This window comes from Perna viridis, chromosome 11 (genome assembly GCF_037379345.1).
Source record: "Perna viridis isolate PV_CMFRI_1.1 ecotype Kerala chromosome 11, ASM3737934v1, whole genome shotgun sequence".
NCBI lineage: Eukaryota > Metazoa > Mollusca > Bivalvia > Mytilida > Mytilidae > Perna > Perna viridis.
In genome coordinates, this window is record NC_142455.1 from 9,300,371 (window position 1) to 9,358,465 (window position 58,095).

Sequence of the window (58,095 nt, forward strand, 5' to 3'; positions counted from 1 at the left end):
ACAATACAGAAAACCTGACCGCAAACCATATTAGTGCACCGTGTTAGGAAAGATGTTACGTTCCTCGCACGTTAAAGAACCCTGCTGTGGTAATCGATAGTAGGAACCTCTGTGCTCTGCCACAGGAGGCTGAAATTGCCCAACCTTACCCATCACTCTCTTTAACTAGTGGCAATCAAAATGTTTCCTTGTGTCCCATTCCTTTTTTTTCATTTCATCAACATTTCATGTTCATGGTCTGAATATAGCTGAAATATTGCTGCTCGGACATTAAATCCCAACAATCAATCAATCAATCATACATGTTTTTTTACCCTTTGGTTTCTTCTTTGCAGAACCAGTAGCCAGTGACCTTATCTTCCTCTAGCAGCAAGTAACAAAAGATAAAAATTCTTGACGTTTGGTTCACTACAACTGAAATTCACGACAATGACACCATTATAATATAATACAACCACAATTTTTTGCTACTGTATAAAACTTCTATATCACATATTCTTTTTCATATAGTATTCCACAGAATAAACAAAGGAAATTGTCTTTTTTTACTTTATTTTTTTTTAGTTTAGAAGCGCAACTTCTGGAAAAACCATCTATTTTTGCCTGTCTTGTATCTGAAAAAAAAAAAAGAAAAAGTATTCAAATAAAAGAAAATATATATCAAATCTAATCTGCATCTTTTTTTTTTTTTTATCAAATCTCATTAAGTGTTGTTTTGTCAGATTTTGCTGGTTTCTAGTCCTTTCTCGGCCCCTTACATGTAAATGGAAACACCAAATCAATCCAAGTATGACCTTTAGTGGTATGGAATATTTTGGAACAATATCATAAACGTCCATATGCTTTTTCCTGAAGTTACATTTAAATTTAATTAAATGCTTGTTTTGGTCCCTAAAACAATTGGAGCCATAACCCCAAATTCAATAGCAACATTTCTTATGTGGTTTGGAAACATGTTGGAAAATTTAATAAAGAACGACTGACTAATTCTGAAGTTTTATCCACAAAATCAAAGTGTCTTAGGACGAGAAAATCCATGAGGATGACAAGACCATACAATTAAGACAAAAAAAATGTCTTTCCTGTTTCCGACTGACCTCGACTCAGAACCCCTGACCTAGATTTTTTTCTTTTAATTCTAGAAATAAATTGTTTCCTGTCCAATCCAGATCCCTGTATGATCCAGATTCTCATTCTCCTATGCCAAAACAATCAAAACGGCAGCTCCCACTGGAGCAGCAAGTACATGTGTACTGTAGTTTTAAATATTGAAGAAAAGTCAATTCAGTATTTCATGTGGTGTATCTTTCATAATGGAGCATTTTAATCAAGTGAATTTGATTATGCCATAATTATTGATTAAATGAAAAAAAAAAAAAAAAAAATTCAGACCTAACGACCTGGACTTTTTTGCCTTTGCGACAGGAAACAGGAATATATATATATTTTTTGGCCTTACACGTATATGACAGCAATTTTTTGTGGTCATTTAAAAACTTTGTTTTTCACATACTTGTATAAGTAAATTCATTATAAGGATTTAATATTATTATATTCAGAACACTTTTCAAATTTATACATATCATGGACCTTCAATATTTATCAAGATGCCCAAAAATGCAAAAGGAAACATTTAAATGGAAACTTCTCTAACAAAGGTTGTCGAAATTGACAGACACTTTGGACAGATTTTGTATTACAGAGCAATCCATCATTGGGGAATGGTAAAAGTGACCTTTCAAAAGATTTTAGTAAAATACTAAAATTTTCAAAGTTGATTAAATATGCATGAATGTGTCTATTTTGTTTTCTTTCATAGTCATGTTTTTGTTTAGCAAACAATATTTTGATGTTTGACAGGACTCAATATTTTACATGTACTTCCTATCAGTGAGAAGATTTTCACCCTTTTAACAAGTAACTGTACATATGTATTTGTTTTTAACATGATTAAATTTTATGGGACACACATAAGAATAGTGAAGGATTTAAGCCGAATTTACTGAAGGCTATATTTCAAGAATACTTTGGGGTTTTGGTTTTTTTCTTATTTTTCAACAAGCACTGTTTTAGTCAGAATGTTTCGTGTGTAGACTCAATGTACAGATAATACCTAACTTCATATACTTATCCTTTTTTTCAAGATATAATAGGAAACACACATATTATTTTTTGGCCTATCCTGTACAACACTTTGTTACGCACCTCTCTTCAAATTTAGCCTTGGCATCTTTTCTGGCCTTCCTTTTCAGGGCTGGGTCTCTGAAAGCATCTTTGTTTACTGAAGCTTTGTCCAAGTTCACATCAACAGAGTATCTGAGAAAAAAAATATATAAATGGAACAACAGTCTTCAGAGGAAAACATGAGAAAACAGGGAATAGAACTTAATAAAGGATATCTCTGCTCATCTCCCCCTGAAACCATTGGGTTAAAGGTAAAAATTTAGATAGTCATAAAGGAAAGATTTGAAGTTGCTCTAGTCAGGAATCATTTTGAATAATTTTGGAGAAAAAAAGAGCTACAAAAAGAAATACTGTAATGGATATCTGTAATGGAGACACAGCCTCTTACTTTATACATCAGTATCGGATAAGATAATTGGTGTAAGATGTCATCATTGTGAGGACCGTTCCAAGATATGATATAGACGACGACTAATCGTAATGCCTGCAATAGCTTTGAATGACATAAAAGATCCAATTATTAATTTAATATAAAATCCTTTGCTGTATGCAACTTGATTTGACTACAGTGGTCAAACACTGAACAGGTGGGGCAAATAAACTGTACGACCAAAGCATTCAAACCAAATATAGCTTAGAATTTCGAATCTGATTTAATATTTGACAAAAGATAAAAATTTAACCAGAATCAAATGGTCCTATTTTTCATAAATGCCAAATGGTTCCCAACTCAAAATATCAATACCAGCCTTCCTTCAGAGGTAGGACACTTTATGGCACAATTTCACAGAGATCTTTTCACTTTAAGGGAGGTAATTGTACAGATATTGTGAAAATGCCTGTTTCTGGTCCCTTTTTTAGTCCCCAATTCATAAACAGCTTGTCACAACCGCCCCCAAAAAAAAACAAAAACCTACCAGCTTTTTTGTGGTATGGCAGAAGGTGGTATGATTTCATAATGATAAATACACTAATACTCAAGTTATTGTCTGTAAAACAAATTTTCTACAGACGCCCGACGACAATGACAGCATTATTTTTTATGAGGTCGTATATAAACCTAATTTATTATATCACCACTCAGACACAGCCTCTTATATTTTCCATCAGTATTTAAATCAGATGATGGTATAAAGTGTCATCACTGTGATTAGAATATCATCTACATGTATGACTACCTAGAAAGTTAGTATGGTAGACATTTTTAAAACTCAAAATTTTAACAACTAGTTTAATTTTGAAAGTTGCTGGTTTATATTATGAGCATTCACTGAGCAGAAATTAACTGCAATAACTTCCCTTCATTTCACCATGTATGCTAATTCTGTTAAATACAAATCTATGAAGAGAACCATCCTGATCAAGACTTAAGTTTAAAAAAAAAACAAAAAAAAAAGCTAATGGTTGAGTCTTTTAACCAAACATTAATAAAACATTTATTCAAACATCAAAGTCCAAATTCAACAAAATTCTAAATAAAAACAACAGATCCTAACACCTAAGATTAGTACAGTTGTTAAATCCTGACTTCAAAGGTTAAAGGTGAGCCACTACAGAATGTTTACAACAGGATTTTTTTCCTTTTTTGTTAAAAATAAAATGAAGAAATACATGGATTACACTCATAAAACATCAATTAGTTGCACTATCACTCAGACACAGCCTCTTATATTATCCATCAGTATTATATCAGACAATTGGTATAAGACGTCATCATTGTAGACAGTACAATTTCTCTACTGATTTTATGCTAATCATGAAGATTTTCCAAGGCTTCAAATTGGGGCTGGTTTGAGGTATAAATTCACTTTTGTTAAGAGACTTTTCACTTTCTTATAGTGGAACTTTCATTTAAAATGCAAGAAAGTCCCAAGCCTTTCATGCTACAATGTACACTTGAATCCCTGTTAATTATTCTGAAAATTCCTATCTTACCTTATACTTCATTTGATAATTAAGTTTAGGACATAAGGCTTAAATCATAATCATGTTTGCTTTTTCCCTGCCTACTAAGATATAACAGCCCTACCCAAAAAGTTCTACTCTCATCATTCAGGAAATTATTTTTCATCTTTTGAAAAAATCATTAAACAGATATTGACTGTTTGATATCTCAATCGTAAAATAAATCATTTCTCTACCTACCATTAAAAGTACGACTTTTTTCATAACTTACTTTCCCTTTTGGTGAGTGAAAAAAAATAATTCACCTTCCCTGTAAAAAGGAGAAGGGGCAATAATAAAGGCTCTCATAGGCCTAAAATATGACTGAAAAAAAATCATAAAGTGTTGAAAATTTTAACAAATAAGAAAACAAATGGACTTCATATAACATTTGCATTAAAAGGACAAATAATTGCTTGAATTTTACAAAAGTTCTGATATTTTGTCAACTTTGTATTCTTTGTTCACCCAAAAAACAACTTCATATTTTGTGAGTACATTCATTTTCATATGTGAAAATATAAAGTTGTCTCTTGTGCGTGCAAGGGGGTTTACTGCATGAAGAAAACGGTTTAACAAGCTTTAAGCATCCCCATCAACATTAACTGTTACCCTGAGAAACTGTACACAAAACAACAAGTGTCTTTGTATACCTGGTGGGCATCAGATGGTTATAGTTATATATCCTGAGGAAAGTTTTCAGTTTAGATCTGTCCTTTTGTTTCTTTTTACCCATGCTTTTTGTGACTTTTCTTGGGTATCTGTCAATACCAGCAACAAGGGCATGGCCATAAGGTTTGTCTGTGGTTCCATCGTCGTAATTCTGAAATTAATAAGTTGCATGAAGATTGCATTTAAGACAACAAGTACAAATTGTCATGTTAAAAACCTGGAATAAATAAGAGTTCCCCCAAACAGACAATACAAGAAAGATGTAATTTACAGGATATTCTTGAAGGCAAAAGACCAATTTGATTAAAAAGTCCTAAAAGCAGAATGAAATATTGATATATATATACACACACACTCAAATACCAAATATCTTAAATCTTATAAAAGAAGAACTCTGAGAAACAAGACTGACTATAGACAGTTGGCAAATCTTTTCTATCCTGCAAAGCCATAAGGGGATTCACCAATTGTTTTACTGAGCAGAAATCAACTTACATAGTAGATTGATGTAATTCATATACCTATAAGAGTTATGCATTTTTAACTATAAAAAGAAATGTGTTTTTTTGTTTAAACAATACAGTAATCTAAACAAAAATTGGCAATAAAACTTTTTTAAGTATTGACAGGTTAGGAATATATAATAATAGGATAATTAATTGGGAAGAGTAAATTGCCAAAATATTATCACTAGTGCCAAAGAACGCCTAGATTTAACAAGTACGAATTAAATTCTCAAGCATTCTCAGCACGAGTTTTCATACTTTGGTTATTCACAAAAACCAATTGAATATCCTATTTACATGTACTATATAGATTTCTTGATAATTCATCGATACTTTCAACGTGATTTTAAAATTCTGTGATTGGCGGATTGATATCAAAATTATGACATTCTGGTGGGAGATAGCCTGAGAGTGAAATTACTGAATTTATTTCAGTGTGAATTATCAAATTTATTAAACTGGGAACATTTCATAAAACATTGCTATCTATTTAATAACAACCATTTGATGTTGCATATGGCAAGTGGAATGTAGCTCAAAATTAAAATTATTACTGATTGTTTGGCTGATTTTCAATTACAACAGATTAAAATGACTCAAAACCAAGCAGGGATTATCCTGGGATGGGCCCTTTCAATTTTATGGGAAAATGTGTTGAAATAGAATTAAACTGATCATGTTATTAGGCTGGCCCCCTTAATAATAAACTGTTTATTTGTCCCTTATGACAGTATTAAAAGATTTCTGCCCCAATGAAATTTTGCAAGCCACATCTTTTTTTCAAATGTACCATTGAAAATCACTAATATTTCCATTGGTAATAAGTATTAAAAATGGACCCTTTGTCCATCTTATGGGACCATAATTGTCTAAAGCCAGGAAAAACCCTGCTGAGTCCTGCAACCTACAAATATGCAATTTCATATGCTAATTTTAAACAAATTATGTTGAACCAGTAAACATTGTACCTTTACGATGACTGCCTTGCGTCCAGCAAATCTGCCATTGAGGACAAGAACCACTTTCCCTGTTTTCATAAACTTGCCCATGTCTGAAAATATAACAAAACCTATATACATAATGCAATGCAACTCTGAAATACAAATTACAATATGATACAAATATAACATATTACTATGTAAAGAGACAATTTACCTCTATAATAAATTTTAATAAGTTAAATCAGGCCCAAAAACTATTAACAATATTACAGTACTAAAAGCAAGTAATAATTTATCATCAGGTCAAACACGGGTCATTTTAAGGTTATCCTACCAACCCTTGTCATTTTATTAACTGCATGTAAAAAGAATTAAAATCAGTGATTTTCTGTTTATAAAGGATGTACATTTCAGCTTAATCTTTCTGGCTTTCGTTTGAACTAGGTGTTTTCATGCTCTTCTGAGCAGATCTGCATCAAAGTTGTGTAAAAAATGTACGAGGTCATGTCGACAACCATTAAAGCACTAAAATTAAATCAATGTAATCATTCATATGAGCAGCTAGTCTGAAAAGACTGTTATCACAATAGTTCCTAATACACTTAAAATAATGATGGATTATATGAATCCTTTTACTTGTTTCAGGGTACGACATAACATTTTAAGAATACTGTCCTATTGGGCAAGTAGATGATAATTAGACTTCCTCAAATTGAAATCTAAGTTGTTCTTGAGTAAAGGAATGTTGATAAAATGAATTTGAATTGGTAGTCCACTCAGCAAATATAATTTAACTTTTACTTATGAATGGTAATTTCACTTATCCAGGGAAGAGAACAACCTTAATTGTCATACCCTGTTTAAATTTCTGTCTGTAAACAAACATAATTTTGAAGGCCTTACACTCATTTAAAACTTTCAACTACTGATCAAAACCTGTTTCTATATCAATCTCTAACTTCATGATATTATAAGGAGATAAAATAATATTTTTTGGTACTACATTTTTGTATAATTGTCCACTGACCCGTTTTACCAAAATTCAGCGACATCAAGAGTTTGCCCTGACGCCAAAAAGGCTGATCCCCAAGTCAAGCAGGGGCCATCTAAGAACATTTAGACCTTGTTTGATATTAATAAGAGTCAACAAAATAATTTGCTATGAACTTTCTCCCAACACTGCAACAGTTACACTGGAATAAGTACATCTTATAAATTCGAACGAAACAACTACAGTAGATGTAGCAAACAGAATGAGCATCCGTTGATTTGGTGGCAGAAATTTGAATAGGTCAAATTTAATAGAAACACTGATAATATTTGGTATGTACGTACACTACAGCAACATTAGTAGTTGCAAATGGAGAAGCGTATGATTGAGGAAAAATTGAATGAGTAATTGAATAAAGAAATGTGTGAAACTACAAAAATTTATTCGTTATAAAGGATCATCACTATTTAAGCCCTAGATGATCATGGATTTATAAATTTGAACGAGGGGCACCTGCCTCAGTGACAACAGGAAACGGAAAAAGAAAAATAAAAGGTGAACTCTCGCTGAGTTCGAGAAATTAAGTTGTAGTCATTTCGTACCTTTAAAACTTCGTACCAAAACCATATTTCACCCATAGTATATTCAATGTTTGTCATAAGTGGTAAGAAAAATGCGTGGGAGCCCCCGAAAAGATAAAAACAGTAATATTTTGGGGGAACATCAAGGAATTAATAAACAAGGAATTTATATTAGACCACCTAATATAAAAATTCTCAGTTGTAATATCCAACATTTTTCCTTCAGCTTTTGAGAATTACATACATGTGCAATATTAAATCATATGATCCAATGAGTACGATATAGAGTTCCTTGCATTGGATGATCCAAATAATCATGAGAAATGATTTTACAATGGGATAGCCATTTATGATAGTGTAAGAATATTATTTTAATTCAATAATTTAAAACAACAGATTTGATAAATATTTGACTGATTACAATTCAAATAAGATTTATATAAAAACAACATAACTACCGATCATATTTTTGTATTAGGAAAATCAAAGAACGAAACATGTTTTTGGATGTAAACTCGTTGACTTTCGTCAAGGATTTCTATATTTAACTCCTTGCTTTCGTAAAAAAACACATTCGATAAAGTTTAACATGTTTGATTGTGTATATTGTGTACAAACGTTACTAGCGGAATTATAAATAATTATTTTATAAGATATTGAAGTCAACATACATTTTTGTATGTTTGAACACAAACGACATTATATGTGCGAAACTAACAAAACAAATGACTTATTCACAACAGCAAAGGGATGTTTTAGGACTTTTAGCCCCAACTTATTTAAACTATTCATAAAATGATCGCGACCATTCAACAATTCTTCAGGAAAATTCTGAGTCAGTACCAGATGATTTAGTATTTTTTCAGAAACTAAAACAAATCTGACAAAGTTGGACTATCATAAGTAAATATTGTAGAGATGGCGTCTAGAGATACGAATTCAAATGAATACCAATGAGGGCATGCAATAAATCACTATGAATATTTAAAAAGACAGTTTTGAATTAGATTTAACAGGACAATAAAAAAATAAAAAAAAAAAAAACAGTACAATGAAACAAAAAAAAAATCGGAAATATATGTACAAAACTGAAGAGAAACATGAAGGAGACGGATGGACGCGCTGTTCTTGTGCGGCACTTATTTTATATTCATAATATAAGATGAGAAATCTTTTTGATCTTTAAATAAAATTGAAGACATTATCAAGAAATATTAAGCGTATTTTCTCCGTACGTTACATCAGTACCTCTGGTAAGCAGTGAAAAATGCATCAATTCTTAAGGCACAAACTCTTGAATAATGTAATACAGTTTTCTGTATATTTTTGTGGTTATATCGTTGAAAACGATACGAGCTCCATTTCATGTTAGAATACCCTATATAATCCTTAAAAAAGAGATTTTTGAAAGCTTGTTCTTACAATAATGCCTTATATCAGTAGTATAGGTGAACCGTGATTGAGTTTTAATTTGCGGGGGAGCACCATGCGCACACGCAAGACGTCACATCCGAAAGTCACCATTGACCCCTGACCCTTCTGGACAATGACCATTCTCACCACTGATTATTCTAACCACTGAAAACTCTGGCTTATGGCCATTCTGACCCCAGACCCTTTCAAGTCCGACGCTATAGTGATCTATAGTGTAATAACCCGACGCCGACAAGTTTAAGACAGAACCCGCCGCCCCATTAGCGTCGTGCTATAGATTCAAATTCGTTAATTGCACCAATGAAATTCAAATGTATAAGAACCAATCTCGTGCGGTCGAGGGATGGATAAACACTCCGGGACATGTTCGTCATTCTCTTGCAGACTTCAAGGGGCGAACCAACCTTCCAAAGGTAATTCAAAAATATATAAGTTGGGTGTTTTGTTTTTTTTTAATAGTTAACGTCTGTCAATAACAACCGATTTTTTCAACGTTCATAACGTTGTCGATAAAAGTAATTTCTATGAATAGTATACATTATTACATGATAGCAGTGTTTTACCGAATGTTCCCGGTGAAATAAATTTCGATTATTCATACTATGAAATGAATTCGGTAATTTCACTATGGTACTTTCTCCTGCCAAAACGTCACAACTTTGATACCAATACCGGCCAATCACATAATTTAAAATTCATGTTGAAAATACCTAGTAAGTATGAAGAAAATCTATATTATAGATAGGAGAATCAATGGGTTATCGTGAATAACCAAAATATTATCACTAGTGCCGAAGAACGCATAGATTTAACGAGTCATAGTTTTCCTTTCCTCGTTTGTCTACCCTGGACTTGACTTTTTATGAGCAACTCGGCGGATGTTTCTAGAAAAGCAGATGACGCTTACCCTTATTATTATATGGATAACAGTGATTTACCGAATGTTCCCAGTGTAATTTCCAAATAACCCGCCAAAACGTCTCAAACACGAATATCAATCCGCCGTTAACTAAATTTGAAATTTATGTTGAAAATGATAACGAATAATGGAGGAAATTCTGTAACAAAGGGATAATCAATTGGTTACCGTTTTGGTGGGTAAAGCCCTAAAGTGAAATTATAGAATATATTTAACAGTGTGAGATATGGAAAAGGAAATTACACTGGGAACATTCGGTAAATCACTATTATCCATATAATAATAATAGGATAATTAATTGGAAAGAGTGCCATGAGCACTTGAAGATTTAACTCGTACGCGGAACAAGTTCTGCACACTCGTTAAGGAGTAATCAAGGGAACCAAGGTTATAGCGGTAAGCAAAAGAATGTAATCCAGGGACAAAGACCAGACATGGAAAACAGACATACACAACAAAGAACATATAGTAACTAAAATCATACATAAAAAGTAACAAAAGCAAATGAGCAACTCGGACTCCACCAAAAACTGGGAGCATGGACCAGGTGCACCGGTAGGGTAAGCGTCATCTGCTTTCCTAGAAACACCCGCCGAGTTGCTCATAAAAAGTCAAGTCCAGGGTAGACAAACGTGGAAAGGAAAACTATGACCCGTTGAATAAATCAGTTTTCATGGTGCTGATGGATACACCATAACGATCCACGAGTTCATGATGACGACCATAAAACTTCTGTAGTGATGACTTCAATCTTGTAGCAACATAACCCTGTTCCAGAAGCCTATTTGTAAGAGTTCTAGCGCGATACAAAAAGTCTGCGTAGTTTTGGTAAGCTCTGGCATAACGTACGAGTTGTGATATGAACACTCCATACGCAGGAGAGCCGAAGAATGTTGCCACAGATGAAAGGAAAGTCGACAATTCTGAATGAAAAGTCATCACGTTTGTCGTTAAGTTTGGTCAATAGCTTTCCTTTACCATCGATTTCTAAGTGTAGGTCAAGATATGAGGCTGACTTCATAGTGTCTGTAGTATCCTTTATCTCAAGTTTTTTTGGGTAGATGCGATGTATCAAATCCCCGAAATTAGGATTGTTTAAAGATAATACGTCATCTATATAGCTGAAACTGAGATTGAAGGATCTAGCCAAACGATATTCTTTCTTTCTGATTAGATCAGCTATAAAGTCAACCTCATAAGAGTGAAGGAATAGGTCAGCAAGTAAATGAGCACAATTTGTTCCCATTGGAATGCCGACCATTTGTTGAAAAACACAACCACCACACTAGACAAATATGTTGTCGATTAAAAATTCCAGCATTTTGTAAACATCTTCCTCTGTATATTTGGAAGATGATTACAAAGTATGAGGAATCTCTACCAAGAACTATATATTTGTATCTAGGTGTACCAACTTTTTGGAAAAACAACGATGTATAATGTTTTTAAGTCGGGATTTTAACTGAGTATGGGGAATAGAAGTATACAGTGTTGAAAAATCATAGGTTTTAATGCTATATTATTCAGATAATAGTCTTGAACTGATTGTCTCCGAAAGATCTTTCGAATTTTTCAGGATCCACATTGAATTAATACCACTACTGGAGTAACAAGTGTTGTGGTAGAACTGCAGACCCTCTTTGACAGTTGTGAGTATAGAAGGTAAAAGTTTTGAAAGAGGTTTGGTGGTACATTTTGCAGATCCAACTATGAAACGTTGTTTGTATGGATTCTTGTGAAGTTTAAGAATCCAGTACATAGACGGTAAATTACAATCATCGACCTTGGTAGAGAGACCAAAAGAGGATAGCACAGATTTATGGTTTTCCACAATCTCTTCTTTGGAGGGAGTGGTAGCAGTGTAGGTCTTATCACTGCTATTATTTTCTACGTCTACCTCTGATAATAAACATTGGATATAAAACGTTTTGCAGACAAAAACAATGTTGTTTTGGGCTTTGTCTGCTGGTACGACAACATATTTGTCATGTATACTAGACAATGTTTTTGCTACATCGGGGTCTTTGAAAACTGATGTAGCATTAGCACTCATCGACGTACTTAAAACTTTCATTCGTTTCAAAATTAAAGACCTCACAGCCTTTAACCACTCTGACAGAGAATCAATGTCTTCTTATTCTCGCTTTATCCATTTTCTTGCATAGCCCTCGACGACATCCATAAGAACTTTAAAGTTATAATTCCAATTTATGGAGCGTGGTTCACGGTACTTGGGACCTTTAGATAGGATATTACGCAGGCAGAGATTCGTTTTCGATAATGGTTAAATCTCCCGTAACGACGTGACCAGTAGGACCATATTTGAATGGAGAGGTTTTACAATAGTTTCAGTGATGAATAGTTGGAGTCATTTCATGAAATTTTTATACATGTACCTCACTGATATACATGTACATGAGTTGTCATCAAGACAACTTGTTTTGTATATAATATATTGTATTTAAGTTTTAATAAATCAAACGGTGGAGATAGACCTAATGAAAACCATGGAGACAGATACAATGAAAATAAAAACGAGTTAGACACACTAAAACATGGATAACACTTAAAAATAGTGGAGGTAAATGCAATGAATACAAGCAAACCAGACGCATTTATACCGAGCAATGATTTTTTTATACAGACGTAAACATAGAGGATAGACCAAAATGTAACCAAAGCGTCAGACTCACTAATATCGAACACTCAAACAGCTATACAGGCGTAAAAATAAAGGATATTCTAATAGAGGTAAAACAATGGAGATAAACCAAAATGTAAACAAAGCGTCAGACTCACTAATATCGAACACTCAAACAGTTATAGGAGTGAAAATAAAGGATATTGTAATAGAGATAAAACAATGGAGATAGACCAAAATGTAAACAAAGCGTCAGACTCACTAATATCGAACACTCAAACAGTTATACGGAGTAAAAATAAAGGATATTGTAATAGAGATAAAACAATGGAGATAGACCTAAATGTAAACAAAGCGTCAGACTCACTAATATCGAACACACTCAGACAGTTATACAGGAGTAAAAATAAAGGATATTGTAATAGAGATAAAACAATGGAGATAGACCAAAATGTAAACAAAGCGTCAGACTCACTTATATCGAACACACTCAGACAGTTATACAGGAGTAAAAATAAAGGATATTGTAATAGAGATAAAACAATGGAGATAGACCAAATTGTAAACAAAGCGTCAGACTCATTAATATCGAACACACTCAGACAGTTATACAGGAGTAAAAATAAAGGATATTGTAATAGAGATAAAACAATGGAGATAGACCAAATTGTAAAGAAAGCGTCAGACTCACTAATATCGAACACACTCAGACAGTTATACAGGAGTAAAAATAAAGGATATTGTAATAGAGATAAAACAATGGAGATAGACCAAATTGTAAAGAAAGCGTCAGACTCACTAATATCGAACACACTCAGACAGTTATACAGGAGTAAAAATAAAGGATATTGTAATAGAGATAAAACAATGGAGATAGACCAAAATGTAAACAAAGCGTCAGACTCACTTATATCGAACACACTCAGACAGTTATACAGGAGTAAAAATAAAGGATATTGTAATAGCGATAAAACAATGGAGATAGACCAAAATGTAAACAAAGCGTCAGACTCACTTATATCGAACACTCAAACAGTTATGGGAGTAAAAATAAAAGTTATTCTAATGGAGGTAAATACAATGAAAACAAAGAGTTAGACACAAAGACTCAAGAAGTAGTAGCACTTAAAACAATTGAAACCTGGCGTTAGGGTTTGATTAATGGCAATAGAAACAATAGAGAATAAACTAATTAAAAATTATTCAGGACTGAGGTTTAGAGTTAGCGTTATGGGTAGAGACATGAGTAAAGTGGAGGCCAATTAAAACAAATGCGACCCACTAAATCAACAAGGGACTTGTAAGGATAAAATATTCTAATGGAAATTTGTGCACGATAAAAACAGAACCGAAGTTGACAAAAACAATGTTTTGGAAAATCACGTTTTGAACAAGGAAAATGGGAACATAACGAAAACACTCAAACATTGATGTCAACATGTAGGGAATGATCCTGTCTACTGTTTTACGACGGTATAGTCAGCCGGTGAAGAGCGAGAGTTTTTCTGCCTTGCAAAAATAGCCATTGAACATTACTCCGAACACGCGGATAGAGTATGGAATTTGTACCAAATCAATATCCAAGACAAGGGGTTAGATTCTTTCAAAAACAGAGGACTCGTCGAAGCGCAACACCAAAAACTGACGAATCAAAACGACAGATAGTGACATAAAAAGAAAGAGAATTGAAGTCATGACGGATCTTTATATTACAAGCCGAATAGACCGCAGTCTAAGTTCGAGTGTAAGCTCACTTTACAGAAATATGAATTTCATTTTGGTATCGTAAAAATGACGCTCTGTTGTCACTCATGACCAAGACGTCAGCAACCGTTAGTCATATCCACGCCAGTGACTTAACCACGGACTGTATGGTACTTTAAACTTCAACGTCTGCACTGAATGGAAGATTATGTTCTTATGCTAAGCAGTTTCCTTTGCGGAAAAGAATACTTGGTGACGGTCTGCACCTATTTAGGCAAAGTGAGAAGCAAAGCGACCTACGATCCAGGGACACTTTTTATATACGACAAAGTGGAATCACTTGAAAAGACTCATTTTTCGCATTGACGTGGCCATCGTTGAAGCCTCGAAATGAACCAATCGATGAACAGAATAATCGACCGATCAGAAGCGACATCTCATAAGGAGTAGACCAAAAAGAAATCAGACTTTAATTATCACCTTGGAGAAAATATTTCCATCAGAGTCAAGGCGCAACATTACAGTGTACGACTGTGCAAGTTTAGGTCTTCGGAACGAGTATTGATGTAAGACCGTGACAAGTGGAAGGAGCTGAAGAATAAGATGCCCATCAAAGAATAGAAAATACCAGATATGACACAATTAGTTCCTCTGTACAGAACCGATGTGTAAATAAATAAAGTATAGAGTTGACCTCGAGTTTGGAATAAATACGTCTTAATCACTCCATAAATCACCAGTCTTATAGCGAGACAACATGAAACATACTTGTACCGTGTGTGAAAAAAAGTTTGGCCTTCCGATTTAAACGAACACATAAAGACTACACACAAAAAAAACCCGTTGATTGCGACCAAGGAAATTCAATAAACCAATCGTTCAGTCGTTGGTAGATCCACAAACACTCCGGAAATTTTCGAATCGTCATTCTCTCGCGGATTTCCAGATGAAATACTTTTGTAATGGAAGTGACTTTAATCTGTTTACATGTGCTCGTGGTTTAGTTGTTGTCAGGTGATTATCATATGATCCTGTTACTGAGCTCTGAGTTTAACGTTTAAATTTCGAGATTCTGTATTTTACATACTATTAATGTGTTTGAAAACGAGATTGAGTTCATAATGTATGAGCAACAATCGTCGCTTTGATCGGTCAATTCAGTGGTCAATTAGTATTTAAGCAAGTGAATCAGTATAATTAATCGCTTCTTCTATAGGTAGCCATTTAGGTGTGTAGCACAACATCTCTACGCTTTAAGACTGTTACAGTCTGCCCGTCCTTTGCTATAACTTATCTATGTTGGTAAGAATCTTAACCCCGAAGTTAGCTTCGCTTACTTGGCGCCCGGTTTCCTCCGGGGGATTGGGTTCATTGTAGTGTTTGTGTTGAACCCAACCCTCGAGGTGAGCTTCCGGATTTAAGAATCATTCTTTTTCTGAGTACATGGACTGTCCTTGACCAAGTCGACCACGTTCGTTCCATCTATCGTTTCTCCTTTATATCCTTTAATTCGTTCCTGTCCGTCCATCATTGTCGGGGTTGTTTTTTATTTTTTTTAGTCAAGAGTTCGGCTCTGTATTTCATCATTTTAGCAAAGCTCCGTAAGATTTCTCCTTCGATGGGGTCTGTTTTGCTCGTTCGTCACGGGGATTTTGAACGTTCCTGGTCTTAAGTCGTCGTAGACGTTCATGTATCTGGTGAAAGTCTGCTGGTCACATCATTTCATGCGTTTGTCCACGGGTAGGACTTCTCGTTCCAGTAGCATGTTTTGATCGAGCGTATCCATGGCTTTCACTCTTTGGTCGACAGGTGGTGTCGGTCTGGATTGGGTTCGGAGATAAGGGTTGATTAAAACCATTTGCTTCATTGCATCAACTTTGACAGGATGGGAACCACCACCGATGCCAAGGGTGCCAGTAAAGAACAAAGAAATCTTCCCTTGTGTAAGACGGTTTTCTTCTTTTTAAGGATTTTTCTAAGTCAGCAGTCTAAGCCAACTCTTCCTTTTCTTCAGTCTGGCGTTTTGTTGGGGTGTTAACTGGAAATTTTCTCTGAGTACGTTGTAGGCTATTTCGCCAAAGCACTCTACCTAACTCCTGTCCGCCTTATGTATCAATGCTTTTTTGATTTCTGAAAATACGAAATATCTGTTGCGTGTTTTCAGGAGGGGTGACACCATGTTACTCTTTCCGCATCCGGTCGGAAACTGAAGTCCGATTGCGGTAAAGTCGCCCTTATAATAATGAACAAATCCTGATTTTTCAAGCCCCGTGCAGATCCAGGTGTTAAAAGAATAGGCCTACAGCAGCGCGAAGCTTGTCGTAAAAGGCTACAAAATAGTGCTCAGAACCCCAGCCGGGGGCCAGGGCGCTATGCCAACAGAGCAACTGGATTGTGTGCCCCAGGTGGTTGAATGGGGTATCCCTGGCGTGTTTAATGCTGGAGTTGTCAGGCTGTAATACGGAAAACCTGACCGCAAACCACAGTGGTGCACCGTGTTTGGGAAAGATGTCATGTTCCTCGCAAGTTAAAGAATCTTGCTGTGGTATTCGATAGGAGTAGGAAACTTTGCGTTCCGCCACAGGAAGCTAAATTGCCCGACCCTAATCATCCCTCCTTTTTTCTAGTGGCAATCAAAATTTGTCAACCCTATTATATCCTTGTGTCCCATCCCTTTTTTCATTTCATCATCATGTCATGTTCATTTTATCATCCATTTCATGTTCATCACCTGAATTTACCTGAAATATTGCTGCTCGGGCGTTAAGCCCCAATAATCAATCAATGAATCTGATTTTTCAATATGTCATGAGTACCCTGCTTCATATCGATCATTCGTGGCGTCTGGTAGAGGACCATTTGTCGGGCCATGGTGATGGCCTGTGATACGTCCCTGGGATTTTTAAAGATGGCGGAGTAATGAGTATTCAGACTGATGGTCCTGTGATACTTGGTTTTTTGTTGAATAGGTTCTGGACCAACAACATGACACTCATATTTTTATGGTGAGAAAATTTCGTTAAAAAGTGCACGATCGATTCATTCACCGAGTTCATCATATCCAAGACAATCAAGTGTCTTTCTCTGGGTTAGATGGAACGAACGTGGTCGACTTGGCCAAGGACAGTCCACGTACTCAGAAAGAGAATGATTCTTAAATCCGGAAGCTCACCTCGAGGGTTGGGTTCAACACAAACACTACAATGAACCCAATCCCCCGGAGGAAACCGGGCGCCAAGTAAGCAAAGCTAACTTCAGGGTTAAGATTCTTACCAACGTAGATAAGTTATAGCAAAGAACTGGCAGATTGTAACAGTCTTAAACCGTAGAGACGTTGTGCTGCCCACCTAAATGGCTACCTATAGAAGAAGTGATCAACTATGCTGATTAACTCGCTTAAATACTAAATGACGACTGAATTGACCGACCAAAGCGACGATTATTGCTCATACATTATGGACTCAATCTCGTTTTCAAACACATTAATAGTATGTAAAATACAGAATCTCGAAATCTAAACGTTAAACTCAGAGCTCAGTAACAGGAGCATATGATAATCACGTGACAATAACAAAACCACGAGCACATGTAAATAGATTAAAGTCACTTCCATTACAAAAGTATCTCATCTGGAAATCCGCGAGAGAATGACGATTCGAAAATATCCAGTGTGTTTATGGATCGACCAACGACTGAACGATTGGTATATTGAATTTCCTTGGTCGCAATCAACGAATTTGAATATATAAGACGAAGCTGATGGGAAGATGGGTCCCGTCTTGAACTCGTCCGCATTGGACTATTAAACCATAGCGTGGGGTGGAAAGGGTCAGGGGCCAGAAAGGTTAGTTGTCAGAAGGGACTGGGTTACACACAATATTACACTAAGCATACATTCAAATGTAGTGTCCCTCATTGTTCAGCTGTTTTGTTTTTTATCAATTTAAATCGAAGATCGAAACTAGTGCTGATTTATTCGGTTTGAATTAATATGATGTCAATAACCCACCGAATCGGTTTTATTTCTTGTTCATAGACAGTAACTGATCACATAACTAGTATTCGTTTTTCATTTGGTAGTTGCGTTTTTAAGATAAAATTTATATAGATTGTACATGAGATAGGCTCTTAGCTAGAGTCAACATTCTTGATTTTGTTTGACTTGGTTGATTTTAGGGGGAGATAAATGTATAATTTTCTAAAAAGTGCTGATCTGAATACAGATATATATTCTGTTCGGTGTTTTCAGAGGTGAAGATTTTATAAAAATTGTCAACGACAAAGGACGCCAAGTGATGACAAAAGATCACATGGCAACGTGAGCTATTAAATGAAGATTTTCAATTAAAATTTTTTAACACCAGCTGCTGCTAAAAATATAATTTTCTCACTTGCTTGAAAAAAATTCTAACTCAACATAAAATCCAAGTCCCCATTCGAGAGGAAAATGGTCTATGCCATAGATAACAATTGGAAGCCATCTTGTTTAATTGAACAAAATCAAAATGTGAACAATTTGTTTTAGGTTCAGTATTCATACCTTTCAAAGTGATAGTTATCAGTATCAGAAATAATTTTTTCTTATTCTTTCATCTCTTCATATTGAAGAAAATTTATAACCACATTTACAGTCCCATTATTACATTTTGTAATTTCTTTTTCCCGCTATTCTGTCGAAAATACCCTTTGGGTGTAAAGGGGAAAATGAACATTTGGGAGTAAAAATTGTTCTTTGACCCATCAATTGTAATGATTACATAAAAAAATACAAAGACCTTAGAAATAACTCGTTCCAACAAAATTTTAATAGTTGTACATCTATGTGCATTCATGAATTCAATTGAAACTTAGAATAGAGGAAGTGTAAGTTATAAGTTATAAATAGGAGCATAACAACCCCTTCCATGAACCAGACTAGCATTTCAAATTTGTTAAATTGTCTCAATGTAATTTTTTATTTGAGTAGCTACTTGTTGAAGACCATCTTGGTGTCATTCCTGCCAAGTTTGAAAACATTCTACATAAAAAAGTTTATGAGCAGCTGATCTTTGGAAACATTGCTTACAACAGACAATACCTGACACTCATCAGTCCAGGTGAGATGAAACGTAAGTATAAGAATATAAATTTCGTATATATTTAATAAGAAAAAGTTAATCAAAACATGAAATTCGACTTTTAACTGTTATACAGTTTAGACATCACTTATAAAAATAACACGTGCACCATGAACAGATGAACCAAGACAGTGTACGTGTACTTAGTACACTATTGGAAAAGAAGATTGCATATTTGAAGTAATTAGTAACAATTACAATACATCTAAAATCTAAGTCATGGTACAATATGAAATAAACACAGAAAACAAATGAATGACTAGTATTAAATAGTGATAACAATTCAGTCTACAAATCTTGATAAGTTGTGAAGTCTCATCATTTGAAAAACTTAAGAACCATTTTAGTACATAATGAATTGCAATTACTCAATGGTTGTAGAAACAAAACGACCGATTTGAATCATTTATATTTTAAAGCTCATTACTAGTATTCAGTTGCACCAATTGACCTATTTAAACAAAAAAATACTAAGGGGCAACAAGATTCTCTGTACTGCACAGAGGACAGTTTTGTGATAATCAAAAATGTAATGGCACTAACTTTTTAAGTGCTGACAAAAAAACCATAAGCCAAATAAAATGGTTCACAGGGCGCAGCCTGATACGACTACAGAGATTGACTCCCTAAATATTTGGCAAAAGTATGGACACACCATTAAAACTTTACATAGCTTTTAATTTTGCTAATGATTAGACATTTGACACAGGAAAAAAATTGAAACAGAACCAAAGTGGTAACTTTTTGGCTCTTAATCCAAAATGTTCCAGTCAAAACCTGCAAAATCCCAAACTTCCTGCAGGGATACCAGTATGCCACTTGTAAAATTTCAAGGCAATCCATTCCCTTTTACTCCAGTTATCCTTCAGAAATCTGAAAAAAACTTGTATCTCTCCCTTTGTGGTCACTTAATCTTACTTGGCTCAAGTTTAAACCCCATAAATCAATCCTTCCTTTTGTGGTATGGCACCTTGTAGTAAAATGTATATGAAAATCATTCATTTTTACTCAAGTTATCATACAGACACAAGGAAAATGCTTATTTGAGGCCCTTTTTGGCCCCTTAATCATACAAGAATCAAGTCTAAAATCCTAAAATAAATCGAAGTCTTCCTTTGGTGGAATGGCACCTTGCAATACAATTTCAAAGAGATTCATTCACTAATAGTTAAGTTATTGTCTGGACATCAGGAAAATGCATGTTTGCATGGCCCCTAATTTCTGAAAATTTCAAGTTTTCACCCCAAAATCAATCCCAGTCTGACCATTGTGTTATAGAATAAAGTGGAACAAAATCATAGACATTCCAATGCTTTTACTGAAGTTAGATAGTTAAATTATATGAAATGCATGTTTTCAGCCCCTTTTGGTCCTTAATTCTAAGACCATTTTAAAATTTTAATGAAGATCAACTGACTAATACTCAATATACAACATGAAAACCAAGTACATGTATCTACTAACAAGGACAGCCCCTTACCAATACACAACCGCAAATTTTTGTTTTGGCAGTCATATATAAAGTCAGGACAATAAAATTTGTCAAAGGACCATTACTACATAATTTCAATTATTACATCAAACTCAAACCACTACATGTAATAAATAGCTCACAAAAGAAAAAAAATCTCAATATGAAGTCTCTGTAAATATCAGGCAGTGAATGAAACATGGTAGGAAAAAATACATTTCGAAAGTTTAATTTGACTATTCCTACCATCAGAACCAAGGAAAAAAGAATAGAATTTCCATATCATTTTGGTAAATTGAGTTTAAATTTCATTGAAATGAAATGAACTAAAAATGAACATTTCAATGGGAGATAATTCTGTCAAGAACCTTGTTTTTCTAACGTTCTCTTGCAAATTTTAGAGCAAATCCAGTGATGCAGAGATTAAATAATGGTCTTTTCAAAAAAAGAAAGCAACCTTGAATGAAATGATATTGTCAGCTTGGAGTGATTATGAAATGCATGTATCTGATTTTTCCCATTTTGCCTGATTCATACAAAAACTTACACTATAAGCAATATAGTATTGGCGGAATTTGCCATTAATTTCAGTATATCCAACCTGTCTAGATAGTATCTACATCCATCTAAAAATCAGATGATAATTTACATATTTGGCAGTAAGTAAGCCAGGAAATATGTGTATTAAAATAATTAAAGTTCACATTTATATCAAATTATGATTGTTAAGAATATCTTTGTAAACATGTTCTTTGTACTTGTACATGTAGCACTTTAAGAGTCTAAAAATTTGTATGTAACTTACTTACTGTGAAAGTACTTTTATTCGTGGATACCAATTTTCGTGGATTAGGGAAGAAACACACTTCACGGATTCTTGAATTCTTGGTTTTCAGGTTTACAGTAAACACATCAATGGGATTCTCCTTTTTGTTGAGAATCAAATTTCTTGGTTGGCCTACCCACGAAAACCATGAAAATTGGTATCCCATAAACAATAGCACTTTCACAGTAGTTGTTAATAATTTGTCAATCTAATTTTCAGATAAAACTCTTCAAATATTTCCAGGGATACAATATTTAAATTTCTTCTAACATATTTTTACTACCTAAGGTTGGCTGACACTTCCAGCTGATATAAAACATCAAATTAAATAATGATAATGAGAAATACCATCAACTTATCAGGCTTTCTTTATTACATATGTATTAATAATTGTACATGTATTTGCAAAAACGAATTTCACAATAAAAGTAAAACTTATTTCAAAGACAGAAATAAAATGCTTCCAAGGGCACAGCTTGACACAACCACAGATGTAGAATCAAAAAGGGTTGGGTCCATAACCATCAAATCAAAATATTTATCTTTCTTTTGCAGTTTGGATTTTTTCATACAATTTTATCAAGATCCACAAACTTAAATTCCAGCTATCACACATAAACCAAGTGTCTACAGATGACAACAGCAGTATTCCATTATACAACTAAAAGTTAATGGCCATATAAAATGTGACTTGGTTCAATAAAAATGTAATCTAAAAAAACATATCAATTTCTAAATTTACAGTATCTGTTCTAAAAAGCATTTTTATGTATGAAAATATTACAAAGAAAAAGAAGATGATGAGGAAAATTCATGTAAACTTTGTCAGTTCCAAAAAAATTACCTGAATAAAAATAGATAAACTTGAGTTTGAGTAGAATGAATATTAAAAATTGATAACATCCACAATTTGTGTTCCCTTGAAAAATAAGATGACTACACCCCTTGAAAAATGAGATGGGTGCAACTTCTTGAAAAATGAGATGTGTGCAACTTCTTTAAAAATCTGATGGCTAATCCCAGTGAAAAATTAAATAGTTGTCCTGCTAAATAGACAGATTGATACAGCTTTAATATAATGAAACTGAAGTCACTTCAATCTTATCTTGAGATTCTCTAACATTATTAATCATCATTCCAAATTTGTTCATTTTAACAAGTCTCGATTTCAATCTAATCAAAAAATTATCTCCCCTTGCAAAAAGCTTTTTAAAAATAAATGTTTGTAAATTTACAGCCCATAGTTTTATGTCAAAAATCATTTAAAAATAATATGAAGACATTTTATAAACATCCTATCAAACACTTGTTACTAATTGAAAACACATGTTCATCTAATATTTGCAGTCTCTTTCAAGCAATTGCCACAAAAATACACCGAGATACAAATACTGAATACACTTAAATAATTGTATCATAATTTTTAGAAAACTATATAAGTTTTACCTGCATAACCCTGTGAAAAATATAGAATTAATTTTGGCATACCAAACATTTTGTATTATCATACCATACATAATAAAGGATTAATTCTATTGGATGAAATATAATCATGTGACATAGATTAATTTGGATATTTTTTTTTGTTTTTATTGCAAGAAAGGTTGAAAATCCCCCAAAAGTCATGCCATCATTAAATAAATCTAAACCGGTGAATAACCCATCAAAAATACAAGAGCAGGTGAATGACCTATCTGCAAATTATGACTTTATTATTATAAAAATTATTGCATTTTTTGTCAGTCTTTTGTTTGTTCGGTATAATAAAAAAATTACGGCACTCTAATTTGGTGAATATCCAAAACTGTTAACCTCACTAAGGTTATTCCCCTCAGGCTAAAGCCATCAGGGAAATGACCCTAGTTTGGGTTGACAATTTTGGATATTCACCTCCTAAGAGGGCCGTAATTGTGTAATAACTTTCCACTTGTATGTTTACTTTGCATTCAAAAATTTCATTTAAATCATCAATAATTTTCATGTATATCCTTTCTAATGTTTTGTTTTACATATAAATCATTAAATTTATCAAAATTGTATTGGAATACTAAAATAAATTATAATGTATATTGAGAAAATATGTGATTAAAGTGTCAGTCCCTGTAAGTAAAAATTTCTGAGCAAATCCAAAAATGCACAGATCAAATAGTGGTCTTTTCAATTACTGAAAGTATCCTTGAGTGAAATTGCATTGTCAGATCAGTGGGGTTTTGACAAGGATGTTTCTGATCGGTGGGGTTTTGACATGCATGTTTCTAATCGGTGGGGTTATGACATGCATATTTCTGATCGGTGGGGTTCTGACATGCATGTTTCTGATCAGTGGGGTTCCGACATGCATGCTTCTGATTTTTCCCATTTTGCCTGATTCTTACAAACACTTGCACTTAATAATTACTTCTTGCAAGGATGCAGATAAATACATAAAAGGTCATTATGCAGTTAATGTAGATCATACTAATTGTGTGGAGAATTCTTTTCTGTCATTTTACTGTCATATAGAATTACAGCTTTTAAGAAAGAAAATGGAAAAATAATGATGCATCAGGGCAAGGATACATAAAAAATATAAAAATTACAATTTGCACAAGTCCATCCTCAACTCATATTTTGACCAATCAGCATAAAATTGACCCATTTAGTAACTGTATAGCATCCTACAACTGCTACTGTTCATGATGTTCCTCATTGGTTAAAACGTATTTTACGTGAACGCTGTGACAACGCAAAGTTGTTTACGAGGACGAAAGTTGAATTTCTGAATTGGTCCATTGAGCTTTTTGTTATGATTTTACAGGAAAATCTATGCCTAAAATTAGCACTTGATATGCAACATATAAAGAATCTGATCGAAAAATATATTTCTTGATAAATTCACATATATATTAATTAACTATTAATATCAAAATAACCTTTCACCATCTTGTTAAAATTGTACATATGTACATGTACATGCACAAATCATACCTGAAAACATAAACTACATTCATATTTTAAAACACACCATATCATTTTGAACTAAAAAAAATCTCAATTGATTGCCATAATGCCATCAACAAGATCTGGAAGGTTCAAAATATTAAACATGATAGTTCATAGAAATATAGCATAAAATCTTAAGCTGATACATATCAACAGATAAAACACATTTAAATGTATTTAGTGGTAGAAATCTAGTGTGAAGCTGTCATATTTAGCAGATGAACATTCATGTGCATTAGTTGTAATTCTGGTAAAAATATAAAAAAAGATGATTTAAAAATTACACCATACCAATTTATGACATATGTAAACTATCTTAAACTTTAAAATACAACAACTTCGGTCCAGCAAATTCCTAGTAACAAAAAAAACAGATGGTCTTTATATACATGTAAAATTTACAAAGAATGCTATAAAAAGAAATATTTAAATCATTCTGTCACATGCAAAAAGCAAATATACAAGACAAACAAGGCAGATCCAGTACCAGTGCAGATGACATGCAGCTTCCTGCTTCCTCTGGATAAAATTTAAAGAAAATTGCTCAAGCATGATGTTGTGGTCAGTAAGAAAAACTTTTACATTAAAGTGTCAGTCTCTGTAAGAATCAGGCAGTGGGTGAAACATGGTATGAAAAAACCTATCATTTTGGTAGTGTAATTTGACTTTTTGCATGATCAGCAGCAAGGAGAAAAAACGAGATTCCATTTAGTTGTGTAGAACAAATTTTGAAGCTCACAATTAGAATATGGACTTAAATGATGTTAAAATTAAACGTTAGGACAGGTTATAACCCTTTAAAGATATCAAAACATAAAAAACCTATTAAATATTGGTGCACTGAGTTGTAATTTCATTGAAATGCACTGAAAATGCACATTTCAAGGGCAGATAAAACTCTGTCAAAGACTTATTTTTCTAATATTCTATTGAACAATTTCTGAACCAATTCAAGCCTGATTCTTACAAACACTTATACTTAATAGTGTTCATGTTCATTATCCAACATTCGATCACTCTCATTGATGTTTCTTTGGTGACTATCTGAAAAAAAAACAGTAAAAATAATTAAGTCACACTCCAGCTAAGAATCATGCAAAATGTGATTTATGGTTGGAAATCCTACATATATTTATTTTTGATATTTTGATTAAAATGCCATGAACAACAGAAATTAACAAGTGGCTTTTCATATAACCTTTGTTCTTAAGAAATAAAGTTTATATAGAATGTACAGTAGAATTCAAAATAAAGGGAGATAACTCTGTAAATGGCATTAAAATCAGTAGAGCCTATTAGATTTTTAATGTGAATTATCTCCTTAGTATTAGGCTAAGAGCAGACAGATCTGCATGAATAATTACATATTTTATTATACAGACCAACAAAGCAACTTAATGACAAATAAACAGCTGCGCTTTAAGCGCATGATACGCCTTTTAACTTGTCCTTATGCTTTTCATGAATATATATATGATCAACTAGAAACACTGTGAATACCCCCAAAAAAAAATAAATAAAAAATGCACAAAAAATTTGGCACTATCAAGGCTACCTCAATTTTAATTAAGTTTGTTGTCTTGATTTTTCACCAATACATTTCTATTTTCTTTAAAACACACTTTTCTGACAAGGTTACCAAGGTTACCAAGTACCTTTTATATTTATTAGTTGATCATCATAATAAGTGGTATGTTTTAAACGATTTTTCAACAAATAAAATTTCCTTGGCCATTTCTGGCCTTTTTTAAAGAGCAAAACTTCTTAACACAAAAATGTAAAATTTGACATTATACAAATTAGAACAGAGCTTACTTCAATAGATACATGTATGAATAATTCACCAACATTTCATAAAAGTTGGTGAAAGTGTTTTTGAGTTATTGTCTGAAAACTTGAAAATCCCCCTTTCTTTATGTAAAAAAATTCATAGCACGGAAGCAAAAAATCTGAAATTTATTAAAATCGAAAGGTGAAAGCATTTTTGAGTTATTGTCCGAAGTGTGGATGACGGACGGACAGATGGACAACGACATACCATAATATGTCCCGTCTTTGACGGGCATATAAAAATGTGTAGCTTTTTTTGTTTGGGTGTAATGCATATAACAGAATTTGCATGATTCTTACAAAGACTGCTACTTAGGGATTCATAGTGATAAGGGTCTCTGTCCATTCTTTCCATTAGGCAGATACGGACCCATTTCTTATCTGTAACCTCCGTTACACCAGACAATGGAATTTTATGAAACTTCCACAGAATCTTCATTACCTAATTCCCATTAGATTTTGATCCGAATCAATGTGGGGGTTTCACATAGCAAAATTTAGTAACATAGGAACATGAATGGCCCATTTCTTAACGATTACTCCTCCTACATGGCTGAACGGAATATCATGAAACTTCCACAGAACCTGCATTAGATATTCCCATTGTACACCTCCTTTTTTATATTTTGGTCCAAATTAATTTGGGGATGACACATTGCAAAACACAGACTTAATCATTCTTTGTACCCATCTTATTTAAAATTTATTCTACAACAACTAAAAGAAATATCATTAAACTTTCACAGAATGACTAAGATATATTACCATTGTGAAACCTCTTTTTAAGATTTAGATCAAAATCAAAATGGAGGTCAAAAGGAAGAGGTATAAAATGGGGGAGAGGAGGTATCATTTAATTAACTCTAATTTCATTTGCATTTAGGAGATTTATAAGACAGAATTCATGGTTTGGCATTATTCACTTTTACAATATCTTTATTCATGCAGCAAATTTGAGAGAAATTGCAAATCTGACTTGTTTTAGCTATATACTATAATATCTACAGTGATCAACCTCACAAGAGTCTAATTTGAAGTCATTAACCCTATCAAGTTTCAAAACATTGGCACCTGTGGATTCAGAGGGGTTAACCTTTGAAAATTGGCCAATCACAGGCTTAAATGACCACTGACGGCCATCTTGTTTAAACCAGAAGTGGATCTTTTGTAAAGGCTCTAGCATTATTCATTTCTGCCAAGTTTGGTCAAAATTTATCAAAGAGTTTTCATATTGTTGAGCAAAATGTGAAAAGTTAACAGACAACAGACACAAAGTGATGGCAAGGGCTAACTTGAACCTTCAGTTTAGGTGAGCAAAAAGTAACTTATAAAGTTTTACTATGAATTCCCACAATAAATGACATCTTAAAATTGCATACCATTGCAAAGCTTAAAAAAATTGGACTTTCAAAATCATTATGCTAATGGTACTTATTTCACAAAATTTACTTGAATATCATAATACTGAAAATCCATATTTTTACTTCTTCTGCAAACTGACAGCATGGAGGCAAATTACTCACAAATATGAACAAAATTCAAACATTTTTGTAGTAAATTACAAATATAATTTTAAAGAAGAAACCATTCCCAGCTTTATATTGACTACTTCTGTTTAGCATATACACAAATACTGCACTTACAATGCATAGATCATACTTCAGTGTGTTTTCAATACTTAATATCTCATGAACATAGAGCATGGCCATTTGACCAAGGAAAGGTAAATGAGACTGATAACTTTAATTTGAATTATCTCCCTTTGAATTCACTTTATGATGATCTACCTCGTACACACATTGGCATTTAAAAATGGCTAAATCTCCTAATAAATTTCATCAAAATCCATTGAGTGGTTTAGGATGAGTTACACCTGCCACGTGTGGTCATAGATCAAATTGGAACAAGAGATAGACAAGGTGATATCTGTATACTCCAAACTTTGTTAATAAGGTGTATAAAATCTATTAATTCCCATACTAGGACAAAAATATATATACATACTGAACACCTTTGGAAAAAAACAGTGTAGGTAGATAAGGATTTTCTGTTTTAATTTTGTTTTGCATTTTTTATTACATGAGCCCTAGGGAGAAACATTCTGTCTATAACAGCACTTAATATAGAATAAACTGTTATCACAGAGATAAGTCTCGCCCGTTTGATATTGTCAATTTAATGGTATGTTTGTTATATATTATTTTTTGTGTTGCTTTCATATTTTGCATAATAATTTGAAATTATAAAATTATCATTTTTGTGTTACCACAACAGAATGCATTAGACAGGGGGTATATGCGTAAAATTTACATGAATTTGTGGTGCAATGACTGTAATGCATCTGTACACCAAATATCATTGACCTAGCATAAAGGGTTCATGTTGAAATGAACTTATCAGAAAACAAAATGTTAAATTTGTGGACGCTGTTGCCACTGGCCGTCGCCGGAAAAGCAAAACCTAAGGCATGCCTTCTTCGATTTTTGTCGCAGGCAAGACAAAAATGACCCAATACAACTTTAATGTATGCTATTTGTAGCTGAAAATATATGATGGGAAAGAAAAAGAAAAAGTGTCTTTTGCTTGTATTAGAACGGGAAGTTTACATTAAAAGATAAAATGATCCGTTAGCATTGAATTTATGTAATATTACCCAGTTTCCGATTCAAACACAGGCATTTGTTACAATTGATTATATAAAGGTCATATATATTATCAGTACACTGATATCTATATATAGCCATTCAGGTCATAACAGTTACGAAAAAGTACACAATAATATCAAGGGAACCAAGATTTCTGCTGAAGTCCACAGACTTTAGAGCATATTGCATTTGTACCATTTCGAATGTTTAAAGTGTGCCAAAATCAGTGACAGTGAATATTTGACGATTAGCCACTTTGAAGACTTCAGTCTTTGATTTTTAATTTAGCCTTGTAGCTACTCCTACCTTTTACAGTCATTGTTGAATGATTTCCAACACTAACCCCAGTAGCTTCATGTATGTCATATAAACATGATTTATCATAATTGTTAGTACTGTATATTTTTCCAACACAGCATGTGATAGATGAGAATGGGTAGTTCTGTATGGTTGAGTTGCTGTCGTTTTCCTGGTTATTTATCTGTGAAATACCTACAAAACAATAAAGGAGTGAAGATATTTACATGGTCACATAGGTGCTAACCTTCAAAATTCAAAATCTCTCACTAAAAATTTCCTCATAGCAGGAGATTTGCCATATTTTGACACAAGTTGACGTGATCTTTTAAGAGTTTAAGCTGGAAATTCAAATAAGACAGGGAAAAATTTCTGTGAATACAACTAAACCTCCCATTTTGACATCATGATGTAAGCAGGAGGTTATTGAATTTTCCATGAAATATTGGGAGGCTTCCATTGAAAGCAGGACAGTTAAATCGGAAGTAAATATACAGTAAAAAAAAGAATCGTAACAGTAAAATCCAAACTTGAAATAGCAGAATTCCGCTAAAAAGCTGAAGAAAATCATCCCTGGAGTTGACACCTTTGTGGTCATTTGAATGGAAGAATGATTCTACATACGTTCAAAGTCGGAATTAAACACTTATTGGATTTATTCATATTTAAAAACTTCTTTATCATTTACTTCACATTCAAACTTTTGTCATTATACTAGTGATCTAAGTATGGTTCTGTCTAAAAACCAGGCAAGGGGTGATTCATCATATCTCAAGATAATCAATAAAACTGTCCAAATACATTGACTTTACGTACTAAAAACAACTCTTACTATGTTCATTTCCTTGAATCTGCTATTTACCGTGTAAAATATGTTGACAAATTAGTGTATAAATTCTGGCTGGAAATTTTCCCATACTTTTCTGTAGTAAAATGTAACCAAATTCTAAATGTAATATATCCAGTGGCCAACTTTTATTTGCATTTTCATTTTTGAATACAATTTCTATGAGGCCTACTGAAAGATTTCAAATTAAAAAAAACTGGGATGAAGAAATGCATGAATCACCAATCATAAGCCTCTGCCTGGTTATAAGACAGAGCTGTACTTAAATAATAAGCCAATTTGAATATCACTGTGTCTGCTTCATACCTTCATTTTTGTACTTTCTGTATAACTTTAATCCCACTCCGATACACACCACACACAATATTACCACTACAAGACCAACCACTATACCAAATCTACGAAGATATCAAAAAGCAACTTACTATAAATCGGATAACATTCTGAACTGTTTGACAAAATGATGATATCAAAATTAGAATTAGATAGTTTACTTCTTTTTTTTATTTTGAGGTCATATAACAATGACTTTAATGAAGTAACTACTTATTTTACTTATATTATTATGTAGATAGCAGTGTTTCATCAAATGTTCCCAGTGTAATTTTTTTCGATACTTCACACTGTGAAATAAATTCAGTAATTTCACTCCTGCGCTTTCTCTCACCAAAACGTCACAACATGAATATCAATCTGCCATTCACAAAATTTTAAATTTATGTTGAAAATAACGATGAATAATGCAGGAAATCTATTTATGTAATAAATAGGATAATCAATTGGTAATCGTGAATAACCACAATATTATCACTCGTGCAAAGAACACATTAAGATTTAACTTGTGAGTGGAACAAGTTCCGCACACTCATTATATATGAGGTGTTCTTTGGTACTCATGATAATATTTTGGTTGTTCACTCCTTCCAATTAATTATCCTATAATTATTTCACTAAGTTGAATCATGTCAACATCTATATTACTTAACCTATGGCACTTTCTATTGTACTATCAGTATGTCACTGTCTATGTCACTTACACAATGCCACTATATATTATACTTTCATTATGCCACTGTATATGTTACTTGCACTATGCCACTATATATTGTACTTTCATTATGCCACTATCTATGTTACTTGCACTATGCCATTATATATTATACTTACATTATGCGACTATCTATGTTCCTTACACTATGCCACTATATATTATACTTACATTATGTCACTATGTTACTTACACTATGCCACTATATATCATACTTACATTATGTCACTGTCTATACTGTCTGATTCATTTTTATCCGTTTCTCCTGATAAGAAAAGAGTAAATCAGTTCATTCAATTGTAAAGTATAAATCATTATAATACTATTTTCATTCCAAGCGCTGCACATGGTAGAACTTCTTCGTACTAGATTTGGTTTCCTATTTCAATATTGTTTGTTTTGAGTACCAGTGTCATATGATATTTTGACCCACACGAAATATTGACTCAGGGTTAAAATATCATATAGTATATCGAATGAAATATTGACTCTAAGGTTATTTTAACATAATCCCCATACAATATCTTAACTCCCTACAGGCGGTTAAAATATCACAGCCAGGAGGGTTAAAATATCATAACAGGGGGTTTGTTTACAGTACCAGTAGGGTTAAAATCTCCGGTACTTCTTGCATGCTAGTTATTTTCTTACATAAAGCTGGATCTAATGCTATCAATGAGAGTTTCCTCCTTGAAGGACATATTTTTTGTACTGACAGAGAACGATTCGCAATAATGATATGAGTGATATTTTTGTACATGGACATAATTTTTTTTTAAAAGATTAATTATCTTATGTAGAATGGCATGTAACAAGACAATTATTTGTTGTTTTTTTTTTCTTCAAAGGATAATAGCTAGACCAAAATAAAAAAAAATATCCTAGATTCTTATTCCCTTCTGACCTAATTTTTAAGCCCCTAAAAATCATTTTGATTTTGACTTTTTGTCCAATTTAGGTCAATTTATGTAAAATGGACAGCATTTTCCACTAAAATTGATAAATCAAAGTTAGAATATACCAGCCGCCCCAATTTTGAACAAATTTGGATGAGAATTTAGGATTTTTTTATTGTGGCCTTATTTGTACATGCTGGTCCTTCAATAAGATATCTAGCAATTCTAGTTCTGTTTACAAAGGCCTGCAAAAGCAAAATATAGATACTTCTAAAATATGTAAATACAGACCTTATGTTTATTTAGAGATCTTATTAAATTGAAGTTTACATCAGTAATTCAGGTGATTGAGGATATTTTACAATATTTTTTATCAGACTTGTTAGACTTTAGACTTGTGTTGACTGTCTTTAATATGTTAGTATCTGCACAGTTTAGGAAAAGAAAAATAATGTATATTTAAGGAAGTACACCCTCGGGTAGGACTTAACTCTTACAAATCAATGGAACATTTGTATTCTTCATTTTACATCAATTCCACGTAAGCATCAAAGTAACTTGGATTGATTTCATTCTGTTTCAAAGGAAAGCTTGATAGGCTTTGATGAAATTGAATATGATACAAACATATCACTGATTTCAAGAGTTATATCCCTTACTCTAAGTCTACCTCCTTAAGCTGCAAAGATCAGAGAAACAGGATCTCCCTCAGTCACAGAGAGCAGTTGTACAGTCTACACTATTTAAAAATATTGTTATCAAAGGAAACTGTTAAGAGGCTGTCCATGTAAAAATCAGGCAGATCCTATGATATGAATTACACATGGTAATATTTATCCCGATTTATCTTATTTTTTTTGTGCCAATGTAATGTGTATATCATATGTATGTCAAATAGTATAAAGTTTGTTTTAAATCCACAATTTATGGGTCAGAAAATTATTTTAAAGATTTCTAACAAAGCAACCAAATTTTACTCAAATTAAAGAGTTATCTCTCTTTCTTCAATGAATTTCAATGCTTAATGTGTAGTTTATTTCTCTTTAAATCAAAAACCAATATTTAACTTTGATAAAGGATGCATTTGTGAAATGGGTGAATTTTTGTTTAAAACAAAATCTGTTATGTGCCACAATGCCTGGTTTTTGCATGAACTCCCGCTTAAAGCAATACCATTATTTGTATCCCTACTTTTTGTAACATTGGAACTGTTGTGACCTGGGTTATCCTTCAATCTAAAATTTTCAGAGAAATTCTTCCGTGCACCTGGAATTTCCCTTTCAATAGAAGTCACATTTTTTGTTATGGGTTGTGGAAAGTGCAGTTGACTGATCTTTTTGCGACATGTCCTGTCTTTGAAATTAGAGCCAGGGTCATTGATTTCTTGGTCGGGCTCACACCTGAAAAATAGAAGACAACTTTCAATGATAAAGTCTGAAATAAATTCTACAATCAAGTTTGTTAATTGTCTAACTTTCAGCAAATGTATTTTACACTTTTGTTAAAATGCCAAAACTAAAATACCAAACTAGAAAAAATTGAGCAAAGCCCATGAAATGATTACCCTGTTTCTCACCTATATAACCATTTGGACAAAAAACAAAGTCGTCTACAGGGAAATTGTTATCACTTTAGTCTGAAATTAAATTCTACATTATGGCAAGCCTTTATAATGCTTCTGTCAAAATATATAAATCCTCAACAGCTTCTGTTCCCTACAGATGGCTTTGGGATGGTATGAACGCCATGCTCTTTTTAATGAGTTTCATAAGTGCTCTATCATATCAATTAAAAAAAAAAACCTTAATACAGATTGTGCCTTCAAATTTGCCTTAAAAATGCTTAAATGTCCCATTTTTTGTACAAATTACCCTGCTTTTTTCAAAACATGCAGAGAGTACTAGCAGCAGAATCACATGCATTGAATATAGTGATTTTGTTCCGAATGCATTATATGCCAATCGGAAACTGAAAACCCATACCACATTGACAATTACACTCTCCTAATATTCATTAGTTAAGACTTGTTGAAAAAAAACATTGCCCTGAAGTGAACAAAGTACCAGGCCAAGAAATCAGACCTAGAGGAACATTTCAGTGGCAACTTTACCTGGTTTTCAAAAATCATGCCCGACATTTGGGAAAAATATTTTTTAACATTTTGGGGAAAAGTCTCCCAGGGAAATAGCCTATATTTGGCTGCAATGAAAGGGAAACAAAATCACTGGTATAAGATGTACTTAGTTGTTGATTTAAGTAGCTGTCCTTCTAAGAATCATGCAAAATCTGGAAAATGTGATACACCCCAAAAACGGCTACATATTTTTATTTTTGTAATTAAGTTGTTTTATGGGTCTATACTATGTAATGAGTAATTGTTCATTCAAATCTGCCTGCTCTTAGGAGATAATCAACATTGAAAGTTCAACAGATTCTATTGTATTTGAATGTCATTAACTGAGTAATCTCCCTTAATTTTGAAATCTACAGTGCATTCTTTATAATTTTTATCTCAAAAGAACACAGGTTATATGAAAACCTAATGTTAATTTCTGTTTACTATGGCAATTTAAACAAAATATCAAAAATAAAAATAAGTAGGCTTTCCACCCATAAATCACATTTTACATGATTCTTAGCTGGATTGCTACATAATTATTCTACATACCTGGTTTTTTCCTTACATAAACTGTAATCATCCAGATCTTTAAAATAATCCTGTTTACATTCTTCACAGTATCCTACAAAATATTACATCAAAATAGCATTCTTTTAAAATCATACATACTGCTGCCTTCTTTAAAGATTATGTTTAAAAAATTGTAATATAATAGATTTTGTTAATCAGACCTATATTTACCAACAATTTATTTTGTGAAGGAGATGCAACTTAGCACTATTTTAGTCATAACCTAAGACCAAAACAAAGATTCATACACATCTGGACCTGCATCACCGTTATATATCAGTCAGAACAGACATGTACGTAGCCAAATTGGTTGTGCTCCAAACAGTGGGGCAAATATGGACACAACATTCAAGCTTAATGCAGTTCAGAGATTGGATTGTGATTAAATATTTGACAGAGAATAAGATTTCAACATAAAATGAACTTCAAAACTGATTTCCATTTAAACATTTCCTTCTTTTGACCTAATATCCATAATTCAAAAATTAAAATGTCAAAGAATATCTGTAGCTTCATTTAGGTAATACCACATGGGATAACCTTGATATTATGATCAGTAGGTGGGTAACCATCCACCAGTGCATTATAGCATCACAACATGTTAACTTACAATCCTGAAAATGATACTTGGGGCCATTTTTAAAATTCCGATTTGATTTCTCACTTATCCAAACCAGAAATTAAAACGAATTTATGACATCTAAAAATCTGGTTGAGCACTTTAGATGTGCTTAAATTGTAAAGGAAAAAAAGCTAACAATCACTTACAAACTTGATCATATCATAACTCGTACGTTATGCCAGAGCTTGCCAAAAATATGCAGACTTTTTGCATCGCACTAGATATATAACATATAGGCTTCTGGAACAGGGTTATGTTGCTACAAGATTGAAATCATCACTACAGAAGTTTTATGGTCGTCATCATGAACTGGTGGATCGTTACGGTGTATCCATTTACACCATGAAAACAAATTCAATCAACAGGTCATAGTTTTCCTTTCCTCTTTCCTCTACGTCGGACAAAGACTAGACACGGAAAACAGACATACACTACAAAGAACATAAAGTAACTAAAATCATACATACACAGTAACAAAAGCAAACGAGCATCTAAAAGCTGAGAGCATGTACCAGGTGCAACGGTCGGGTAAACATCCTCTGCTTTTCTAGAAACACCCGCCGAGCTGTTCATAAAAAGTCAAGTCCCTTGATTACATTCCTTTGATAACCGCTATAACCTTGGTTCCCTTGATTACTCTTTGACTATGTGAAACTTCTTTCGTAATTTATTGAAATGTAACTGAAATATCACAACCAACATGTCTTTAAAAATTGCAACAGGATTTGGATCATCAGCTAAGAATCATGATATGTATCGGATCTTAGCAGAGTGTAATCGTTACACCCCTAATATCAGTGAACACATAAAAGTGTTAATAATACAATGAAATAAACATAATTATTGAACAACATATTTTCTTTCTGTTTTTTTTTTCAGCAAGTATGGACACACCATTTAAGCTTAATTGACACTTCTTTAATTATGATTGAGATTAAATGTGTGACACAGGATAAGAATTTAACCAGAAATGATGTGACTACTTTTTGGCTCCTAATTACCACTCAGTACAAGTCACAAACCCCAAAATCAATCCTTGTCTTCCTCTAATTGTATGGCACCTTGAGGTCAAAGTTCAAGGAAATCCCCAATTATTGTCCAGACTAAAAAAAAATCCTTTTGCTTGTTCCCATTTTTAGCACCTCATTCCTTAATGGTTTAATTCATAAACCCCAAAATTAATCACATTCTTCCTTTGGTAGTGTGACACCTTAAGGTGAAATATCAAAGAAATCCATTTGCTTATATTTAGGTTATTGTCCCAATATTAGGAAAATACTTGTTTCCAATTCGTTCTTTTATGGCCTTTAATTTCTAAACAATTCAAGTCACAACCCCAAAATTCAAGATCAAGTTTCTTTTTGTGAAATGACACATTGTGGTAAAATCTTAAAGAGATCCACTCACATTTACTGAAGATGTTGTCTAGATATCATAAAAATGCACATTTCTGGTTCTTTTTTCGCCATTAATTCCTAAACAATTCAATTCACAACCCCCAAAAAAATCCCTTGCTTCCTTTTTGAGTTATGGCACCTCGTGGTGTAATTTCATAAGATCTTTACAATAAAACACAAGTTACTGTCTGGAATCCAAGTGTCTACATACAAGGACAATGACAGCACAGCAATTTTTTGCAGTAGTATGAGAACAACAGTGTGGGTAACCAATATCCTAAAGTAATGTTCTAAATGGTAGCATATACTGCTAATAAGAAAAGGGAAAATGAAAAGTTCAATTTGCTAAAAATGTAAGAAAAAAGTAAATCAACATTAAGACATCAATAAACAATTCTCTTAAGTTTAAGTGTGAATGAGTTACAGTATGAAAAGATAAACACCCCCCCCCCACCATTTTGTATGAATAAAATCCCATTACTCAAAAGCAAAAAAAATCAGATCTATTTAAACATCAAAAGGACGCTCACATCAATAGAAAGAAACAATTCACCAAAGTTTCACAAACATTAGTGGCAGAATGTTTCAGTTATAGTGCAAAGTGTGAACGGACGAATGCTAGTATACCATGATGCATCCTGACTTGAGAGACAAATGATAAACCTTTGTAAAGAGGTTGATACCTGACTGAGTTAATTGGTAGCCAGCTTTCTTACAGCCATTGTTGGGATCCGGAAAACACAAGTTTCGATCATGGCCAAAATATCCCCTAGTTCTATCACAGACACATTTTCCTTGCTCCTCCCTCAAATCAGCTGTAAATACAGACAGACTGACAAATCAAACAAAAACTGTTGTGCCATAACTGTTTTTTTGTTGTTTGTTTTTTGATATTTTTAAAGGCATGGTAAGGAAGACGTTTTTGCATTTTGGGGAAATTTCTTGATAGTGAATTAAGCAAAAATTTTCCCATCTCAAAAATGTTCATATTCATAATAAAAAAACATACTAAATCCTGTACAGAGGACATGCTAAGAGGAAAAAAATTGAATACAAAATATAACTGAGGTTAAAGAGGGAGTCCATGCAAAAACCAGGCAGTGGGTGGCACATGACAATTTTGTTCTCCAAAAATTTGTACCCATTTCATATCACAAATGCTTCCTTTCTCAAAGATGAATGTTAGGTTTTTTTTTATTAATTTCAATGGTTAAAGAGAAAACAATAACATAGAAAGCATTGAAAAAGGGAGATAATTCATTAATTTTATGCAAAATCTGTTTGCTTTGAAAGGGATCTTTTAAAATCATTTTCCAAGCCATCCATTGTCGCTTTAAAAAATCTTTTACTACTCAAAATACAAATGATGTAAATGTTACATTGGAACAAAAAATTCAGTGGGATGACATTTACCCTGTGCCACCCATAGGACAGCCTCTTAATTGTGTAAGAAAAAAGTTAAGAAGGTAATGTACATTGAAACCCTTCTAAACTGAACGATGAATCCCTTCAAAGCATTTAAGTATCAGTCCATATAAAGTTAAAATCATACATTCATCTCCCACTTAAGTCAACCATATCAAACCAAATCAAGAACTATAACTCTTACAAGGTGCAAATTTTATGAACAATCTTATAATTTATATCTTAAAAGTGCAACAACCAAATGAAAAACTAAGACTTGGTTATGTGATCAGTAAGTGTTTCTGCACAAGAAATAAAACTGAATTCAGTGGGTTTCTGACATGAATGAATCACCTTCTGTCTGATTTTTAAAAAGACTCCTACTTAAACTTTGGAAAACCAAATAACTGCATGAGGCCAAAAAAAATAATATGTCTATTTCCTGCTACCCTACCTACCCTATTTTTGTGCCTACCCTAAATATTTTTGGGCCACTTTGATTCAAGCACAATTAATGTCTAAATTGTACCCCATTTAACTCAATGTAAAATGTTTTTGAAAAATGAAATAACTTCCCAACCTAACTACCAACTGTTTCTTGCTAGTGGCAGGAAACAAGAGTATTATTTGTTTTGGCCTGAACCAAACTAATTTTAAGGAGGTAGACCTAAGGTAAGGGACACAACTCTTACAAATCATTGGAACATTTGTATTCAGCTTTTTACATCAATCTTATGTAAGCATCAAAGTAACTTAGACTAATTTCATTCTGTTTCAAATGAAAGCTTGATAGGCTTTGGTGAAATTGAGCACAATACAAACATACAACTGATTTAAAGAGTTATGTCCCTTACCCTAGGTCTACCTCCTTTAAGTCCAAAAGAGGTTGATTTAGACAGGACTCATTGTATTTCTTTGTAAACTCACAATATACTGAGCAATCCTCTAATTTGGTACAAGGATCTACTTGGATCAGAAAGTCAGAAGTGTTAATCAAATCTTGATGTCCATAACCCTTGGGACAGTTTTGACAGGTATCATGTTCATCGTTAACCTGGCACAAAGAAAACTTTTGCCCTGCAAAAAAAGGAAATCATGATTTTGAAATGACATCAAAAGTCCAATTTCTTTTTGTATTCCATACATGCACAATAAATGGGTCTATTAAAAGTAGTTTAAAACAAGAATTGACAGGTGTATATGATTGCTTGTTCACCAATTGTTTTAGATGTTCTAGAAAATGTGTATCTCCATTACCCTCTTAAGAAGCACTTTTACCATACCTAATGAAATGCTTCACACGGCACAGCTTGATACGATCACACAGAAGTCAAACCATGTATAATTGGGGCAAGTATGGACACAGCATTCAAAATTGATACAGATTTAAACTTTGATTACCGGTATGATTAGATACATGAAAAGAATTTGACCAGAATCAAAGTGGTCACTCTTCGGCCCTTGTTCTCAAATCCTTCCAGTCAAACCTCCAAAATAAATTCCCAACCTCTCTTTGGGAGTATGACACCTTGTGGTACGACTTCAAAGCAATCCATTTCTTTTTACTTAATTTATCATCCAGAAATCGGACAAAATTCTTGTTTCTGGCCCATTATTCTTACTTTGCTCATGTCATAATCCCAAATATCAATAAAAGTCTTTCTTTTTGTGATAAGGCACATTGTAGTAAAATTTATATGAGATCCATTAAATTTTACTCAAGTTATTGACAAGACACAAGGAAAATGATAGTTTCCGGCCCATTTGGCCCCTAATCCAAATAAGAGGCTCCCAGGAGCCTGAATCGCTCACCTGGTTAAATTTTTGCCTTTCAAGGGGAATAACTCTAACAAGGCATTGTCTGACAATTTCGACTCCATGAAGACTTAGGTAGGACTTATCGTAAAAATCATTTCATCAATTGAATACTGACTGAAAAATGCTAAAAATGTAAATTTTTGTCTTATAAATAAGGGGAAAATAACTCTTACATGGAGTCATCTGACAACTTTGAATGAAAGAAGCCAAAAATCTGTAAGGAAAATTTCCATTATGCAGCAGCTAAAAACTACTACTGGGACACCAGTTAAGTTAATCGGTAAACAGGAAGTAGCTGTAAACAGGAAGTAGATGAGCAACAAACCAGAAAAGGGGAGACAGGGTACAAGTCATCAAGAGAAAGCAATATAATAAATATTTAAGCACTTCCTCCTATAGGCACTGAGAAATCTATTACGATAATTTCCATTCTGCAACACCTAAAACTACTAAGTTGATCAATTACACAACAGATGACTGACAAACTTTTCGGAAAAGCAAAGATATGGTACAAAGCATAATGAGAAAGCTATATACCAAATACAGGGGATGCTTGCAGTCTAATAAAAATTGAGAAATCTGTTACAAAACTAGAGGTTCTAGAGAGCCTGAACTGCTCACAAGCCTTGGTGACCCCTACATTCTATTTTTTGTAAAGGCGGCCATGTTTTTTTGACAGATAAATAATCCCCACATCAGTCCTGTGCAAAATTACCTTAGAAATGTTCATACCAAGTTTTATTCTAATTGGTCCCGTAGTTTTAGAGGAAAAGAGTTTTAAAATTTGTTAACGATGAAGGATGACTGACGATAGGTGCCAAGTGATGGCAATAGCTCACATGGCCTTTGGCCAAGTGAGCTAAAAAATACAATGGACAAGTGATTGCATTTTACCTTAATGCATGTGGGTATACTGGTAATAATAAATTTGATATTTTCCTTCATCTACATGCATTGCTTATGTATGAGTGGTGGAAAGTGCCTTTCTGTAGCATTTTCTAAAAGACTTTCTTTGTATTTCACACAAAAAATAGGAGTTTCTACTCCTATTATACTTTCAAACACACTTTTTTTTTACCACAAAGGTTGTTTGGCATAATTTTTATTATGTTCAATTGTATTTCATGGGAAATTGAATTCCTCGATAATTCATGTTTATTTTGTTGTCTCCCCTTGACCGAAGAATTAGTCTTCTTATAAATATCACTGTTTACATACTAAGGAGTCTGAATAAGCCATCTCTGACTATCCCATGGCAAGCAAATTTCATGATAAGTATTTCAAAGTCAGGCAGACCCTGGCTGCTGATCAGCCTAATTTTAGAAGTTACCTCTATTCAACATACATGTACATGCATCATAAAGGAAAGTGAACTTTACTCTGAGCACTTTCGGATCAGCAAAACTTGACCCATTAGATATTTTTCCTTATGGAATTTAAAAGTGGTCCTTACCAGGTCTACAAACATTAGGATAACAACAAATTTTGATGTTGCCATTCCACCTTTCAACCTGACCAGGACGACAACCATATACAATCTGTATTAGGCAAATCTAAAAAAAAGAACAGATTAGGGGTTAAAATTTTTGGTGGTTCAAGGTCCAGGACACTAACATAAGACCATTGAAGTTTTATTTATCTAGGTCCTGGCCCTTCAACCCATTTCATAGACACATTATTAAGGATGTTTGGTTTTTTGCTTTGAAACTTGATAAAGTTCAAGACCTTCAACTTGTGAAAGTAAATTTGGATCCTACAAATCTTAAGGGTGGATACATGTACTTAATGCTGCTCTTCTCAACATCAATATGAACATTTCCATTATATTAAAGTTACTTAATTACCACTATATAAAATAAGAAATACAAATGCACAAATAGATCAATGCACACCTACATGTAACTTATAAGGAGACATACATGTGCATATGTATCTTCGTGCTAATGCAAATTGGAAATTATTTTTTTTTCCTTGTTTTTACTATTCAGCATACCACTACAACAATGATTTTCATTTTTGTACCCATTCCTCCTCTGAATGACATGATCTATTCTGTTACCATTTACATGTATCATCTTCATAGGAGCTCACTGAAAAGAAAATGAGAGAGTCACACTATTCTTGCTTATAAATAGATTATACGCTGGTGTATTTGTTACAATACAACCTATATGTTTGGGTTTTTTTTTTCAAAATATCATACATGGTTACCCTTCAACATTAATAGTGAGACTGATCCCCCGAAGTCAATGAAAATTAGGAATCCCTCACATATTCATAGAAATGTAAGATTTATGGGAATTTTTTGTTTAAATTAATATGTTTTCTGTGAACAATACTTCACAACTGAATTTTTATATACTGGCAGTATATGAATTTCCTTTCCAGTGGCGGATCCAGTTTTTTAGGTACGGGGGGCAAAAAAATTTCTTGACAGAATAACCAGTGAGGATCACGAAGTGCGTGTTTTTCATGATTTAACACACACAATTTTTCAACAAATTTATTTCTAAACGAGGGGCAGGCCCTCGATCCACTACTGCTTTCACTTTAAAATCTCAACCATAAGACAGTGGCAATAGGGAAAGAATCTCCAAAATGAACTGTTCCAGGTACAATTATAACACTTAAACACAAGAGAAAAGGGAACAGAAAGGTAAAACCATGGAAGTATAATATCTAGACTTCCATGGTAAAAGCAACAAATGCATTTGTTTCTATCAATGGCCGGTTACTACCAAATATGAGAAAAGTATACTTATAGCCATTGATAGAAACAATAAAGTGTCTGTGACCTAATATTTGATTAATGCAAATATTTCATGAGATGATAAACCAACCCAACAGACCCTTCTCTGAACTAGTCCGACATGCTGAGCCAGATTTTTATTGTAGCAACAGTAATTGTAGAATTCTCGGTTCTAGGTTTGTTTTCAATTGATATTTTGGCTACTTTTATACAATTTCTGAAGATTTCTATATTCATTGCTTAAATTAACTTCTTTAAATACGTGTACACTACATGTACAGCATATATCAATTTAATTGGTATTTATATTTTGTATAAAACTTAACTTACCAATGCTAAAAGGAGTAGTCTGCATCCATTTCCTTTTATTATTGTGGTCGGCTTTTAGGGATTGGCACTAAATAATATTGTCACGTCTATTTATAGCCAGGACAAATCTATTTATCTCGATTTGACTTTATTGTCGCTGGAGTCGCGTGAACGGATGTGCACACTTATATTTACATAGGCATAGATCTGGAAAAAAACATCAGTAACCAGGAATTTACTAAAAGCAAAAGAACATGTATGTAAACGGGGGTTTCCACCTTTTTCATTCAGAACACCCCAGGCTTTTTTCTTTCCACAGAGTATAAACTTTTCAAGTGTAACTAGGAACGGACGGGACAATCAAAAGCGTCCGGGAGATATAATAAAATGCGCCCGGTTGTATTTTTGCGTTTGAATGACAAAAATGTGATGGTTGCGGAGATCGCGAAAATAATTGCTATACAGAAAATATTTATATGGCAAGCCAAGGCGGACAAAAATCAATGTTTCGTAATATTAGAAAATATTTTTTTATAGTCCGAATTTCCTCTGACCCTGCAACCCTCCTCTTTTTTATTTGGATATTGATATGTCGACATATCAATATCCAAATAAAAAAAAGGAGGGTTGCAGGGTCAGAGGAAATTCGGACTATTTTTTTTTATTTCAAAATCATTTTTGTCAATGAAGCCACGATAGTCCTAATTTCCTCCGACCCTGCAACCCTCCTCTTTTTTATTTGGATAACTCGACATATCAATATCCAAATAAAAAGAGGAGGGTTGCAGGTTCAGAGGAAATTCGGACTAAAGCCACGACAGTGGCTGAAATTGAACTAGGCATCACATAAAAATCTTGCTAAATATCATTTTCTAATATTACAATTTATATTTCTAATATCATAAAACTCGTTTTTAATATTAAAAAATCGATTTAATTTCTAAAATTAAAAAACGATTTTTTAATATTAGAAATTGATTTTCTAATATTAGAAAATGGAGTTCTTGTATTCAATTACGATTTTTTAATATTAGAAAATCATTTTGTAATATTAAAAAATGTGACTCATTTTGCAATATTGCAAAGTGACTTTCTAATATTACTAATTCATTTTCTAATATTACATATTCAATTTGTAATATTACAAAATGTGTGATGTTTTATAATATTCCTAAATCAGGAATTTGTAATATTACAAAATGAATTTCTAATATTAAAAAATCTTTTCTAATATTAAAAAATGATGATGTAATATTACAAATTCATTTTCTAATGTTGCAAAATATTGATTTTTGTCCACTTTGACTTGCCATTAAATTCGGGGAAAATCCGTTCTAAGACCATAACTCATTCATTTATCAACGGATCTTTCTGAAAATTTCGGCATAGGTCCATCCCTTTATGCTGAACAGATTTACCCTCTGCCAACTTTAAGGTGAATCCAACCGTCTTTGAGTCATGTGCATAAATCTGCAATTTGACCCCATTGGTCTTTTTTAGTATTAAACAGCGGCCATGTTTTTCACCTGATCAAAAGTTAATATTCAGAATCAAAACGATTACAATTATCTGTAATATTCCAACTCACAAAATGTCCAAGAGGACAATTTTAGCGTGTCATACTTTTACCGACTGACGTATATTCATAACAATAAAACTTATGCCATTGCATTATAATTGATTGACAGGCTCTCTTCTTTTTTTGAATAATAAGTCAATGCTGATCTTTGACAGAAAGTTCGATCTAAACCACAATTTCTAATTAAAAAAATGAAATTAATATACTTAGTCGGCATTGGCATGACCCTATGAGGTAGAACCAATAACCACCCTCAACCGCGAAATAAAGTGTTAGTGTAACACTTGCGGGGGTCTGATCCAAACTTAATTGGGGGCCGACCAAGAAAATGTACAAAATCCACAGTTTTTCAAAAAGTGAAGGGGATCCAAAACACTGACCCCTCCCGTAGATCCGCCACTGACTTGTAATTGAAAAAAAATCTGAGATTAATATTCCCGACCCAATTTGTTTAGTTTGCACAATAATTATAATTTCACTTCCTTTGTTTCAAAATATATTTCACACATGGAAAAAGTGGTACGAATATTATGCGTAACATCGTATACACATGAATATTGCGAAGTTCTACATGAAATAACAGTCATGTGAAACTGACTGACAGACATACAAGTCACGAGGAATTCAATCAAGCAGCAGGCTTAATTATGTCTAGCCAACCTTCTGCAACATTATCAATCTCTACCCCCCTTTCAACCCAAACCCCCAAAAGGCATCATATTGCTTTATCTGTTAAAAGCCGGATCCAAGACTACTTGTACTTTTTGCCCAAGCTAGGTTTTTAGCATTTTAAAAAAAGCGAAATAATAATACCAGTATCATATTGATTATAACATGCTTCGCAGGACGCAGCTTGATGCAACTGCAGAGGTCGAACCCTGAACAGTTTGGGCAAATATTGACACACCATTCAAATTTGACTCAGCTTTGAATTTTGGTTACGAATAGATATTCAACACAGGATAAGAATTTGACTACTCCAGCAGTATTTATTTAGAGGTCTCTGGCAAGCTATTTTCTGACTTGGTGCCATCCTTACGTTTGGAGGAACGGAATTCCAACCTCTTACGTTTTAGGAGTAAGAATTTGACAAGAACCGAACTGGTCATCATTTGGTCGTTATTCCTATTGATTCATGTCAAAATCTCAAATCAACTCAACTTTCCTTTTGGGTATGGTACCTTGTCGTTCCTTACTTGGCTCACAACCTCAAAGATCAATCCCATACAGTCTTTCTTTTGTGGTATGACACATTGATGTAAAGTTTATATGAGATTCATTCACTTCCGGACACAAGGAAATGCTTGTTTCATGCCCCTTTTTGGCCCCTAATTAAAAAAAAAATATTCAAGTCACAACCCCCAAAATCAATCCTAGTCTTCCTTTGGTGACATGGCGCCTTGTAATACAATTTCAAAGGAATCAATCATTTCACTAATAGTCAATTGTCTGGACATCAGGAACATGTTTCTGAAACCCTTTTTGGCCCTAATTTCTAGTCTAATCCCCCCACAAAAAAATTCTACTCTAATCACCCCAAATCAATCCCAGTCTGACTATTGTGGTTTAGAATATTTTGGATCAGTATCATAGACGTTTCTATGCTTTTACAGGAGGCGTTTTGTCCCTTTTGGGCCTTCAACTCTTCCCCTGTGGTTAAGAACGCCTTTTTTTTGCAGTCGTGTAAAAATGGAGAATGTCTTACAGATGACGGGTTGATTAATTTGAAATGTACAGATGCTAACGTTCGTCTTAAGAGATCTGCAATTTTAGATCTTTTACAGATATAAAGATAAGTGTCTAAATACATATGAAAACTCCAGAACTGCTGCAACATTTTTGCACCTGAAGCGTTATCCCCTTCAGGTCCTAATAAAAAAAAAGGAAAAACGTCATTTTCAAGGTCAGTTCATGAAAGAGAAAAAAAATACAGCGATTTCAGGTCATGGAGAACTCCTTTTCTCCTTCCTCTCCTTATACAAATTTAAGGGCCATTACTTTTTTGTCTTTTGACATAGGCTTTTGATATTTAATACGTAGGTAAATCATATAAAGAAGATGTGTGGCGTACCAAAGATGGTGACTTTTGACATTTGATCTCAAGGTCAAATAACTGATTTTTAAGGCAATCTTCTTGTCCCGGCCATGACTTTCTTCAACATGTATCTTGGCGTAGACTTTCCAGATTTGGTATGTCGATAGCTCACACGGAGATGTTGTGTCACCTACCAAAGTAAGTGACCTGTTGACCTTGACATCAAGGTCAAATAATTCATATTTTAGGTCAATTTCTTGTCCGGGTCATAACAAAGGCCATTGACCTCAAAGTCAAATAATGGATTTTAAGCAAATTTCTTGTCTGTCACATAACTTTTTCATGTTTTACAAAGGCATTTAATATTTAGTATGCAAGAAGATCCAATAAAAACAATGTGTCGCGTACAATAGTTGCTTGTCTTTAACCTGCAACCATGACGTTTGAACTAAAGTTTAAATATTGAATTTTCAAAGCCAATTTCTACCAAGGCTATATATTTGTAACTTTTTCACCTTTTGGCATCTATTTTTTGGGGTATGTCATGAAAGGATAATGTGTTGCTTGCTTGCCATTTTTATGACCTTATTACGTTGCATGACCTTTTAAACCAATCCAATAGATGAAAATTTTGTTTTTTGGTATTTGGGTGATTCATATGTACCATATTTATTTGAATGTCATAGTAAAAAAAGTTTAGACATGATAATTAACAAAAGTTACCATATCCTTTCACATGAATGTCGTCATAATGAATGACTTGTAGTATGAAACATTCCTCATCATATGGAGTTTTCATATCACAACTCAAACGTTATGCCAGAGGTTGCCGTAACTATGCAGACTTTTTGTATCGCTAGACTTCTTACAATTAGGCTATGTACTTTTTTGGTTATTTTATGTTTTTTTTGTCGAGTTTGTACGTTTTCCATGTCAGATCTTTGTCCCTGGATTACATTCTTTTGATTTCCGCAAGAATCTTGGTTCCCTTGATTACTCTTGCGCTGAAGTTCGGCTAATTTTGTATCATCCTGGTTGGGCTGTTGTCTTAGAGGTATGTCCTTATTCTATGAAAAATGGAAAGGGAGACATCAGTTTCAGTGTGCTGAAACAGTTTTCCTTGACAAATTTGGTTTTTCTTTTTTCACAATATACAATGTAGTTCTTATCAAATCAGTACGCTATACCCATTTCAAAATATCTGGATCGCCCCTGAATCAGGTACTGTTTTGGTACATCATGATATGGAAAACAAAATAATTATAAATTATACTTTATTATTATGCAGAAAATATATATATTGAAGCTTAATATATATAACACTAACATTCACCCAATTAAAATATAAATGATTAGCAACTGCAATATTAATAATCACAACTGTAAAAAATAATTCTTTAAGGAGATGCATTGTACAAAATAATCTTGACACAGAAAGATAATGCATAGATCTGTATAAATATAAGTCTGTCTCTGAAAGGCTTTATGGAAATTTATTAACCTTAACTCTTGTACACAATCCTATAACGTGAATGGATGTGGTGAAAACAACTGCATCGAGATGAAAAATGTCAGTTCAAGCTATTAAGGCCACCCATGGGTCTTGAAAGAATGACGAGGAAACCCTTACACCACAGGGCAGGCTGCAGCTAGTCCCATATCAACATATAGAGGAACAGTGAAAAGTTGCCCCTTCATACTCCGGCAACATAAAACATAAACTAAAAGTGAAAACGAGACAAGACATACAGAGGCCAGATATTCTTGACTTGGAACAGGTGCAAAAAATGATGCAGGGTTAAAGAAAAACCCTCCCCCTTTAAAATCTGGCCACTGTGGAAAAAAATTACACAATTAAAACACATCTAAAAGTCATTTCAAAACTGATTTATTCAATGGGTCATAGTTTTCCTTTCCTCATTTGTCTACCCCGGACTTCACTTTTTATGAGCAACTCGGCGGGTGTTTCTAGAAAAGCAGAGGACACATACCCTACCGGTGCACCTGGTCCATGCTCCCAGTTTTTAGTGGAGTCTGAGTTGCTCATTTACTTTTGTTACTTTGTATGTATGATTTTAGTTACTTTATGTTCTTTGTTGTGTATGTCTGTTTTCCATGTCTGGTCTTTGTCCCTGGATTACATTCTTTTGATTACCGCTATAAGCTTGGTTCACTTGATTACTCTTTCAAAAAGGTCTGAGACCCTTGTTAAAACAGAAATAAAGAATATGATTATATTTTACAGAAATGAACAAAGGAATACTAGCAGTTAACTGACATGCCAGCTCCAGACCAGTTAATTCAACCCTACAAAATTTTATTTCCTCATCATTTTTAATACCAATCCTAATTCTTCCTTAATTTAGTTTATAATTATCTTTTAAGAATAAGACCAACAGTCCCTTTTCCCAAAGCCCAAATAGAATTTCTCTATACACACAACTACATATATAAGCAAACAAATTCATATCCTCTAACTTCAAATTTAAACTTGATTGGTAACATGAAGAATGCCACAACAAACAACTTTTAATTTATATTAGTCAACAAGAACAATTCAAAGAACTTTTTTTTAACCATGAATCACCTTTACCTACACTGTATGATCTTTATATGGAAATATACTTAAGGAGGTAGATCTAGGGTAAGGAACATAACTCTTGAAATCAGTGATATGTTTATATTATATTCAATTTCACTAAAGCCTGTCAAGCTTTCATTTGAAACGGAATGAAATCTGTCCAAGTTACTTTGATGCTTAAATAAGATTTGTGTAAAATGCTGAATACAAATGCTCCAATGATTTGTAAGAGGTTGTGCCCCTTACCCTAGGTCTACCTCCTTAAAGCTGAGTAACCAAACCCAGTAGTGATATCAGTTAAAGTGTGATAAAATCATTTTCATCTCAAACAATTTGGAATGTTCTTACTACTTGACAAACACTTTATAAAGACTTGGTACCTTGGCCAGATAATCCAACCTGCCCAGATAGTACATGTTTCCATCTGAAAATCAGAATGATTGATTGATTGATTATCAGGGTTTAATGCCCGAGCAGCAATATTTCAGCTATATTAAGACAAAGAGAATAATTGACATTACAGACATTTACCAGTACTTGGAAATTACAAAAATGTCTTGAAACTAATGAAATTTTGCTTTTATCAGGGATGGCAAACCAGTCATTACATGGCTATCTTTCCAATTGAGTACAGAGTGACTTTTTGATTTAATGTATTGATATACATGTACTTCAAGTAAATAAATTAAGTTGTGAGACAATTTTGATCAGTATAGAACCCATATGAGAAAAACCCAAAAGCTTCACCATGCAGAGCATGATACGACCACAGTAGTCAAACCCTGAACAGTTGGGGCAAGTCTGGACACAATATTAGTTTTTGAAACACTTAAGCATAGGGATTTACAATTTATTAGGTTTGGCTACTTTTTGCACAAAATTTGAAATTCAAGTAAAATTTTCAAAATGAAACCAAAAATTAAAAAGTTGATTTTTTTAAGTGAGGTCCCCTTGACCCCTTATAACTCTATAACCATAAGAGATATCAGATATCTGATTGAAAACTGCATGCGAGGATTGTCATAAGGAATCCAATACATCATTCTGATCACTGTGGTATAAAATATTATGGAACAATATCATAGACATTTCTATTCTTTAACTGGAGTTATACAGTTGATTTCTGTGGAAAGATTGTTTATGCCACTTTTTAGCCCTAATTCTAAAACAGTTGGGGCTACAACCCCCAAAATCAATACAAACTTTCCTTTTCTAGTTTGAAACAGTTTGAAACATTGTTATAAAATTCTATGTGGTTCAACCAACTTATACTCAAGTTATCGCACAAAAACCATGAGTCTATAAATGACGTCAACATGCATGACCACAGCGCCATACCAATATATGACAGCAATTTTTTTATAACAAAAACTATGGCTGGACTAACAGACAGATGCATGATTACTATATCTCTACCTCCAGCTTTTCAAACAGGGGTATAAGTGCATTAAGAACAAAATCTTTTAGAGTTCTTTAGTTATTTTAGATATTAGTTAATTGGATGTTTGATCTTGAACTGGTTAATTGGGTACTAGTTGCCATCCCTACAAAGTCTGGTAAGAAGAATGTAAAAGAAAATTACATTCAGTATTAAAGAAGTATGTTCAGAAAATATCAAAATCAGCCCCAAAAACTAAAGTATTTCAAATAAATTTGAAAATTGCATAATTTACTAGTTGAAAATGTGACTTTCGTAAAAAACAAAGTTTCATTGCTGTTAATGCATGTGTTGCACTAAAATTGTAGAGGTAAAAATGCAAAATTTGAAAATCTAGCCAAATTGTATTAAAATAGCTTATTTCATGAGACATTTTTAATTAGAAAATATAGAGTGCATTTATCGAACTCTTTGATATTTCTACAAAAAAGCCTTTTGTAAAATTACAACTCCTGACAAAAGATTTTGTTGTTCAAAGCTTGCACTCTCTATTTTTGGATTAAAAAACTACCCATAGTCCTTACATTTTTGTGAAAATTCTTTGAAAACTGTGTAGATGTAGAGTTTTGTGCCCTCATTATGAAAAAATTATCACGCAACAGCATGTATTTTCTGTATATTAGTATTCAAATAGTGTTTTAGCTTTAAAATAGGCAAATAGTAAATTTCAAAAAGTAAGTTGAAACTTTGGCAAAATAGTAGGCCAGAAACTAGTGTTAGTGAATTTACCCCTTTCCAATGTTCTAATCACATTTAAAGAATGATTAATCATTTAAAGAATGAATAATCCTTAACAGATGATTTGTTAACCATTAAAGCAAATCATTCCAATTTTCAGATATTTAGATGCTCCCTGAAATACTAAAAGGATAATTAATTGGAAAGAGTGAATAACCAAAATATGATAATGAATTGTGAAGTACACCTATATTAAAAAGTGTACACAAGATAAATATTCAAGCATTCTTGGCACAAGTAATTATCATATAGTTATTCAAAATTAGCAAATTCATTATTCTATCAATGATAAACTAGTAGACTTTCCTAAAAAAAAAATACTGCTATTTTCAACATAAATTTCAGAAATATAGAAAGTCTGAGAGTGAAATTACCAAATTTGTTCCATAATGTGAATTCGTCTGAATATAGCTGAAATATTGCTGCTCCGACATTAAACCCCAACAATCAATCATAATGTGAATTATTGAATTTTTTTACACAGGGAACATCTGATAAATCAGTGCTATCTAAATATTTTTTTTTAATTACTTAGAGCATACATATACAGGTACTACCTTAGGTGGATTTCCATCGGCACATTATACCAATAATATTACAGTGCATAATTATACAATGACAATCAGTAATCTCTGAGGTTTTCATGATAGAACATAACAAAACATTTAGCTTAATGTAATATATATGTATAATAATGAAAATTGCAACTATGTAAGAATGCATTATTTCTGATTTACTATATACACACAGAATACATATCAGTGATCTAATTAATATATTTCAAAACCAAAAGCTATGATAGATATAATACAAAATGAAATAAGCTTTGTAATTAAACATTAAAAAACACAAAATCAAAACACATGTATAAAAATTGATATTTGATCATGAGTGAAATATATATATTTTCAGATTTCTAATGTCTTACATTAGATTGAATTGAATACCTAAAAGGAAGTACTATCTTCAAAGGGAGGTAACTTACATTTTTTCTTTCATGTTGGTGCAGGTTTAACTAGGCCAAAAATAACAATAGTCATGTTTCCTGCTAAAAGTACAAAAAAAATAATGTAGGTAGAAACAGGTAGGAAAATTTTCTTATTTTTCCCAAAAAAAATATCCTACATTGAATTTAAGGGGAAACAATCTAGATTTTAACAGTACTTGGGCCAAAATGGCCATAAAATGTTTAGGGAAGGTAGGGTAGCAGGAAACATATATGTTATTTTTTGGCCTAAGAATCATGCAAAGGGTTCTATGGTTATATATTCTTGTTAACTTTCTTATTGTTTTAAATGCATCCAGTACGTTCCATTAATGATTTCACAACCAATCACAGTAAAACAATGGAATGCAACGAATCATAAAAAAATAACTGGTCCCAATTATATTGATATTTAGTAATAAAAAATTGACAGGAAATATTAATGTTGGAGAATCTACCCAGTTGATGCTGCCTGATGGGGAGGTTTTTTTTACAAAAACAAATTTCTAAGAGATTTCAGACTGCTTAAAAAGTTAAAAAAAAAAAGTTATCTTTTTCAACATAATTATAAGGTGACCTTGTACTTATACAATTACTTTTACTATACATGGAAGGTTATATTTAATTTATGCATAAATGTGTGTATCAGTTATTAAGCAGAACAAATCCAAAAAAAAAAAGAAAATTCAATTTACACAATGAAATCCCTGATTCTGTATGAATAGTTCTGTATTATATACCAATTTTAGTTTATCTTTAATGACAAGATTTTCTCCATTCTTGAATCTTTCTACAGGTACTTAGATATGTATTTTTTAGTATTGTGACAATGTGCCTCTTGAAACACAATTTCACTTTTGTTAGGATCTTTAGACAAAAACAATATGTGAAATACAGTAAAATATTTTTTTTACACAATGAAGATGAGTTTAGATCTAACAAGTAATTGACCAGCTAATTGAGGTGTCTATAAACCTCTAGATAAACAAAAGCAGTGCTCTAGGTCCCCCGCCTTGCAACAAAAGTAAAATTTTATGGAATTTTATTATTTTATTGTGAAAAGAGTAAGTGCATTTAGACGATGTTGAGCCTATGATATTAAATTCTATTCCGTTAAGTTGAAGTGACCATGACATTTGACGTACTCACATCAAAATCAATTGGTATCTTTCTTACCTGATGAGCTTTTAACTACCCTGGTTTTGTGAAATTTCATGAAGGCGTAATAAGTTCTGCCCTAGAAACCAATTTTTCGTCTCTAAAATTATATTTCATTAATTCTGTGTGACCTTGATCTTTTGACCTACAGACCTCAAAATCAGTAAGTATCTTCCTAACCTCACAAGCCTTAAATAATCCAATTTGGTGACATTCCATAAAGGTTTCAAAAGTTATGCTCTGGATACCAATTTCTGATGGACAGACAAAGAAAGCCAAATTCTGTACTCCGCTGCTTTCACGACAGGCGGGGGACAATTTTTTTTTACACATGCAAAATATATAATAATTACATTATACATATACATCTGTTAAAAATATAAATTTAAAAAGAGATTTTTGATTGTCCAAATAACACTTACACCTGAATGCATTAATTGGAAACAAATATATTTCTTGTAATAATTAATATTTACAAGAATAAAAATTTTGAATAGACTATACTCATAGTATAACTGTTTTTGTAAGTACCAGTATATATATCTTTTTTTCAAATTCAATAGACCAATGATATCAATGAACAAGTTCAAATATTATGCTTCAAAATCAAAAATAAATAAATATGATTTATAAAAAAAAATGTTCAAAAACCTTTGATAAATTAAAACAGTGCTTAAATACAGTCAGTACATATACATCTGTCTAAACATTATGGTCTGTCTCATCAGATGCTTGTTCCAAATTTTCTGTAAAAACAATGATAATGTTTCAAGTCCCATTCGTCATATAAATGGTTTATCACACACAAAACATTGAAAATAAAATGCTTCACAATGTGCAGCTTGATACAACCCCAGTGGTCGAACTTTGAACGATTTGGGCTAATATAGAAACAGCATTTACTAGCATAATATATTTTCAGAGTTCGTATTGTGGTTAAATGTTTCACACAAAATAAGATTCTCACGGATAATAAAACTGTAGAAAGAACTTTAAAATTTCCATTTAAAGATTTCTTAATTAAACCTGAAATCTATAATTCAAAAAATTTACATGCCAAAGAATACCGGTAGTTTCATTTATGTAAAACCACATGGGACAAAAATTTGATATAATGAACAACTTACCATGTCAATAAAGATAAGTCTCGCTTGTTCAATATTGCCAATACAATAAAACCCCAAAATCAATCCTTGTCTTCCTCTTATTGTATGGCACTTTGAGATATCATTTTAAAGAGATCTCAAATTATTGTCTGGACATCAGATCAGAAAAATGTTTGTATCTTGCCCTTCATTACTAAATAGTTCAAGTGACAGCCAAAAAAAATAAGTCACAACCCCCAAATTCAATGCCAACTTTATTTTAACTATTATTGTAGAATGACACATTGTGGTAAAATCTAAGAGATCCATTCTCATTTACTTAACTGATTGTCCTAATCATCAAGAAACAGAAAACAGTTTCTGGCCCCTTTTTGTCCCTTTATTCCTAAAAGGTTCATGTCATAACCCCCAAAATCAATCTAACCCTCCCTTTTGGTGGTAAGGAACCTTGTTGTACAATGTCATAGACTTATACCCTTATGGTCAAGTTTTTTTCCCAGATATCAGGAAAATGCTTGTTCTTGCCCCCTAAATTAAAGTCACAACCAAAAAAATCAAACCAAGCATTCCTTTTGTAGTATGGCACATTGTGGTACAATTTCAAAGAAATTCAATTCAAATGTACAATTTCAAAGAGGTCCATTCAAATATACTCAAGTTATTGTCCAGACATCATGAAAATGCCTGTTTCTAGCCTCTAATTCTTAAGCAGGTCAAGTCACAGCCCCAAAAGTAAATCCCAGACTTCCTTTCGTGGTATGGTACCTTGTGGTATAATTTCATTAGGATCTTTACACTTATACTCAATTTACTGAACGACATGAAGTGATGAAGCATGATACCACTATACAACCACAAATTTTATACAGTTGTATAAAAAAAAAGGTGCTTCCTTAAATCAAGACCAATACTAATACTCTGTACTCCCAGTCCAAAAAAACCACAACAAAACAAAAACAAGTGCCTTTTGAATACCTGTACTTTTGAAGAGACAGACTGACAGATAGTGTACTAAAATTTCTTACATTTGCATTGACTTGGGCACAATCAACAATTTCACCAGGAATAACTTCATATTGACATCTTAAATGATTACCCATTCCTATTTAGATTGATTTTGAAAACAGCTCTGAAATCTTACCTCCACTGCTACTGATGAACATTTTAGCTTTTTCCCCAACAATTACATTGTCACCCTTCACATTTGTCTCATGATAACTAACTGTTTGGTACGTATTGGGGCAACAGAAACAATTGAATCTGTTCTCTTGGTTGTCATATCTAGTTTCACCTGCATCTGAAAAAAAGAACATACTAAGCAATGAAGAATAATAGGGCAATAAATTGGAAAGAGTGAATAAAATAAGAGGTTTAGGATGAGTTATGCTTATGAGGTTTAAACATGTAAAACCCTTAATTTGGATTATCTACCTCAGGAGTTCTCTGGCAGTAATCATATTCTGTCATGTACATCTACATATTATACCCAAACTTCCTATAAAACTACATGAAAATCCCTTGATCTGTATAGGATGAGTGGCACTTAAGAAGTATAAACATGTAAAATCTCCCTTAGAAGTCCCCTGGCAGTAGTTACATCCCTTCATGCATATCTAGATATGATACCCAACCTACCTATAAAATTTCAAAAAAAATTCCTCAACGGTTTAGGAGGAGCTATGCTTACAAATAATGTGGACAGATGGACAGACAGACAGGGTACTTCCTGATCAATTGTCAACAACAGCAACTTTGTAAAGTACAAGTACAATTTTATACACTGTGTAAAATGCAGATGTCAGCTCTTTAAAACACGATAAAAAGGAGAAATGCAAATAACACAAACCAAGTAGCAGAATATACAATCAAGCATTAAAATAAGTCCAGAATATCCCCCTCTCAATTGGACCGTTTTTTAATTGTAATACACTTTTCAAATGAAACATCTCCCTTTCAAGTTTTCCAACAGAAATCATACTGCTTCATGGACTTCTACATCTGATGTCATCCCATCTAAATAAACTTCATTCTTTCAGGATAAGTTACACTTATGAGGTTGTATATTGAGTGTAAGTATTTGTAAGGCAAAATCAGAAACATGAATGTCAAAAACCCACCAATCTGACAATGTAATTGCACACAAGGATACTTTCTCTATTTGAAAGGGCCATTATTTTATCTCTGCATCACTGATTTGCACAGAAATATTTCAATAAAATGTTAGAAAATGAGGTTATTGACAGATTTATCTGCCCTTGAAATGTTCAGTGCATTTCAATGAAATTGTAACTCAGTGGTTCAGCATGATATGGAAAATCTTGCCTGTTTTCCTTGATTCTGATGGTGCAAATAGTAAAATTACACTATCATAATGATGGTTTTTTTCATACCATGTTTCACCTATTGCCTGATTCTTACAAAGACTGACACTTTAAAAAACATGTAAAATCCACATGTTCGGAGTCCTCCAACAATAATTATATTCCTTCATACACATCTGAATATGAAGACCAACCTTCTTGTAAAGTACAGCAAAAACTGTCAGATCTGAAACCTGAGTAATCCAAAACCCTGTATAAACCAGACACTTTTCAAAGGCCTGTTGTATCTTTTCAAATGTTTTTTGAACCTTGAAAAACTAACACGTCTTAAACAAATCAATTTTTAGGTCCAAATGGGATATGTTTAGACAGGTTTCACTGTCTTATTAAAACCCCTTCAGTGGTTTAGGAGGAGTTGTGACGTTTTAAACATGTTAAACCGTTTCATTAAATTATCTCCCTTTGGTGTCCTCTTACAGTATTCATATTCTTTCATGCACATCTATATATGAATAAACCTATAAATAGCAAACATAAAGGAAACAGTCAAATAAAAAGAGAAGTTCTGAAAATCAAAATACTACATCAATATCAAACTAGAGTAAAAAATTTTGCTGAGAGCAGCATGATACAGCTGCAGCCAGTTGAACTTTGTTCACTTAAGGTAAATGTGAACACAACATAAGTCTT

The 58,095-nt window shown here is 33.0% G+C and overlaps 2 protein-coding genes across 4 annotated transcripts; both read right to left on the reverse strand.

The window, feature by feature from the left end:
- Window positions 1–535: 535 nt before the first annotated feature.
- On the reverse strand, window positions 536–7,813 carry LOC148602897 (large ribosomal subunit protein eL27-like). 2 transcript variants are annotated; one of them, XM_088551784.1, is made up of 5 exons: window positions 7,756–7,813; window positions 6,275–6,357; window positions 4,782–4,951; window positions 2,206–2,316; window positions 536–614 (listed from the first exon to the last, which is right to left on the reverse strand). In XM_088551784.1, the coding sequence occupies exons 2-5, from the start codon at window positions 6,353–6,355 to the stop codon at window positions 566–568; spliced, it is 411 nt and encodes a 136-aa protein (XP_088407910.1). In that variant the 5' UTR covers window positions 6,356–6,357; window positions 7,756–7,813; the 3' UTR covers window positions 536–565. The 2 variants fall into 2 exon arrangements, with proteins under 2 accessions (XP_088407910.1, XP_088407911.1); XM_088551785.1 differs by having other exon boundaries at window positions 7,752–7,776.
- Window positions 7,814–23,507: 15,694 nt separating this feature from the next.
- On the reverse strand, window positions 23,508–43,758 carry LOC148602898 (uncharacterized). Of its 2 annotated transcripts, XM_088551789.1 has the most exons (11): window positions 43,486–43,758; window positions 42,400–42,496; window positions 41,860–41,959; window positions 39,516–39,665; window positions 37,868–37,999; window positions 35,145–35,217; window positions 33,668–33,876; window positions 31,800–31,845; window positions 30,839–30,930; window positions 29,695–29,880; window positions 23,508–25,957 (listed from the first exon to the last, which is right to left on the reverse strand). In XM_088551789.1, the coding sequence occupies exons 2-11, from the start codon at window positions 42,448–42,450 to the stop codon at window positions 25,893–25,895; spliced, it is 1,104 nt and encodes a 367-aa protein (XP_088407915.1). In that variant the 5' UTR covers window positions 42,451–42,496; window positions 43,486–43,758; the 3' UTR covers window positions 23,508–25,892. The 2 variants fall into 2 exon arrangements, with proteins under 2 accessions (XP_088407915.1, XP_088407916.1); XM_088551790.1 differs by lacking the exon at window positions 41,860–41,959 and having other exon boundaries at window positions 43,486–43,534.
- Window positions 43,759–58,095: the final 14,337 nt, after the last annotated feature.

Bases quoted from the DNA above. Each gene is read 5' to 3' on its own strand.
- LOC148602897 (XM_088551784.1), bottom strand. From the start codon at position 6,355: ATGGGCAAGTTTATGAAAACAGGGAAAGTGGTTCTTGTCCTCAATGGC. The intron at 2,317-4,781 runs GTATACAAAGAC...TTTTTTTCTCAG, and splicing joins AACCATCTGATGCCCACCAG to ATACTCTGTTGATGTGAACT. The intron at 615-2,205 runs GTGCGTAACAAA...TTTTTTTTTCAG, and splicing joins AAGGCTAAATTTGAAGAGAG to ATACAAGACAGGCAAAAATA.
- LOC148602898 (XM_088551789.1), bottom strand. From the start codon at position 42,450: ATGTCATTCAGAGGAGGAATGGGTACAAAAATGAAAATCATTGTTGTA. The intron at 33,877-35,144 runs GTATGTAGAATA...TCTATTTTTCAG, and splicing joins TTATGTAAGGAAAAAACCAG to GTGTGAGCCCGACCAAGAAA. The intron at 25,958-29,694 runs GTAGGAGTAGCT...TTTTTTTTTCAG, and splicing joins TTCAACAATGACTGTAAAAG to ATAGTCACCAAAGAAACATC.